Genomic DNA, 72,089 nt, shown 5'->3' with positions numbered 1-72,089 from the left:
TAGAACATTTGGACATGCATCCAAACTGGCAAACCGTGGTGTGGACACTTTCTTAGCAGTTTCTTATAACTTTCCCAAGCTTCATAAAGTGATTCAATCTCTTCCTGTAGAAACGATGTGATATCATTTCTCATCTTTGCAGATTTCTTTTGGAGGGAAGTATTTAGTCAGAAACTTTTGTGCTAATTCATTATAGGTTGTGATTGTTCCTGGTGGTAGTGCCATTAACCATCCCTTTGCTTTATCCCTTAATGAAAAAGAAAATAATTTTAATCCAATGGTGTCATCTGACACTCCATTTAATTTGAAGGTATCGCAGATCTCTAAGAAGTTTGCAATGTGTGAATTTAGATCTTCCTTCATATCTCCCTTAAATTGTACCGATTGTTGGATCATCTAGATGATTGCTAGCTTTATTTCAAATTTGTTGGCTTGCACTAGTGGCCGAGTTATACTTGAACCACTACCATCAACCGAGGGCACTGAAAATTCCCTTAACGTTCTGTTTTCCGCCATCTTAATGACTATTGCCTCTTATTCTCTTCTTTCTCTGTTAAGTATTCTTGCGGTTCTTTCAATCTCTAGATCACTAGGAACCATTGGATGATGTCTAGCTCTTCGCATAAACCACACATAAAGAAAGAGAGCATGAGATCACAAGCTAACAGAAAAGAACAACAAAATTAAACTAGAAAACAATTAAAACTAAAATTAAACTCCAATCTAGCTAAAACTAGAAAAATTCAATATTAACACAAAAATCTATCCCCGGCAACAGCGCCAAAAACTTGATTCATTGAAATTACAACATGCAATGTGTAGCTAGTACACTAGTCGCAAAAAGTAATAAAGTGATAAGTAGAGTATAGTTCCCACGAGGATTGCTTATTAAGCACTGATTTTTCTAGTTGTTAATCAAGTTGGAGAAACCGAAAGATGTTTGGATTTGCAGGAGAAAATCAAGCTAAAGTTGAAACAAAATCCACAACGTAATTTAAAAGCTAATTAATGACAGCAAAATTAATTCAAGAGAAATATCAATTAAAACAAAGCGGTTAGGGTTTTGACTTCACTAGGATTTTATGAATTAATCTGCGAATTCTATTACTACTACATTCACATGCACGGATTATAAATCAGACACCCTACATGTAAAACATACCTTCTCAGGCTATGTTTTCCTACTTATCCCTATTAAGCTTCCGCACCCAACAAATTGAAGGTTAATAGTTCCAAGTTCGTTAAGCTAAATGGAATCCTAAATGGATTTCATTGATTCTCAAACCTGTCTCTAGCGTTCAATAAAACAATGGCAATTACCCTAAGAAGCTAATACATGATCCACTTCTCAGTCTCATCATGCTCAACAAGTAATTTCAATAAAAACAAGAGTAATTGCACAATCCATGCAATAAAATGTAAAAGCAACATCAATTTATTGATTAAACATTAAAATCCCAATTACATCAAAACCCTAACCCAAAAGTGAGTTAGCTCATACTAAAATAAAAGCTATAAGCAAAGAATTCAACATGATGGAATAATGAAAAGAGAGTGAATCGTCCCTATTTGATGAACCCAAAACGTCCAATCTTCAATTTCTCTCTTGTTTTTCCCAAAACAAAGTCGAACTCCCTTTTACAAAAACTAAGTCCCACTTATATAGTCAGTCCCAAAACCCTAAAACTCTTGCATAAAATTAAAATGCACAGTTTTAATAACTGAAAATTGCAGACTTCACCACAACGAAGAATAAACTTTGTCACGGCATCGAGTTGGCCTCTAATTCACTATTTGACATGAGAGTTTATCGTCGCGGCGAAGAAAGAACTTCACCACGGCGAACCTTTATGAACTATTCTAAAATTACGAAACTACCCTCCACTTGCTTTCTTGCTTGAATCTTCAATCTTTAGTGATCTCCAATGGGAACAAATTTCATAGTGCTTCGAATCCGCTTAAGAACTTCCTCGAATCCTGAGATTCGTTTACTTCTGGGTCCAGAAACTCAATTCTGCTTAGTATTTGCTCTAACTGCATGTTTTGACCTGAAACATAAAATATATGAAATTAAGTTTCAATTCAGGCACAAACGAAAGAAGAAGTATCCAAAATCTGGCCAAAAAGCCTAGATATAACAGTATAATCCTAGGATTATCAAATATGTTATAAAACAACAAATCAGAATAGATTATTTCTAAAGGTTTTTAAGCTCTGGGAGTAGAAATAGAAAACTTGCACTGTTGTAGTTTGCCAAATTGACAGGCTTCACAGAAGAAATTTTTATTTCTAGAACTAGATCTTCTTGCATGCAACTTTTCAAGTACATTATTCAGAATCTTAATACCACAGTAGCCTAATCTAGCATGCCATAGAAAAAACATTACTAGATGACACATTAAGCAAAGATTTATCAGTTGAAGTACATTCAAGGTCAAAGCCTAAAACACTATTTGAGGAGTGCTCTTTATTAGCTTTGGGTGAATTAATTGCATGAGAATTAGGAGTTGAGGTAGAGCTAGAAACATGAAATGCAGACTTTATTTGAGAACCAGTAGGAGAGAAACCAATGGTTGGCAAGGTAAGTTGATAGAGACCATCATTTACTGTCGCTTGAAGAAGAACAACCTTGTTGTGTTTATCCATTATCAAACAATGGTCAGCATACTCAACTATCACATGATTATCCTTAGTGATTTGAGATATGCTTAACAGATTTTTAGCAATACGTGGAACGCACAGAATATTTTGAAGCTGTAAAATTCTATTAGAATCAGTATAAGGCAATAACAGCATACCTGTGTGAGTAATATGAATGGACTAACCATTACCGACTTGCACTTGGGATCCTCCTTGATAATTAGACTTCATCACCTATTAGTAGCATTTGTAGTCACATGATTCAAAGTGCTAGAATCCATATACCAGAACTGATATGTGAGAGTTTGTGGTGTAGCAATGTCTTGAGCAGTAGCACTTAATGATATAGGTGTAGAAGAAGTAGACATCAAGAATAAGTTATTGGTGGAGGTCATGTTGACATTATGAGGTGGTGAATAATGATCAGGTCGATATGGTTGGGAATTTGGAGTAATGTAGTTTGGTGAAGGGTTTTCTAACACATCGGCAGCTGAAATATCATGAAATCCCTCATAAGAATTTGAAGGATGCTTGGGTGGTAGAAAATTTGCTGCAAAAAGAGCTTGAGCTTGAGCAGCAGGGTCATGTGAAATCCCTAAATATGATTGACCATTATTAACTGAAGATGGAAGGGGTTTGGCTGAACTGGAGGAGAGTTGTAATTGTTATATTTTGAGTATAAACCCCTGATATTCATGGTCAAAACGATGATAGCATTGTAAGGCTGAGTGACCATTCTTGCCACACACGTGACAGACTAACCTAGGCCTAAAATACCCTTTACCTCAACCTCAACCTCTCATTCCATTATTGTTAAATTGAAAAGCAGCAAGAGCGAAATACTGAGTAATGGCAGGGTGAGGATATGTAGCAGTATACATAACTACATTAGACAGTTGTTGATAATTCATCATGCCTTTTGAATTGTAGGTGAAGAGTTAGGATTCTGAAATGCAATTGTTTGGCCCACGAACAAAGGACTAGAATTGTAAAATGCAATTCCTCTAGGACTGACATTCTGAAATTGTGATACAGCAGGAATTTGAAATTGTGGTGCAATAGTGGTGTCAGTAGAGACTTGTTTCGCAGCTAGTAGTGCAGAGGTCAACTTACAAAAGTTTGATAAGGCATTGTTCTATTTCTCAATTCTCATCTCATGTTTGTGAAGAAGCAATTGAGTTTCTTGAAGAGTGACAGTACTGTTGTTGGCCACAAGATTAGCCACCATAACATCAAACTCTAGACCTAAACCATCTAAAATGTATAATGATAGCTCCTCATCTCCAATTTGAACTCCTCTAGCTACCAACTCACCCCTTAACTCTTTCTTCCCCAGAATATACTCATTAATACTCATAGACTCCCTCTTAGTATTTTGCGATAGATTTCTCAAATGTAATGTTCTCGTCTTTGAGAAAGATTGAAAATACAATTCCAATGTATCCCAAATTTCATACGCATTTGTGCACTTAGCAACATGTCTAAACATAGATTCAGAAATGGATGAAATTAACCAGCTTACTAGAAATTGATCTGTCTTTTTCCAGCCAAAATACTTGGGGTTAGGTTTCTTGATTATTCGTTAAAAACATTTGCTCCCAACTTGACTAAAAGAGTTGGAAAAGAAGAATGAGCAACTGAAGTCATTGTGTTTGCACTGTCAGATTGCTCGTTCACTACCTTTGAGCTAGAATTCAAGATCCATAACTCAAATTAGTCATGGACGTCTGTCGATAGCTTTGATACCATGAAGAGTCTGGAGCAAATTTGGAAGAAAAACTTAACAATAATGAAGAATTTGAGAGAAAAAAAAAAAAAAAAAAACAGTTGAGCTAACTTTGGGAACTTTTCATTAACTAATTTTAGTGCAAGGAATATTATATTTATACAAATCAGTTGAAGCAGATGAATACAAAAACGCACCGTATTGGCCTAAGTTTCTATTTCTTACACTTGAACCCAAACTACTTCTATTCTTTACACTTTAACCCAGACTACTATGCTACTCAGCTTTTGTCTAATATGTATGGATTTGGACTGTCAAATCTCCTATATAAAGCTAACTAGTCTTAGGTTATTTTATGGGCAAAAAATCACACTAGACCCTTGACAGCCCAGTAACATTGTGATCACTATATAATCTAGTGCCTTGGTCCAACTCCGTTTGGCCCACATCACAGTTACAGCCTAGAGCCTTGGTTCAACCTCGGATGCTCCCTCAAAACAACTGTGACTAGAATCTAGTTGGTCTTGCATTAAAGTCCTTTTCTAAGAAGGTTCACGCTACGAGCTAATCCAATCTACGAGTTGGTCCATTTTATGAGCATGTCCACACTCCATGAGTTGGGTCACTCTACAAAGCCATTTCACGATCTGGGTCACTCAACGAGTTGGGACCAAATGCAAGACGAACTGGTCTACAGCCCTGAGCTCATCTAACTTCAAACTTCATAAGGATCCTAACGCCTGTCGCCTTAAAGGTTCTAAACTATAAGCAAATACTAGCTCACTGTAGATTCCTAATTCTACAAAGAGTTTAATGACCTAAGACTTCTAGTCTTGAACAATCTCGGACACTTAACAAGCTCTAAAACCCAATGCAAATTCTAACATCAACGGACTCCTATTAGGATTCTCATAGATCTTGCAGTTTTTGAGTCTTATAACGACTTTCTTTCTCAAGCATTTTGGTTGCAATAAACTGGAGTTCCTGAACAGATGAGCCATAAAACTCCTAGTTCTACTAAGATTGAAACTTCTACGACTTGCTATAAAAGTAGATGCCGGCCCTCTAGGTTCAATACATTGTATTCCATATACACACTTATCAGTCTACAATCCAAGTATTCTAAATGCAAGCCTCACATAATTCCCCTGCCTTTAAGCCGTCTTTTTTCGTAGAATCGAGTTCTGATCACTCTACGGTGAAGATAGTTTGCGTAGCCTCGAAACATGGTAACCATCCTTATTCTTACTTCCACTCAGTTTTCTGTCACAACTTTGCTAACTTAAGCATTGAAGTGCCTATGGCAGACATCACATCGGTGTCTCTAAGTGATTCACGTTTGTTTTTCGTGTCTCCCTACAAGAATTTGAGATTGTTAGTTGATAAGAGTGTAATTTATATATTTTTATTCCTTTCATATGATTTTTTTTGTTATGTTTTATGCCTAGTTGAGTTTATTAGAGTTTATTTTGTAAGTTTGGCATATTTGGATAGAATTTAGGAAATAATTGAGAAAAGATTAGGAAATTCCATATTTTTGTTATTCAGACCAGTGCTGCGTTTTTCAGGTTTTTCATGGAGTCAGATTTCTTGATTGCAAAAGCATTCTTTAGAAAAAGGAAAGTAGACGAATCAAGCTTTCCAGGAAGGTATTATAGGCGGAAATCCAAGTTCGTTTGGGTTCTCAGTAGTTGTTGCAAAACCGGACCTAGAATCCTAGTCGCGGAAGGATTTCCTGGCTGAGTATTGAATCTTCGAACGGGCCTAACTAGAGCGTCAGATATCGAAAGCGGGTGATTCAAAAGCCCAGATTCATCTACACATCCGGGACTACAACTTTTATGAAGTAACTGAGCCCAGAAAAGTTCTTTTGCATTGAGAGAATCCTGGTGCAAGCTAGAGACGAATTCTGTTTTCCATATCTGATAAGATTTTGACAGTTTTGGAAGTCTATCTTTTAGCAAACGTTTAGGAAAGTAATTTCCGTGATGCCTAGGGGTAGAATTAAGAAAAAAACATGTTATTTATTGAGGAGTGTTAGGTTAACCAAGGGGGAGGATGGCAGTTCAGGTTTTTGTTTTAGTTTTTACTTGCTACGTCAAGATGTGAGGCTGATCTTTCTTCTTTAGTTCAAGGGGATTTTGAAGCTTGAATTCATGTCATTGGTGTAACTTAACTTCAGTAATTGTTCTTAATCTCGTTATGATTGGAATTGTTTATGTTATTCAGTTTTAAGTGTTTATGAATTTTGTTTGGGTGATTTAGTAATGGCCTGCTAGATTGTTTAATCAGAATTTCATCTGTTAGAATTAGGAATTGTGATACATAATCGTCTTCTTTCTATTCAATGAGTAACACATGATGATAGATGATTATGGACAAGTTTTCAGTCTGTTGTCTTGAATAACATAGCCTAAGTTAAATAATCCAAACTTGCGTGATTGTTGCTTGGATTGATCTATTTTCCTAATTCTTAAGGCTGCCATTGAATTAAACTTAAAAAGCTTATTCTAGGTTGTTCAAGGGTTAGGATCTAATTGAAGAGCTTATTTCATTAGTGACAATTAAGGGAAAATTCAAGTAACAGAGCTTGTTGTTTCCTAGGGTCAATAATTTCATAATAACAAGATAGAATAGTGTTACGGTTAGTTCATGTCCAATGCATATTTAGGTGGATCTTGAACCGAGAACTAGTTGTTTTTAACCTGATATTTTCTACCATTAGAGATTTCTTTGTTTTACTTTAGTTTGCGTTGTCTACAACCCACTTTCATTACCATTGTCATGTTTACTATTTAGGGTTTTATTGTATTTTTATGTTGTTTTCATTGTTTTAGAATATAGAAATTAATCGAATCATTCCCTGTGGCATCGACCCTTGTTTACCCTAAATACAATTCAGTAGTTAGGTTAGGAAGGTTATTAATTTGGAGCATTCAGCACGCTACCATTAGTGGCTCAACATCCTAGTGGGATTTCCGGGTAGATTTTATCATCTACAGTTATTTTCATTCCAAGCATTATACTCATTTGACAGCAATACAATAGAGTTTTTTTCTCTCCATCCCCGTTCTTTGTGTTCTTATTGTTTTTTTGAGAGTTTGTGGATTATTTAGACTTAGTGCCAGATCTTTCGTTTGCACACTAAGGCTGCACGATTCTTCTGGGGTTGTAACACCAAGTCATAGCTCAATTATAGAAATGGTAAGTTATATTAACAAATTGGATTCGGTAAAATTAATCTATTCAAACCCAAATAGGGAAAGTGAAATAATTATGGAATGTAACAAAATTGGATGCAATCTTTTTTTTCCCCATAGTTTAAATAATATTACTGAAACTCTCCTTTAGTAGGAAAAATATGATAATCTCTTAAATTCACCTGCTCGTGATTCCATGGTAAAATTGAATGAGATTATTTTACTGTTGCGTATTATTTCAGAATTTTTTTCCAAATCTAACATTGATATAAATGGTGCTTCTGCCTGCCCAAAAAAATTGATCCGTAAGAATATGTACCCATATATAATTCGCACATTTTTATTTCGCAGTTAGGAGCTCTACTCATGATAAAGGAGAAAGTTTCATTTAATTGTACTTTCATTTAATTAAAGTTTTTACAACAAATAATATGAATCCATACCTACTTATAGGCAAGAAAAAGGAATGAACATAAAAGAATGTATTTCTTGAAGACACAACGCATTGAAGCACCAAGTGCGTGTTGCTATGCTGCAATATGTATACGCCAAGGAACCAACTCAATCAGATTTTGAGCCGTCTAGTGTTTGTAATGGTCATACATTTGTTGATTAATATCAATAAGTTTTCATGATGAAAGGAAGTCGAATTTGATTGAAATTCTTGGTCACGATCACTAATTTCATAATATTAATCAAATTTTATTTAACCAAAAATGTATAGATATTAATAAATTCAATCCTTCCCTATAAATATTGGAGCCAGAAGTCCCACAACTCCATCGCTCAAAATACAAATTAATACACAATCAACTCATTTTATGAACTCTATTGGAATGTGATCTGTATATCAGCTGTATAATATCTTTGTATAGCAAGTAAATATTAATTATCTATTTTAGATAGGAGCTTGATAGTAATTTTATTTTCTTGTTTAGGCTGATTCCTTCTTATTTAGGCTTGATTTAGTTGCTTGATTGTAGGGCTGTAATAATACATATATCTGTGTGTTTCTGTGAATAAAGGATCGAGAAGCAAGAAGCAAAAGGCTTCATTCTTGAAATATTGTTTTCTCAAACTCTGATCAAGAGAATGGAGATTAAAGCTTCACTCAAGCTAACTTTGTTGGTATCCCTCATTGCTTTTTCATCCAGTAAGTATATATTTCACTCTAACAATAAAATTCTATAAATTTCAGTATTTGACAACGGGAAAACATTTTCTTGGCAGGCTTTATTCAAGGAATCGAATCCGTAGAACTAGAAAAGGAGGTGAGGCCAGTGAAATATTATCACTATGCTTGTAGTAATGACGACCAATGCGCTAAAGTTTGTCCCAATACGTGTGCCAGAAAATACTGTTCTAAAGAGGGTTGGTGCCAGTGTTCCGCAGGGCTTTCTCCTGCCATAACTATACCCTGCTTTTCAAGCTTCCAGGGGCTAAACCTCAATCAACCTATCCAGGACTGATTAAGTGTTGTTTTAATTTTGTCTGTTTACGATTAACTATATTTCATAATTGCATTTCCTTTTAAATTATTATAGTATTTCAGCTCCTTTCAGTTTAATTTTCCCGCATGTTACATGTTGCATTTCGAATTTGCATTTTTTTTTAAAATCTTAATTTAACCATGAAATTTTAAGTATGAGAGCAAATATTACTTCACTTAACTGTCTTTAAAATTATGAAGTATATATAAAAATAGAGAAAATGAATTCTCATTGGTGTTCGAGCAATTGGTTTGGAAAACCACATCATATCTACCAAACACTTCTTGATAGAACACTATGTATCATTATTTCTTTCTGGGTAATAGCAGTCAGGAGAGATCTTTAGCAAGCTTTAGTACTTAGTCGCAGCCACAGGCTCTACCTAGGCATTTGGGTTGACGGCCACCATTTACAATGATAATTTTTGTATTATGAATTCCATATGGAGGCTTGAAAATGTATGAACAATATCGGCTGTGTTTCTTATACTAAACAAATACCAACATTAATTTGTTTAGATATTAATTGTTGAACGTATACCATGTATCTAAAATTGTTGTTTTATTTATTTATTTTGTGATGGTCATGGGTCGGTCAAAACAAATTTATATGATTATTTGAACTGTAATTTTATGAAACTTGGTCCGAATTTATTAAAAAAAAAAAAAAAAAAAAAGCTGATAATAACGCTGCAATACATCCTGTTCAAAATATTTGATTCAACAATCAACATAAAAGAAAATGTAAATTAACTTCAAACATAAGCAAAAAAAATAAGAGAGACAGCGGCAAGAAATACTACTAAGCAAGCCAACTTGAAGGATGTTTTATCCATTTTTCTAAGTTAGTGCTCTATCTCAACGAGATAGATGAAGCATATGTAATACTTCTACGTAGAATGAATATATATACGCACACAAAATTTGCATATAAGTGAAATAATTATCTTGTAATTAATTAGGAATCGAGTTAATTATCTCAAGATTTTGTATTTATTATAAAATTATTATAGAGGTTATGAGAATCTAGAAACTCACCACAAAATCTTGAAGACACCAATGAATGAAAAGAAATAAATTAATTGACGAAGATATTTTCTTAATTAAGTTGCCTAGCTGATGGTGGGTTCGTATTAATCAACCCCTAAGAGATGAGGAAGTTTTAAATACCCGCAGAATTTTGCGAAAGTATTATATGTCTCCCTATCAAGGGGGCTTTTGATACTTTATTAGAGAGTTAATCGATAATCTTTAGGGATTATGATAATTTTAACAGGGTAAATGATAATTTAGGGAAGTACGTAATACTTATCCTGAAGTACTGTTTAAAAACTTACTCATCTCTCAGGGGAGTAGATGATTAAAACCCAATTGATTGTTCTTTTACTTATTTTATTGCACTTGGAATAAATATCATTGCAATATGTAATATTTTTTTGCTAAGCATAATTATACTTGGCCACGACATCAATCAATTTCCATTACATGTTATTCAAATTAATTGCAATAACTATTATTATTTCAACACACTTTTTTATTTATTTATTTATTTATTTTTTCTATCATTTTTTTCAACACAGTTATATATTTATTTCAATCATCTTTAATCCCTTTACTTCTTTCTTCAACGATAATAAGATTCCAAACTAACCACACAAAAACCTTACAAGTAATCACAACAACTTGCCTTGCAACTATTAATCTTCAAATTAAAAAGAGAGACCGGGAAAAAGGGAATTTTATTAATAGCTTGTCTTGGAACAATTAAGTTATGATAAACATACAATAGCTTCCAAATTAATACTTATCATAAAATTTTTGCTTATTTATTTGTTTTTGGTGCACAAATTGCATTACATTCTAAAGATCTCTAATGGCTTCAACCCTTACACACAGACACAAACTCCATCAGAGCACTCTGGTTGATGGCCGCTAGGACAACGAGAATTTGCGCAGTCTGAAATCGATTTGCAAGAATAATTTGTGTTACGCCAAAAAAGTCAGGTTTGACGTAAGCTTACATCAGTAAGCACCAATTAGAGTTCAAGAAGGCTTTGCGCCATCTAGGAGTTTCCACATCACTTTATGACAAAAAAAGTATGGTTGTCTTCAACTTGGCAGATTCAAATCTTGCCTATGAGTGAATGGGACACAAGGAGGGACTTCCACACCTGTCCACTTACAGATTATCATTACTTATTGGCCAAGCTCTAGGTAATTTGAGGACATTTCCTAAGTTATTGGCCATTGGGACACAAGGAGGGATTTGCACAGTACCTACCCACTTACAGATTTGTAATCATTACCTTAAATTCATCTACTATAAATAGAGGACACCCCCCCCCCCCCCCCCCCCTTCTTTTCTTTTATTTTCGGGATTTTGATACTGAACCCTCATTCTGATTGTAATCCTTATTTTCAGAGCAAAGTTAACCTTAAAAAAAAAGGCTGACTTAATATTCAATCTGAATATTTAGTTATTGTACCTCTATTCGATGTTCGCTATATGCGACCTCTTGTAATCTCTTATATATAAAATAATAGTGGATGTAGGATTCGCTATAAGCATCCGAACCACTTTAAAAATCATCTTTCATTTATTATTCAGTCTTTGCATTAGATTATCATATTTATTCACGTGTAATTTCTGAGAGCTACTTCGCACTTTGCACGTGCGAGTCGTTGGTGTCAAAATCAAGCACCAACAGTTTGGCGCAAGAAGGAGAGTCTAATTTAGTATCCGCTATTCATCAGGAATCTCTGATCAACCAGTTCTATTCGCAAACAAATGGCTCGTGGTCTTGAAGCTGAGCGAGCTAGCACTAGCAACGAGGAGATCCCCCCGGTATAGGATGATACTTCTCCTAAAGTACCTTCGATTCCGCAGGGGATCATGATCGATATTCCCTCGAGCTCACAACTTAACCCAACTGTGATGAATTACCTGAAGAGGTTCAACAATACTCTCCAAACAGTTAGCCGAAGGCTAGATCGTTTAGATCAGGTTGTACCGCCCAATTCTGATAAAGTAGTGCCGCTATCAAAGATGCCTGTAGGTCACGCTAAAACGTGGAAACGGGCAAAAGCCCATGCCGCATGCACTATAACGCGTAAAGATAAGGGGAAATTGGTGGCCGATAAGGGGCCAAAGGGCTCCAAGGGACCAACAAATATCGGTAGTGAAGCAAATAGAATACCTTTAGCTTTACGACTTAGTGGTATGTCACATCATGAGCCGTCCCACGCCACATCGCATGGGCACCCCCACAATAGTGAAGGGCAGGGAGATTCCCATTATCGCCAACGTGATGGTTCTGACCATCATTGCGAGGGAAATGCCCACCATCCGTGGGTCGATTCTGACCATCGCAGAGGTCGGGATAGCTCCCCTAGCCATTTCGTGCCTTCACCTAGCTCCAGCCAGCATGTGTCAAGGTATTCCGGAGGATGCAACTGAGGTGAGGAAGAGTCCGACTTATGGTCTTTCCTCAATCGCAATTATGAGGGATGAACCCACGTTGCGGAAAGTGATCCCTAGATAAATTTACTTCCTAAGATTGAGGAATTATAACAAGATTTGGATCAAATTAGAGCTCAACAAAACGAGTGAGGGTAGGTTGCTGAGGCGTCTCCATTTTCTTCAGCAATATTAACTGCTCCTCTCCCGTCAAGATTTAGAATGCCTAACATGCGAGCATTCAATGGGAATTCTGATTCGCAGGATAATCTCTATGAGTTTAACAACCTCATAGAGCTTCACCAAGTTTCCAACTTGGCTAAATGTCACTGCTTAGCAGTGACTTTGACTGCCCACGCCAAGCATTGGTTTAGATTGCTTCCTTTAGGATCTATTAATTTGTGACAGTAGATGAGTTCGTTATTTCTTAGACCAGGCCAACAGGAAGTTCTCAATGTCGTTGAGCTATTTGAGCAACATACGGTAGGAGAGGAATGATTCCCTCCAATCCTATATTGATAGGTTCCACAGGGAGTTGTATAAGGTGGCTAATACGCCTTAAGAGTCAGTTTAGACTCTTATTATTGCGGGAGTTCGCCTGCAAACAGAGTACATGTGGAAAAAGTTGCAGACTAAGGATGATATTTCCCTCACCTGTTTCTACAACCTCACTGAGAAGTATCTCAGGATTGAAAATTCAATAATCGCTTTGAATCGCCATGACCCTGGTCCTTCGACTAGTGCTCTTCGTTGGAGGTAGGAAAACCGAGGGGAGGGCAGTAGAAAGCCTTATCGTAAATGGGCTAATGACGATCAGAAAAAGGGAAAGAAAGAGCGATTTGAGACCAAGAAGTCTAATGCCTAGGTCTCTCATCGCGATCGCGACAAGAATTAGTATACTCCGCTAAATGCATCAGTATCAGCTATTCTGGATAAATCAGAAGAAGCTAATCTACTGGGAGAGCTGGTGCCCATGAATAATTCCCTTTCAGCTAGAAACAACAAGAAGTATTGCCATTATCATCGGGACAATGGGCACCATACCGATGAGTGACGAGCTCTTAAATAGGCAATTGAAGACCTCATTAAAAAGGGGCACTTTAAAGAGTATGTTGTTTGTCTAACTTCCACTCAAGAGAAGGATCAAAGGGACTAAGGGAAGAAGCGTCATGGTCGTGAGGGCCTCTATCTTGTCGGAACTATATTTGGAGGGCCACACCTTGTGAGAAATTCTCAAAATGCTGAGGAGAAGTATGCTCAAGAAGCTCGCCATTACCCCGTGAGAGTGATGAGCACGACGTTATGACCTACAAAGGTGCATAGAAAAGAGGATATTACTTTCTTAGAAAAAGACGCGGTACGATTGCATCATCCCTATAAGGATGCACTTGTTATCGTGCCTAAAATAGGTCGATGTGAAGTCCACAAGATGTTGCTGGATAATGATAGTGCTGTGAATATCCTATTTCAGTGAGCATTTGAGGAAATGCAATTGGATGAGGCAGATCTGAAGCATGCCTCTATCCCCCTCTATGGTTTTACAAAGAATGATCTGATTCCCAAGGGAACAATTGCACTTCCTATCACTTTGGGTGAGACCCACGAAGTGACTAAGATGACAGAGTTTTTGGTAGTAGACTACCCGTCTGCTTTCAATGGCATATTAGGATGATCTTTACTTCGAAACTTCAAAGTTATCAACTCCATCTATCATCTAAAGATGAAATTTCCTACACCGATTGGGTGTAGGGAAGTTAAGGGGTCTTACAGTGAATCTATTGATTGCTATGTAAGAGTAGTGTAGATGGCGTGCAAAGGGAAAGGGAAGCCAATCAACATTCCTGAGCAAGCTATGGCGATTAGTAGGATTGAACCACAGCCAGGTCCAATGGAAGATAGTATAGATCCTTGAGTTCATGAGGAGTATTCCCACAGTGGGCCTGTTGAGACTCTATCTGAGGTACCAGTTGACCAGAGCAAGCCGATTTGTGTACAGAGAATCGGAAGTAATCTCAGCCCTTAGTTCGCTGCAAATCTGAGGAACTTCCTCATACATAATATTGATGTTTTTGCATGGACTCATGCTGACATGGTCGGGATCAACCTGAATATAATATGTCATCTACAGTGAGATCATGCCAGTTCGCTAGAAAAGGAGAACCATGGACCTAGAGCATTATGCTGCTCTTAAGGTTGAGGTGGATAAGCTCCTTTCAATCGGGTTCATTTTGGAGGCTCATTACACGAGTTAGGTCGCCAATCCTATTTTGGTGAGGAAATCCAATGGCAAATGGTGAACTTGCGTTGATTTCACTGATCTCAATAAAGCCTGTCTAAAAGATAGTTTCCCTTTGCCCAGAATCGATTAGCTCGTTGATGCCACTTCCGGGTAGAAGCTGTTAAGCTTTATGAATGCCTACTCGAAGTATAATCAGATCCTGATGTATGCACCTTACGAGAAGCATACTCGTTTGTCATAGATCGAGGGCTTACTGGTATAAAATCATGCCTTTTGGTCTGAAAAACGCTGGGGAAACCTATCAGCGTTTGGTTAACCGTATGTTTTGCAAGCAGATCAGGAAATTAATGGAAGTCTATGTCAATGACATGCTGGTCAAGTCGCATATCACTTAAGATCACATAGCCAATCTCGTAGAGATGTTCAGCATACTCCAGAGATATATAATGAAACTTAATCCTCTTAAATGTTCATTAGGAATATCCTAACGAAAATTCCTAAGGTATATGGTTAACCATTGGGGAATTGAAGTCAACCCTAAAAAGATCCAAGCTCTCGTAGATATGAAGAGTCTCACCAACTGAAAGCAAGTTAAGAGCTTAAATCGGAGGATAGCAACTCTCAGTCACTTCATATCAAGAGTGACAGATCGTTGTTTCCCATTCTTTAATATACTTAGGGCCAACAAGAGGTTTGAATGACTTCTGAATGTGAGCAAGCCTTCCAAAGTATAAAAGAGCATATCAGAGAGCCACCTCTTCTACCCAAACCACTTCCCAAGGAAATCTTATTTCTTTACCTTTCTGTCTCTTAGTATGTAGTCAGCGTAGCTCTCATCCAGGAAAAAGGTAGAATTCAGTGGCTAGTATATTATATGAGCAAGCGACTAGTGGACACCAAGACATGCTATCAAGAGATGGAACGATTAGCTTTTGCCTTGCTGATCACTTCCAGGAAGTTCCGACCTTATTTCCATGCTCACAACATCCATGTATTAACCAACTACCCACTCAGACAAGTTCTTTAGAAGCCGAAGGCTTTGGGTAAGTTACTTAAGTGGGCTATGGAATTAAGTCAATTTGATCTGCATTACAGACCAAAAACTGTAATCAAAGGGTAGGTTATTGCTGATTTTATTTCGGAGTTCTCTTATCAACTAGATTGGGAATCTGAATGGCCAACCAATGAAGTTATCCAAGAAACTGTTCGAAACTTGTTAACTTGGAGCCTCTATGTTGATGGGTCTTCGAACAGGAGAAGAGTCAGAGCTGGCCTTCTGCTCATCAGTCCTGAAAGGACTCGCATTTATAGAGTCCTCAGGTTTGGATTCAAAGCTATGAATAATGAGGTTGAATATAAGGCACTATTTGCTAATCTGCGGCTAGCAAGAGAAATGGGTCAGATATGATCGACATTAATAACGACTCCTAATTGGTTGTTAATCAAATTTTGGAAGAGTACCAAGCCAAAGAAGAGAATATGATCAGTTATTTGAAGAAAGCTAAGGTCGCGCTCAAGCCCTTCAAACATTATACGATCAAGCAAATCACAAGAGACAGTAACTCTATCGCGGATGCTTTGGCAAAGATAGCCTCTCGTTGGATTCTGATGCTCCAAACAGTAATCTGATTTGATACATCAAGGTTCCCAGCATCAGCTTGCCTGAGCAGGTCATAGCTATAATCGAATTTGTTTCTTGGATGACTCCATTTATCTCGGAGATGAGATTTTGCCTAACAGTAAGACTGAGGCAAGACTCCTATGAACTCGAGCTGCTCGTCGCACTCTCATCGGAGATCAGTTGTATAAGTAAGAGTTTAGCACTCCCTTCCTTTGATGTGTGACAGATGATGAAATAGACTACATCATGAGAGAGATCCATAAAAGGATCTATGGTAATCACACTGCTACATGATCTCTCGCCAATAAAATTATCCGCAAGGGATATTATTGGCTCTTGCTTCATGAAGATGCCTTCAACTTTGTGAAGAAGTGTGATAAGTGCCAAAGATTCGCGAACATCTCGCGAGCTCCTTCTTACTAGTTAACGACAATGACCAGTCCTTGGCCATTCTCTATGCGGGGAATTGATCTCATCGGGCCCATCCCAATTAGTAAAGGGGATGTCAAGTATGCAGTAGTCATAGTGGATTATTTCAATAAGTGGGTCGAGGCAGAGCCTTTAGCCACGATCACTACAAAAAAGCTTAAAGACTTCATCTTCAAGAATATAGTGTGCCGCAATGGGATTCCTCATACACTCATCTCTGATAATGAGAAGCAAATCGACAATTAGGAGTTCAAGCAGTTTTGCGAAAAGCTAGGATTCATAAGAAATTTGCCTCAATAGCAAGACCACAGGCTAATGGTCAGGTTGAAGCTGTCAACAAGACTATTAAGCACACCTTGAAGGCCAAGCTTGGCGCAACCAAGGGCAATTAGGCCGATGATCTTTCAGAAGTTCTATGGGCATATAGAACAACTCCGAGAACTTCTACTTCATAAACACCCTTCTTACTAGCATATGGTCGTAAGGCAATGGTTCTAGTGGAAGTAGGGACTGGTTCTCTACGGAGGGAATTTTATAATAAAATAGACAATGAAGCACTCATACGTGCAAGTCTGGACTTAGTGCCCAGTGGTTACGAGCCTCCCTCTCCAACTGTCCTCGCCTTAGAGGTGTCCATCGCTCTTAGAGTCTAAAATGTGTGACATGTAAAGGTGACTCAGTCTCCATTTACATTGCCCCTGGTTTCTCTTCTATAGCTGCCAAAACCTAAAAATTCTTAAGGGTGGTTTTCTAAAGATCTATGCCCTGGGTTTCAACTCTTAAGAGTGTTTCCTTTTAAACACAACCTGAGGATGTTCACTGTCTAAATCTATTAGACGTTTATGCCCACCATTATTGTAAAAACTAAGTTTTTCAATAGCAATGAAAAAGAGAAAATGAAAAGAATTTTCTTTACCTCTTGGTTGCTAGGAATAGACGTTCTATCGTACCGACGAGTGCGCATTAACCAGGGAGAGGATGAACTAATCTCTTGAGTGTAAAAACGTTGTTTTTCTCTCTAAAAGTTTAAGTTATGTGAAAAACTTGAAGTGGGCTTAGGGTTTTATAGGGACGAAGACGACACTTGGTTTTCTTTTATAAGCGACGTTTCGGTGGGACGCGTTAACAATCGTTGATCGTGATCACGTATCAGCAATCTTTGTGAAGAGTAATCATCACGCTTCATGGAAATCAACCGATGTTTCCCTTCATTGAAATCACCAAACATCAGCGTGATTAACTCCTCCACATTAAATGCACCCTCATCCGCATTTAATGCTTCAAAAGAGAATATCATTTCAGCATGGCTTGCATTTAGTGCTCATGGCTGGTATTCATTGCTCAGAGACATGTCTGTTAGATAAAGCTTATTTTATTGATCGAGATAGTTGTCAAGCATAACGGATAACATCTGAAGAGATCGTTCGAATAAAACACTCTTCTCTTTGTGTCAAACTCGAAGCGAAATGATTATCAGTTTTCGATGGCAAAATACGCTAAGTGTTTTCAGGTTGTTAAAGTCAAATAGAGTCAAAACACGTTGTTATAGCATTGAGCAAGATTTGTCATGGGTCGCTGAACCTTTTTAGAATGATCGCCTAAGGTTGCTTGTGTAACTCTCGAAGATTCATGTCATTACCTTTTTCCAGTTCGTTGGTCAAGTAAAGCTATCAGCATCATGTCGTTTGTAACAATGTGACTGTTCTTAACTAATGGCTTGGGCAAATATTCCTCATAATAAGTTAGGTTGCAGCATAATCATGAAATTCTCAAGATTCAATCCTTGGACCTTAAGAACTAGGGAGCTTCTGTTGTGTCTAAAAAGTCAAGGTTACGTAAGCTTACGTCAATAAGCACCAATTAGAGTTTAGGAAGGCTTTGCGCCATCCAGGAACAGCCACATCGCTCTACGATAGAAAGAGTATGGTTGTCATCAACTTGGTAGATTCAAGTCTTGCCGATGAGTGAATAAAGGCTGCACATTTGTCTAAGCCCCAAGTAATTTGAGGATATTTCCTAAGTTATTGGCCAATGGGACGCAAGTAGGGACTTGCACGGCACCTACCCACTTGCAAATTTGTAATTATTACCTTGAATTCCTCTACTATAAATAGAGGACTCCCTCTTTTATTTTTAGGATTCTGATATTGGACCCTCATTATGATTGTAATCTTTATTTCAGAGCAAAGATACCCTAAGAAAAAGAGACTAACTTAATATTCAATCTGAATATTCAATTATTGTACCTATGTTCATTGTTCGCTATATGCGACCTACTGTAATCTCTTATATATAAAATAGCAGTGGATGTAGGATTCGTTTCAAGCATCCGAACCACTTTAAAAATCATCTTTCATTTGTTATTTAGTCTTTACATTAGATTATCATATTTATTCATGTGTAATTTGTAAGAGCTACTTAGCATTTTGCACGTGCGAGTCGTTGGTGTCAAAATCAAGCATCAATAATATGTGAGAAATATTGGCAATTCGCCCGTTGCTAGACCTATATCAACGTTTAAATATGTGTAAAAATCCTTTGTTAAAAACCAATTTTATCTCGTAATAAAAAAAGAAACAAAATATTGAAAACGTTTGGTTGAACATACGGAGAGATATATAACTGAAATACAACTGTTACAAGTGGCAGGGTTTATATATATATATATATATATATATATATATATATATATATATATATATATATATATATAATATATATATATATAATCCAGAGGCATATCTTATATGATGACCATTTTGAAGCTTTAGAATTCCTTTATTTTGATACGGTGAAATATTATTAGACACATGGTATTATGTAATTGGGGCATCCAAAGGTTTTGACATAGTGAAATATTTTAGATACGTGGCATCGTGTAATTGGACATCGAAAGTTCTAATCAAAACCTGATTAATTTTCACACACAAACCATTCACATTCACATACAAATGCTTCAAACGTGTTATACCCGTCACATGCAGCAGAAAACAGGTTTGCCCGCTCTAAATCAGTTTCGCGGTCTCTCTCATTTTTCCACCAAAGCTGCAGAGAAATTTCATCTACTTAGTTGGAGATTCAGGTCTAGCTTTTACGTTTTTATTTTTCAGCTCCCAAGAGTTTTCATCACCTGATCTAGAGACCATGCCCATTGTTGCTAAAACTGATGTAGCAGAAGCAACACCACCTGATAATTTTACTATTGATGTTTCTAAGTATGAAGATCAGAATCTGGAGCCTGCAAAAGGTAACTATTTTGGCTTCTCAGAATTGGGATTTTGCTTTTATTTCTATATAGCTTGCATGATAACAATTAATGAGCTGTCTCTTTTCTTGATGTTTCAATGTTTCGGAGCCGGATGATGAGAATGATACATTTCAAAAAGGTAATGAATTAATAAAATTTGGTTTTTTGAGGTTGGGTTTTTTATACTTTCACATTTTTATGTTCTACTTTTTGTAGTATTGCAATGCTCCAGGTCATTAACTCTGGGAGTGTACTACTATTATGATGTCTCCAAACCAATAATTATTTCGTGATTGTAATTCTGATAATTGTGATGGATTTCACTGCTTATTTGGTTTTTGTTTTAAACGTGATACTAATGAAGGTTGGTAGTTGTGCAAATTTTTGTGATATGGCATTTTGTATTGATCCATTGCCATTTATTCTTCTTTAGTGGCCCTTCTGCTTGGTACTAGAATCTTATATTTTTGTTTAGTCTTCTGAGACTTATAACTTGTAAGCGTGTTGTGAGTTTTCTGATTTGATTGAAGTGATTGGTGGTTGTTACCAGATAGCGGAGAAGAAAAGTGTGATATTTTCACTGGGGATTGGAATTTCACACTCTCATGCATTTAATTTGAATTTAAATTGCTATGTGGAGGTTTTAGTAAAGTACAATATTATATGCTTATGAATTACAAGATTATGCATGCCAGATTTAACTTTAAATTTGTAATTTATAGTGGAAAATACATAATTATTATGCTAGAAGACAGAAGTTTGAAACTCGTATGAAAATATGAGTTATGACATTCAGTAACTGGAATGACAGATAGATGTGTAATTTTGGTAGAAGTCCTGTTATTACTCACTGTTTATGGTACTGTATATATTAAGGTTTTGTTTTTCATTTTATTTAGGATGTTTGTTGTGCTATGAAGGGAGGATTGATAGGATTAGCTGCCGCCACGGTTGGGTTGACTTCTGAAGCAGCTTAGCATCTTGAGGTGAGCTGTATATTTTAATGTTGTGATGTTCATTTAATCAAATTCAAATATTTATTTGTGGATTGTTAAACTTTGGAATAGTTGTTTAATGTCAAACGTTTGAACATAGTTGAAGGTATTATTATAAGTTTGAATTAGGGTAATCTTTTTTTTGTCACTATTTGTTTATCTATTTATAACATATGTCAACTCATCTATCTGAAATTTTGAATAAATTTCTTATTCCATTTTGAATGACTCATTTATTTATCACTTAATGACTTTCCAATGTGACAGTGCAAGCTTTTAGGAGTTCTTTTGAGCAATCTCCAAAGAAGGCCAAGCAAGACCATGACAATGGCAACACTTATGGAAAAGCTGGAGAATCTGATGTTATAGATGTGGAGTTTGAAGAATTCTGTAAAGCTATTGAGGCTAATCTCTCTATTGAACCAATGGTTGAGATTCTTGAAGCCAATGACCAGACTCCTCTGGTCCAGATCCTGTTGTTGTCACTAAATGGTGATTTCAATTAGAACATCCACTAATTTACATATTTTTCATCTATATATAAACCATGTATGTGGGTTGAGATTCTTATCATTTTAAGAATGTTTTTTATTTTATTGAAACAGCCAAGACATGCTATTTTATGGATCGTTAGGGAGATGCCCAATTTGCAATAGTAAATTGGAATTTGATGCTAAAAGATATACTTGCAAAGGAATGTACAGTGAGTGGTCTAAATGCACATTTAGAACAAGACATCCATCGAGGAGGGAGGAGCCAATCAAAATACCAGATTGTATCCTCAAATCTGTTGATTCAGACATATATTTCTGGACCATACATTCTTTCTCTTTACAATTAAGACTAGACTGCCTGTCTAATGTTATATTTCTGTGTATTTATTTTAGTTGTATTTCTCTCTGCAATAGTTGATAAAGAAGTATCAAATGACTCGAAAATGGGATGAAAAGCTTGGTTTTGAAGAAGATGAGGGCAGTGAAGATAACCACAACCAGAACAACACCAACAACATTGAGAACAACAATGCAAATATGGTATTTTTTTTTTATTGTTTAAATTCTCATTTTTAGTCTCTCTGGTGATATATAACAGAATAAAGTGTAAAGATCAAACTCGGTTGTTCATTAGCAATGTGTTCAGGATAGTTGTGGGGAAGATTGTGTTGAAGCTGTGATGGTGGAGACGGCTGGGGAGTGTTTAAGCTGTGAGTTTGGTTAACTGTGCTAATTAATCTACTTTATTGGGGACTAACTGTAGCTCTGTTTGTTGTATTGGTGCTTCAAGTGTTTGTAATTGTTGTTATGAATTGTTGCCTAATGTTTAGACTTGATGTCCATACGATGCTAATGCTGTTTAACTTCTTGGCTTCTTTCGATTTTTTGTTTCTATACACATATTTGTGTTTGCGCATGCACATACTAGCATCTTCTTCCTTTCTAATCTATAAGAATTATGTTTTAAAGTTTACTGCCTGTTTCATTCTGATTAAGGGTTTTATTTATTGAAACTCTGAAAAATATGCCCTGATTTTAAGGTGCATGACCAGTCCCCAGGCATGTTGTGGGAGAAACTAAGTTGGAAGCTTCAAAAGAGGGTCGTACTCTTAAGGATTTCAAGTATGGATGTGTTGGTTACTTAGTATACTTGGACAAATTCATCAACTGATAAGATGGATAAAGAAGCAGAATTTCCCTTCTGTGTTGGGCTTGAGGTGATGCATTATGATCTTTTTTTTTTTTATTGTTTCCTACTCTATAGCATTTTGTTGTGAACTCTAGGGATCCGTGACATATTTTCTCACTCATTTTTAATAATATGTCACTATGTCAGTGTTATTGTGGTTGCTGAGATTGGGTTTTTATGGTGTGCTATAGGCTACATGTTTGAAGAAACATCTGAAGAGAATAATTCATGCATTTTTAAATGGATATTACTTTTATGATTAAACTTTCTTTTATAATTCATGATTTCTAAGATATGAGACTCTAACTTTGTCACAGTTAATAGATTTTCCTTTTACTTATTTACTTTTGGTCAGTAGCTGTTATTTTCATCATTTGAAGAAGCACGTAATGTTTACATCATTGAAATATCTACAGTACTGTTCAAAAAATGCTTTAAGTTATCCTATGCAGAGCAACTTTCTGCAAATCCACTTTCTATAAAAGCCTCACCAAGTTAATATTTGGGTCTATTGTCAAAATGAGGTTCATTTGCGGGTCAGGCACTATAGTCTTTTTTGTCACTTTTCATCTTTAAAGTTGCTTCTTCCCCTCAGTTAGAATCACAATTATATTCTGCTGGTAGATTTACAGTTTTCTCTTTCCTTTTCTTCCACCAACTCATCAATGGTGTGAATTATCCCTTGAGTAAGCTGTGCTCTTGAGCTTTATATAATCATCCTTCAAACCTTGCTTACGCCTTTGAACCATTGTTTGTTTATGAGATTTCATGTTATTAGCTTCTTTGAAAAGAAGTAAGACAGGATTTGTAAGTCTCATTCTTCTATGTTTTTGTTTTTTAATTTGTTTGTCCATGTACGAACTTACTAATTAGAATCTCGACTTTATGCAGCATGTCAGGCTTGATAATGCTTCAACCTCAACTGCCAATCAGCTCATTCCACTTACAACAGCAACCTATACACCACCTCTTGAGCAACCGGAAGTGGTCATTCCAAGGTGTAACCAGCCATTGCCCCACTCACTGATGCTTACTTTAAACCATTGTTTGTTTATAAGATTTTATATTATTATTGATTTATTTCTAAATGTACATTGATTCAGTTTTGATTCCTTTATTATGCAGCCAACCTTTAGCAATGATGGTCACAGTGAGCATTGATGGGGGTGACATTTGGGATAATTTAATGAACACTTCTTTTTTGGTGTAGACACAGTACGAACCATTGAAAAAAAAAAAAAAAACTGAAATATTATCCTTTTTATTTTGTTTTCCTGTGTCTTATAAACAATCTTATATTGCAAAGTGTTCATCAATGAAGCATATTTTATTTTCAAAAAGTTGCAAACTTACATTCTTAGATAGACTATACATGTTTTTGTTGTGGACTTTGTAGCCAGTATGTGTTTTGTGGTGAATAGAGTTGGTGATGGTGATGAAGAATGAAAATTTTTTTTTCTCTTTTAATTTTCTTTTATTTTTGCTCATTTCCTGGGCAACTTTTAAAATGATGGAAGATTAACTGTTGGACCTCAAAGCAATTGTCATACTCCACACAACAACTACTAATTTTAAGAGGGGCATAATTGTTACTTCAATTCTATTATTATGTCCCAAATTGTTTTAAGAAAACTCCTCTTCTTCTGCTTTGAAAATGAATATATTCCTATCATTAAAATGTTTCATTATCATTACATTCTATAATTAATTTTTTTTTTTTTTTTTTGTCAAATCCACTTTTATAAGCAAACCACGCAACACGCGGGCGTTTCAACTTGCGTGTAGTAATAAAAAAAATTACTATTATTAATTATTTTATTCACTGTATCAAAAAAACTTACAATAAAATATTGTTTTTTAAGATAAAATTTATATGCAATTAAAATAAAATATTAATTATTAATTGAACATTGCATTAAATACATACTACAACAGATGTGGTAATATATTATATCAATCAAAACAATTACAAAGACAGTGTATACAATAAAATACAAATAGCAATAAATTGAAGTATCAAAATTTGCAAAAAAATGTAATGTCAAAATCAAATTCATAACCAAATAAACATGATTCAAAAGATAAACAATATGTTGATGTCGAAAACCAATTAAACTAGTTGAAACATAAAAACGCCACAGTTTTCTTAAAACTTTCATTTCTTAAACTTCAGTCCTTATCCTAAAAGGGAGGGATGAAGAAAAACTTTTCTAGAATATTTTGACATGAAAACCATTAATTTGTACAAAATTTGTAGAATTGTCTCGTGTCTGATTTTTCAAATAAAATTATTTAAAACTAGTTTTCAAGAAAAAAGGCAAAAAACAAAAAAAAAAAAAAAAAAAAAAAAAAAAAAAAAAAAAAAGGAAAAAGGAAAAAGAATTGTTATCCTTTCTAAATTTTTAATATAACAAAGTAAGTCGTGTCTTAGGAAATAATTTTTTCTTTTTGTATAATGTTGAGATAAATAATATTGTAAACATTTCATTCAACAATCAACATAAAAGAAAATGTAAAATCTATTTGAGAGAGAGAGAGAGATAGAGCTACCCGAAACGGAAGGTTCAGATGCAATGATGAGAAGAACTATTAAGCAAGCCAATTTGAAGGATGTTTTATCCATTTTTCTAAGTTGGTGTTCTATATCAAAGAGATAGATAGAGTATATATAATACTCCTACGTAGCATGAATATATGTGTATATATATATATATAGTATATGAATCTAGTTAATTATCTTGAGATTTTGTAGTTATTATTAAATTATTATAGATAGAGGTTATGAGAATCTAGAAACTCACCACAGAATCTTGAAGAAACCAATGAATGAAAAGAAATTTTTTGACGAAGCTATTTTCTTAATTAAGTTGCCTAACTGATGGTGGGTTCTTATTATTCAACCCGTGAGAGATGAGGAAGTTTTAAACACCCCTAGGATTTTGTAAAAGTATTATATGTCCCCCTATCAATTAAGCAGCCTACATCTTCGGAATAAAGATTTATCATGATAAATCGCGTAGGTTGTTTGGTCTAAGTTAGAGTACATATATTGACAAGGTATCAAAGAAATTTAGTATGAAAGAATTCAATAAAAGATTTCTTCTGATATCACATGATGTCTATCTCTCTAAGGATATGTGTCCTAAAACACACGAGAGAGATAGAATGAAGAGAATCCCATATGTGCCAACAATTGGATCCATATGTATGCCATGTTATGTACTAGGATTGATGTCTCATGCGCATTAAGCATTTGTAGCAGACATCAATTGGATCCAGGCGAGCGTCACTAGATAGCTATCAAAAACATCCTTAAGTACCTGAAAATGACTAAGGATATGTTCTTTGTTTATGGAGGGGAACATGAGCTCACTGTAAGAGGATACAATGATACTAGTTTCCAAACAAACAAAGATGATCATCGCTCGCAATTTGGGTTTGTGTTTTGTCTCAATGGGGGTGTAGTGAGCTAAAAGAGCTCCAAGCAAAGCACTGTAGTAGATTCAACAATGGAAGTTGAGTATATCGCATTATCTGATGCGGTTAAAGAAGCAGCTTGGATTAAGAAGTTCGTCACTGAACTTAGTGTGGTCTCCACTATTGTTGATCCAATAGAAATCTATTGTGACAACAATGGAGCAATAGCTCAAGCGAAGAAGCCACAGTCTCATTAGCGATCCAAACACATACTTAGACATTACCATCTCATCAGAGAAATGGTTGAGAGGAAAGACGTGCAGATCAGCAAAGTACAAACTGTTGACAATCTTTCCGACCCACTGACAAAGCCTCTGTCGTAGTAGAAGCATGAAAAGCAGTTAAGGACATTCGGTATTAAATACATGAATGATTGGTTATAGTATAAGTGGGAGATTGTTAGAGTAGGTACCCTAGAGCCAATCAATTTTGTAGCATTGACTCTTTGTAATAATGTTTGTTTATCAATAAAAGGAACTTTTTTCTATGTCGTGTAAATAATAATTGCATGTATTTATATATATCCTTAGGATGGAAAAACCTTGACGAGGGTCTCTAGTGGTTCAAATTTTGATAGTGAGAACCCTATGATCACATATGGTGGTCATTTTAGAAATGTATGTAGCCCCAGTATTATTCTGACCAAGGACACAGATAATACGGTATGACTATCATAGTGTTAAATGACCCTATCATAAGGCAATGACTAATCCACTTATAAAGATTATTTGTTGACAACCTGGTGCAGTGCATGAGTACTTGCTGTAGGCAAGTTCATTAGACAGACCCACCAGAGGATTCCGTATGGATGGTAATCCTAGTGTCTGTGGAATAAGTCCTCTAACGGATGGCAGTGCATGTGATCCTTAGACTTGTTATCATCAGAGCGTCTTGTACACCAATTGATGTAGTTTGACATTAGCCCAATGTAGTCTTATTCAGGACTATCAGAATGGTAGTGATTAGCTACATCGAAAAGTATATCAAGACTATGGTGGATCGACAAAGGATTCATTACTATTGGGTACGGGAGAAGTTATCTCACTGCGCAATTCAGTAAATGGTAATTACACTAAATCTATGGCTACAGTGGGATTGAGTTGTTGCTCAATCTAATTTATTATTCTGGTCATTGGTTCAGTAACTGAATACAAAGATATCAAGGTTATCTGAGGTTGACACTATTTTTGTGCCTCAGCCTTGATGAGATAACGAATGATAAAAGGATTTGATTGCATGATAACCATATCGTTGATAGGTAGCTATTTCACTGAATTCGAATCTATCGGGTGACCTTGATGTCTTGCAAGGGGTCAATCTTGGTATGTCTGTAGTGAGACGATTGATAGGTGTCAATCGCAAGACTACTCACTGCCGATATGATAAGGGGTCTACAAGTCTGACACTTAGAAGATAATTTAAGAATTAGTTTGTGAAAGGGGTATTTTCATCTTTTTGGATAAAATAGTATTTTGGTAATCTCATAGTGGAATTAAATTTATTGAGGTTGTTATCTGTATTCAATTTTAATATTGAAATTAAAATTGGTGAGATTATATTTCAATATATGTGTACATATATATTTAAATGAATTATTATTATTTAATATTAATATTAATATTTATTAATATTTATGGATTTTTATAATAATAATTAATTAATATTAAAATACCATTATGGGGTGTTTGGTTGCAATGGTGGATTAGGGTTGAAGCTCATGGCTATTCCTAAGTTGAATAGGGTTTTAATTAGTTGCACTATATAAGTGAAACTTAATAAATTAAAACACAATAACAATTAATTCATTAATTAAAACCCTAGCCACCTACCTCCTCCTCTTTCACGTTTTTTACATTAGTGGAGAGAAAAATTCTTTTTCTCTTCTTTGATTCTTGAAGCCCATTATTGTTCTAGCAAAACAATACATTGGTTCTTTGGATTATCTTCATGTGAATCAACATTCGTGCGATTCCGTTCTTGAATTGATAGTGAAATCAAAGCCTTGAAGGAGCCTCCAGACGTTGGTAACTTATTCTAAATCCTTGTATGGACTTGCTATTACACAAAATTTTATTTTAACATGTATACAATATAATCGATACTCGAATCTTGGCAAAAAGGTCATTGATTTATCCTTTTATTTTTCTTTTTTCCGCTTTGTTGGATAGATCGATTACTTACAGATCAAAGATATTGGTTGTTGATGATGTTTTTATCAATTTGCATGAAAATCAAATATTTTTAAAACTATCCTAGTTGGAACGATTGTGCCTATTCATTGGAACGATCGTGCGTGTTGAATTCATTGAGTCATTTTTGAAAAACCAATGCATGACTGTGCTGAGTATCGCGTATGACTGTGCATGAGTTGGGTTGCCCTAACACTAAACTTCAACGTTAGTGGAACGATCATGCCCGATGGTTGCACAACCGTGCTGCGTGTTTTCTATATAAGTGTTGGTTCATTTTTCAGTCAAAAAACATTTCAAAAACTCTCTAAACTCAAAGTTTTTCACTTCAAATCACTTTAAACTCATCCCAAATCTCTCTAAACTCAAACCAATCACCCAAACACCATGAGGAGAACTAGAGGAGTAGAAAGACGAAGCAATGTGCCATTGATAAAGAATCTGAACGGACCAAACGACATTGTCTTTAGAGATTCAGAGCATAAGAAAAGATTCAAAGCAATGGAGAGTAAAGGTATGTTCTTAGGACATGATTTTGCTTGGCCTATCCTAACTTCTCTAGGATTAATCATTGCTATTATGGGTTGGATTGATAAGTTGAAATGGTTTAAGCTTACTGATGGGTATGAACACCTAGTTTATGAATTTCACAGTAGCCTAGAAGTGGTAAATAGAGATGACGATGAATATCTTAGGCATACTATTGTGACTATTTTATACGCTAGCAAGTGCATTAATCGACAAGTAATAAAGTGATGAATAAAGTGTCAAATCCCACAAGGATTGAATGTTAAACAAACAAATAAATTGACTAATCTTAATTGTTATTTGAGATAATGAAATTGGTGATGTGAATTTAAAACAAAAACAAGAATTGCTAGAAATTAAAACAATTAAATAACAAAGACAAATATCACTATATGATAAAAATGTTAAGGGTTTCGATTCTACCTAAACCAATATTGACAGACATGTTATAAAAATCTGATTTAGGAAATTTATTGATCTAAAGATGGTTAAATCCCTCAATTTAACACAATTGTGAAAGTCATTAACAGTTAGGTTCTGCTCCCACTTAAAACCTAAACTGGCCACATAAACCTCATAAGGCTCTCTCGAATATCCTATTCAATCTATGATCTATGCTATTTTAATGACCTAAAGTGATTTCACCACCCGGTTTATCATCACATCAATAAAGCAATTAAACACAATGAAACCCTAATCAAAAGAATTCTAATCAAACTTCACCGCCCGGTTCATCATTCAATAGGAGCCCTAAATAATTAAAGGGACATCATATCCAAAAGCATTAAGTAAATCACACAGATTCTTGAAAACAATAAATTCTTGAATGCTTTAATAAAATTGAAAATCAAGTCAACATGGTTCGGTAGAATCTACCCCTTAACAATAACAATCTACTTTATAATCAAAGTGATAACAATCAAAATCAATTTTGAACTCGTCATCACAATTCCAAACTGATGCATTAAATTAGAGTAAGAGAAAACAAAAACTGAAATCTTGAAGAATTGATCTCTGGAAATGTATCACGCCAACTTCTCTCGAATGAATGTGCTAGACTCTCTCCTTTGATCTCCTCTTCCTCTTTGATGTGTTTTTCCAAAACCCTAGCCTCCTCTCCTCTTGCTAAGGACCTCTGTTTTTGGTATTAAAGTCGTGAGGGTATTATGGTAAAAAGCCACACTTAAATTAAAAATACATGATTTATTTACTTGTTTTTGGTAATGCACATGGGATACATTGGTGTCTTTTAGACACTTATTTTGCTTTTATAATAATCATTTTTTGTATCTAATCTTACATGGCAATACATTCAATTTCATTTCTTTTCATCTTATTGCTTTAATGTGTCTCTTTTTTATCGTTGACAAAAAGGGGAAGAGAAAAGATGAATTGAGTTTGTTGTGTTGTTGATAATTGTTGTCTATCAAAGTGTTGTTGTGTTATTGATGTTATATATTGAAGTATTGTGTTATTGAAATTGAATTGAAGTGTTGAAGGATCAATATATTGTGAAGTGTTTTGTTTGTTGATATATTGAATTTGAGAATATGCTCGGTGTAAAGGCGAGCCTTAGTGCTCAAAATCTTATTGTGAAAAATGCATAGGTGAAAGAAGAGTCCACAGTTTAAGGGTGAGCTCTTCTCATTTTTTTTTTTTTTTTTGGGTGCATGTTGATTGATATTGTGCTTAAATGAAACTAAATTTTTGTTTAGTTTTGTCATCAATAAAAAAGAGGGAGATTGTTGACCTCTCTTGTGTTTTGATGTGCCAAAACTATCCAAAAAATTGATTGATTTCTAACCAAAACATGCTAAGGTATAACACAAGTCATAAGCAAACCAAAACAGACTTGTTAGGTGGTATGACCGTGCGTAAGCATAATTTTAAAGAGGTACGACTGTGCATGATCAAGGCATGCCCGTTCGATAGAAGAAAAATGCCTGATGAATGTGCTTTATTGCACAACCTTGTTCCTCATGGTCGTGCTTTCAAATTCTCTTCCATAATCACTTTTAATGCATGCAATTGCACAACCTACTTGGTTTTGCAATTTCCTAATTAAGTGCAAGAATGAATGAAAAGCGTCATTTTGTGTGCAAAAAATAACACTTAGTTAAAACGTGAGAAATTATTGACAATTACAACAATAATGCTTGCCTCCTAGACTAGGTGTCCTTGTGGGACCATACAAATTCATATACATTAATTGTAAAGGTCTAGAAGTTGAAACAACGTTTTTAGGTCTAAAACACACTCGAGTTTGTTTGCCTTTTGCACATGCATCACAAATATGATCTCTTTTGAAAACAAGTTTAGGCAAACCATTTACTAAATCCTTTTTAGAAAGTTTTGGAATGACATTCATGTTTGCATGTCCTAACCTTCTATGCCACAACCAACTATCTTCATCTTTTGTAGACAAAATACAAAGATCTGTAGATGCTAAGTCACGTAGGTCTACAATTTACACATTTGAATGTATGTAACCTACAAATGCAATTATATTAGTGCTAGACCCAACGACTTCACAACAAATGGATTGAAAAACAATTTTAAAACTTTTGTCACTCAATTGACTAATACTCAATAAGTTATGCTTCAATCCATCAACAAGCAACACATCATTTGTAGTTAGAGACTTTTTACCAAATGGAGCCATTACCATTGACTCAATCTTTTAAGTTTTCACCAAAGCTAACATCTCCTCCACCCTTTGACTTCAACCTCTTGTCTCTTGTCATATGTCCTAAGCATCCACTATCAAGGTACCACTTGTTTGATCCTTGCTTCTTTGCTTCAAGACATACCTACACAATAATAACATTTATGCACTTTTTGGTACCCAAATGGTCTTGGGTCCAAGGGAGGTAGTTTTAAGCATCCCTTTAGGAATCCAAACCCTTTTTACCACAAAAGGTTTATCATTCCTAATAGCACATGTGTGTGTGCTATGACCAATGTATTTGCAAAGACCACATTTTCTATAAAGTGCTTTTGATTTAATGGAAGGTTTATGCGATTTGTTAAAGGGTTTTTCATTTGAAAACATTTTATAACTCAAACCTTCTTTGTTAAAAGCACACGTTTGTGAAGCAAGCATTTCATCAAGTCTCTTGCTTCCCAAAGTGAATTTGCTCAAAATTCCCTTTGTTTTTTCAAGTTCATTTTTGGAACCAATGTTTTCTTTTTGCAAGTTTTCACAAGACAATTTTAAAACATCAATTTCTTTAATCAAGGAAGTTTTCTCACATGAAATTGATGTAGGGAAAATAGTGTTAAATTAGGATTTAATTAGAATTTAATTTTGTTTCCCTTTCTTTATTTGATTTTCTTATTTATTTAGGGTTTCATATTAGGAATTCAAGTACTTTTCTATTTTAATTAGGAGTTTAGTTGATTTAGGAAGTTTNACGACAAAAAGAGTTTGTTATAGAGAATTTGATTGTATAATCGAATGGTGAAACAAGCTTACTAACTAAAAGTGGATTTCACTATATAGTGAAATAAGGGTATGTTTGGCAAGCAACATAGCATAACATTAGAGACACTGTATATCACTAAATAATGCTATGTTGTGTTTGGTGACAAAACTGCGTAGCATTAAATAATGTCAAGTCTAAAATAATGCAGTATACTCGACATAAATAATGAGAAGTAAAATCGTGACATAAGTTAATGTAATTTACTCAACATTAATTTTAAGCAAATAAGCATTACTAATTAGTTTAATGTTTATAAATTTAATTTGCAAGGCTAGGTCAAACTAATTGACCATTGTTTGACCAACATTGGTTTGTGTTGAACAGTGTTTTGATTTCCGTTAATCAATATTGACTACTAACACGTTCATCTTTTGACTTTTTTTTTAATTATTAGTTACATAATAATTAAAAATATATTAGTTTTTATTAAATGAATTTATGTTAGAAAAAAAAAAAAAAAAAGGCCAATATTATACACTGTAATTCATATACCAAATATGGTATAGTATAAAAATAATGCATCGCAATATTCTACTAAACATCGTACAACATTTAGCATAACCTTATATAATACAATGAAATGTTATGTGATTTGTTTAATACTATATTATATTGCATATCAAACATGCCCTAAATTCGTTATAACGGAGTGACTTATCTTTCAATTGCTTATGAGTCATAAAGTCAACATTTTTAATTAAATTTTTTACATCTCATGATCAACAATTTATTCATTGAACTAAATTTTCATCATAGTAATAGAATTATTGGGTTAAGCATCCATGAGTGAACTTACTATCTATAACCCATTAGTAACGGTTACCAAATAACATTTGTAACATCTTCCCTTGTAGTCGGATGGTAAAACCTTTAGTTACTGGCATTAGTTATACCTAGGGATCTTGTCTTTGAGTCACGGCCATCAATTAATCAATCATAGCAACATCTATAGATTTTCTCTTTTACTCTCTGTTATATGATTCTGACAAAAGTATTTATACTGTGATTAAATTACAGAAACACCAACCCTTGGGTGGTTGGGTGGTCAGGCGGTCAATTGAGACTTGTGAGTGTATTACTCAAGAGGTCTTGAGTTTGATTCATTTTTATTGCTAATAAGGATGATCATTGGAGGATTACCCGATCGTTAACTTCAAGATTGAAACGTGCGTAAGCGAGCTTGAACACCACCGGTTACCAAAAAAAAAAAACTTATTGAAAAAGAAGACATGTCAAGTACTCTGATTGTTGTTCTATAAACTTGGATGTAAGGTATTTATGAATTCTTACGCTTTCGCATATATTGATTTACAAAACAAAACAATTAATGGTGGGGATGAATTATAATTTACAGTATATTAGTGATGCATGCACTGGCCTAGTCATGCACCACTTTCCTTGCACTAGAACAATCTAGAATTCATGAAGTGGAAATTCTATTGGAGAAAGTAAAGTTTTATACATCATTTTAAATCATGAACATTAAATTTTATCGCCATTAACTAAGGTTACAAGGAGAGGTCCAGTTTATGTTCAAACATTGGTGGTGAGAAGGAGAAGTCCAGTTTTCATGACAGCATTTAAACCCTTAGCGACAATAATTTCAGCCATTATGAGAATTCTAATTTTGGGGGATGTCCTGCACTTGGGAGGGTATGTTTAAATTTTAATTAATTTCTTGAATTAATTATTAATTACTATTGTTGATCAGTCTATCATTTTTCATAATTAACTAATTAATTTAATTTCACAAAGATGGTGGGCTTCTTTTTTCTGGTTGTTTTGGTAGTATCACAAACTTCTCTTGATTTTATATAGCTTTCGCTTGGGTTGAGAGAGATGAAGAATAAAGTTAAATCACATAAGTTTTGTGTGTGAATGTGTGAAAGTTTTTATTTAGCGGCTTAACTTCATGAGATCTACCAACATTGAGGCGAGTTCCCCTTACTTCTCATCAAGACGAAAAAGTCTATTATCATAGGATACCACATTAACGATATCACAAATCAATGTATGCATACTACATAGTATTCAGTTTAATCACCAATCACTTAATTATAAAATGGATATAAAAAAAAAAAAAAATTCTCAAGACAACATAAACACATCGACTTTTGGTTCAGGGGGTTTTTGTTTATATTTCAAACTGTAGGGACTACGTGTATTTTCTAAGGTACTTTGGATAAAACTTTAGGATTATTCTTTTTTTTCTTTCCAATATGATAAACCAAAACTTTCCCGCCTGGTGTGTTTTCTTTTTATCAGAGAAAGTACATTCAATTTCAGTAAAAATACCACGAAATACATAGTTTCCTCTGTTGTGTCTTCTACCCAATTTTTTTTCTCAACTCATGAGCTCCTGGTAAAAATTATTTATCCTACAGTTTCATACATGTATCTTGTTTAATCAAATTATTTATCTGTGAGTTTTACAAGTTTCATGGAGTCTATTTAACAGGAAAAATAACTTCATCCTTCATTAGTGTGGGTGAAAGATCTAAAACCAACTTTGACATAACCTGCAACTAATGGAATTCATTTTCCCAATCCACCGAGTTCCTAACTCTCCACTGTTCCTATTTTTTTGATGACATACACTTTATCATCTATGCAATCTCTGCTTTGATGCAATGAAGGTATAGTGGCATCCCCTGAGCTTCTCTTCAAAATTAATGATCATTGCAACCGCCAGGTTTACAGAGTTTCAAATGATCATTAATTTATTGATGTTACAAGAGTTTCCTTCCTTGTACATTTCAAATGATCTGTAAAATGCTGTTAATGTGATTTCCTTCCAATTCACCTTGAAACCAAACACATGGCTGAGATGCACCAACTGCAACAGATAACACCTTGTGGGTTCCAATCCATCATCCTCCGTTAGAAACTTACTTCAACAGGACACGGTTGAACCTCTGGCAACCCGGAACTCCCAATTGAGAATCTTTGGCATTCCCCACATGTACAACTTCCCTTTATCTGAATTAGCAAATATCAAACATATACCATGATTTTTTATTATTTGATTGCATATAAAATATTTTCTATAATGATATCTAATATTTGATTTTATTAAACTTAATATCTTTCAACTTAGTTGAATAATAAAGATACCCCAACCTCATTCGGTGCTATTATGAGATAGATAACTAGGATACTTAGGAAGATTGTAGGATTGAAGGGTGATGGAAATATCAAAGACCTTTAACTCTTCTTACCTGTTATGGCTGCTGAGGATGAGCCCCCAAAAGCATGTAGACTACACGCTCATCAGCTAAAGCCTATCACCCAGGTACTTTCTGATTTCTGTTGAAAATGACCCAACTGACCATGTCCACCATATCCCCAAGAAAGAACTTTGCCTTCATCTGAAATTATACATAAAAATGAAACCAATATGTATACAGCCTAAATAGGAAGGAGGGTGACAAGTGAGGAATGGATTTAATAAGGTTCGCAGCAATCGGAAAGCAATTATTTTACCAGTTAATGCAAGGGAGTGATAGCCACCACTTGCTTCTGTGATACGACATCTTCAAGGCTAGAATTGGCTTGGGCTCACCACCAACCTATCACCTCTTCCAAGCTCATAGTTAGAACTTGCTGACAGAACACTGACAATGTGTAATATGATGTCATTGTATTTCCACAAGCAAAGATATAAATTTCATCAAGTTGAAAACTTTTCCAACAAATAAATGAAAGTAACTGCATTGGGTAGAGATAAGGAGAGAAGATAAGACAAAAGAGTTGATCTTTACCTCCCGAATTCAAAGTTGCCCTTCCTCTGTCAGCCTTTGTAAAAAAGCCACCACAAGAACACAGCCACAGGACAGGATGCTTTGACCTTAGAAGGATCTGGAGTCCACCTCCCTCATTAGGGCCTCGACCAGGACCAAGGCCCAATCTTCCATCTCCTTCATCTCGACCCCAAGTGTAAAGTTCCCCTATATCTAATAGCGATTAAGATATTTGCAGCCCCTTTTCTTTATTCTTTCGTAACAAATATGAAGGCAATATGAATCATCTTCTCATAAAGAACAACTAGAAACCCATAAATAGAAGAATACCTAATTTGTTCTGCAGTACTAGATTGAAATGTTTTTCCACATTGATTTCAAGAGGGCTGTTTCCAAGTCGCAAATCAAAACTCATATAATTTAGTCCAGTTAACAGCCTATATCTAAAATGCAAACCAATAATATCATGTAAAGATTTTCCAAAAAAACAGGGTCATTAAGAAGAACAACCTGATTCAGTTATTGCAGCAGTATGTGTTCCACTGGTTGCGATGTGCGTATTTTCCCATCCAGAACCTTCCACCAATCTAGGAAAACACTCTCTATGATAGACAGAATGTCCAAGTGCACCAAAACCACCATAACCCCTGCAAACTTTAATGATAGAGCCATTGATTATCAGCTAAAAACACGTAGTGAACACAACAATGTGATGAATATGTGCACACAACTCTCTTCTCCTGATATTTATCCAATCAACACAAGACATCATTAATTATCAGGCCAACCAGTTAAACTGACATAGTTATATTCTAAATCTTGAATACTTGTTGCTTGCTCAACATCTCCATTTTACTAAATAAAAGGAAAAATGCTCTGTTGATCATTGATTCCATATATTGATAAAAGCTCTTTTGCTTTCTGTTTTGTTAGTCCTTTGGTTGCAATTCAAGGAGAGTGCTACATCATGTCAACTAACTTCCAATAAGCTCTTTAAAAATATTATTACCATACCAAGAAATTTTGGTAGAGTATACATTACCCCTGCAAGATTCATCACTCCAAATTTAATCACATAATTTGTATGACTCCAAAAACAACATCTTGTTGCAAATCATAAAAAAAAGTATTATTTTTGTATGCCTTTTTGCTAATTTACTTCTAAAAAAACACTTTTTACCTTTGATTACCAACCATACATACACTTCTAATAACTATATAGCTTGCTAATTTACGCCTAACCAACATGTTTAAACCTTCACACAAACAAACACTCAATCAATGAACAAAATAAATGAGAGTTGTTAATTACTCACTGACCAAGTAAATCTTCCCAAGTGAAGTCAAAGCAACAGAGTGAACTCCACCAAGAGCAACCACTGAACAGGATCATCACCCAAATAAGGGTTCAACTAGCACAAAAACAGAATTTTCATGCCCAAAACCAAGTCTCCCACCATCTCCTTTCCCCCAAACCCACAGCTTTCCATCCACAACCACCCACTATGAAACAACCACATGAATTTCAAACTGAAACGAACCCACTTCAGAATCTTCTGAACAAGTCGGCCGATTTGGGAGATGTAAAGGGTAAGAAAGAATGAGGTTTGCAACTGGGCTGGGTAGAGTTCACTTCTTCAATGCCACCCGCCCAACTGGCCTGAGGCCTCTCCCCCACGAGAGGAGTTGGAAGTGACGCGTCGTTTTGGTTTCATTTGTGTGCGTGTAGAAAGTGGGATTTGGTGGATGAAGGGAAGTGGAGAGATGGCGACATTGGGGAGAGTTGTGATGTGAGCTTTGCGAAGAAGCATTGAAGCTGAAAAGGGGTTGTTTTGTAAACAAAACCTGCCTAACAATATCATATTCATTCTAATTTTGATGAAATATTTTTTCATCCAGTTTTTTGGAACGTGGTACTATTACCCTAATGGAGGTTGCGGGGTGTTAGACGGTCTAGGGGCATAAACGTCATTTCAATGCAGTTTAATCAATAGAACATATTAAAAAAAAATAATCATTGTATAGATTTGATATCATGTTAAACTCTCGTTTGAAATTTCATGTTCTTACATTTGAAATTTTTTCTCTCTCTTTTATGTGAGTTTAGTTGACCCATTTGGTATCTATTTGGTCTTTGGTCGGGCTTGATCATTTTCATCTATCTTTCCAATATTATACGCATGAAAACTTTTTAGAGTTACTATTAAAATAATATTACACTTACAAGGTTTCCATACAAATATTTATATATAAGTGATGTGGTAAATATAAGAATAATGTTATACTTACAACTAAGTCATACACAAAATTTATTAAAAATGACTACTCTCTTGTCTTTTGTTTTTTGTTATTTGTGTGACTCCTTTGTATAACTTAATTGTAAACATAACTTGCTCATACACAAAATCAACTAATTAATTGTCTTTTAAAGAGTATGTTCACGTCACTTGTATTCATCTCTTGTATGAATATAAAAGATTAACATTAAACTCTTATTAAATAACCTAGTTCACTTTCTTAACAAATTAACATATTAAGGCTTTCGTTGTTTCGTTTTGGGAATCTACTTTTAGTATTCCCAAAAAAGTTAACAGTAAAATACCCAAAATCTCTCATTTTTGGGAATACTATTTTCAATATTATTCAATTTTTTTTTTAAACCCTCTAAATTGTTAATTTAATAAATACCCTAATATTTTTTAAAATTACAAAAAACACCCCAACAATCCACATTTACCAGATTCCGGCCACCAACTACGGAAAATGGCCGGAATCTAGTAGGATGGTGACATACCGGCCGAATCTGGTCGTATTGCGCTGATCTAGCCTTTCCGGCCAGATCTTGGCAGTAACACTTGTCACATGGACCAACAAACGGTCGTCGTTGACCATCAACGACGACCTTTGTGGCCGTCGTTGAGAGCAAATACGACCAATCTGGCCGTTGACGGCCAAATCTGACCATAGATATGGCCTGTTCCGGCCAGATCCACCGTGGATCTGGCCGGAAAAGGCCATAGCGACGCATGACCGGCAAGATCCAACCGTGTCATGCACCCATAAGGCGACTTCGGCCACCTCCGGTGCGGTGCCAGCTGGGGGTGTTTGAGTGGTTAGGGGTATTTTTGTTAACTTTTAATTTATTATAGGGGGTATTTTGTAAAAAAACAAACATAAAGGGTATTTTATTAATTTATAAATGATACATCGTAATACCCGCCCAATTCAACTTTTTTTTAACTTTTTTCAAAAAAAACTTTTCCCCAAAAACCCCCAAATTTTGAACCAAACGAAGCCTAAGTATCTAAAGCTTCTTTTTTACGTATATATAAAACAGGGTTGCAAGAACTTTGCTTTTTTAGGACTTGAATACACATCACCAGCATTGGTAGCCACCATGTTAAATTTAGTACCATCGAGTCACTTTTATCTTAGGCGTCTATGTAGGTACATGAATATATAATTCTAATAAATTGTACAAAAATGTGTACAATTTCGTTATATATTATATATATTTCAGGATGGAGAAGGTAGACATTTGTAAGCTTAGCACTCAGGCAAAGATTTTGGGCAGCCTTGTTGCCTTTGGTGGTGCAGCAATGCTGGCTCTTTACAAAGGAATTGTGGTGGTTTCATCTCATAAAGATAATTTTCATCATTATGAGAATAAAAGATTTATTCCACATGGAGATAATTGGATTAAGGTTGTATTTTCCTTTTATTGCATGCTTTGCAATGACAGCATCCACATTTACAAGTGATTAATGATATAAATTAATAACAAAATTTTCTTCTCAATATCCATGATTCTATATATAAGGTTTCAATTTCTGTGTTGATTATCTTCAAAATTCTTAAATGCGAAAAAATATATGAACTTGGTTTACAAATATCAATCATCGGTAGACTGAATTTTGTCTTTTAGTATAATACGGTGTTGTTAAACCGTCATCCCTAATGCTAATAAACGTGATCTAGATTTTTGATAATATATAGACGATCGTTGACTAGTATTAATGTATTTAGGAAAAATATACAAGGCTTTAGCTATCCACGAAGTACCAGCAACCAATAACTCTTACATTGCACACAAGCTTATCTGGAAGTTTATTTGCAATATCATAGTATATATTCAAGTTCTTGAACCCCATTCTTGGAGATTGTCCTGGAACATTGCTCTTCTTGGTCTATTTTTAATGTAAGCCTCTCAAACTTTTATGTCAAATTAATTTGATAACATATTTTTATCACTTGTTAGGGTTAGGGTTGTGATTATTCTGTTAATGTGTAAATCTAACCACACGACGAGCTAAAAGGTAGGTAATTGAGGTTATTGCTTTAGCTCTATCTCAAAATCAAGACCTCTATTCAATTACATCAAAATGAACATTATTATTCTTATTAATATAATTTTAATACACAAATTCTCGCATACAAACTGACGTGACTCAAGACAATGGATGAATACATATGAAAAATTGACTTATATATAGTTAACATTGTTTTGTAACATTTTCTTTTTGTTAAGGCTCAAACTATGATTAAATTCTTTGTTTCAATAATTTTCTTGTCGTATACACTCTCAATATCAATTTTGTCTTTTTTGTTTTAAAGAAAGCATAAACGACTAGAAAAGAAAACCACTTCAACCATATATCATGTTATACTAATTACTAATAATTACCAAATCAATGGCTTCATTTGGTTCACAATTGGGTGTTTTGGGAAAGTTTTCTGAAAAAATTACAAAAGCTGAATTGGGCGGGTATTACGATGTAGGATTTATAAATTATTAAAATACCCCCTATATTTGTTTATTACAAAACACCCCTATAATAAAATCTTAAAAGTTAACAAAAACACCCCAACCCAATGTCAAATACGGACAGCGGCCACCACCGCCGGAGGGTGGCCGGGTTCACCATATTGGCGCATGACCGCTGGATCTTGCCGGTGTGCGCCGATATGGCCTTTGCCGGCCAGATCTGGCCGTATTTCTCGTCAACGGCCAACAAAGTCGTCGTTGATGGCAGACGCGTTGTTGGCCTCGTTATAAACTGTACGGCCAAGATCTGGCCTTTTCCGGCCAGATCCACCGTGATCTGACGAAAAGGCTAATCGGTGCACTACCGATCCTTCAGCTTGTAGTGCGCCATCCTAACAGATTCGGCCATTTTTCGGCAGTGGTGGACCAGAATCTGGTAAATATGAATTACTGGGGTGTTTTTGTAATTTTAAAAAAAATTTAGGGGTATTTAATTAATTATCAAATTTAAGGGGTTTAAAAAAGTGAATAATATTGGGAGTAGTATTCCCAAAAATCAAAGTTTTTGGGTATTTTACTGTTTAACTTTTTGGGAATACTAAAAATAGTGTTCCTAATTGGGAACCAACGAAGCCAATAATTTCCTTTTTTAATTAACGAGGAAGAGAATCATCATTAACATGTACCCTAATTTCATAATAATATGATTTTTTTTTTTTTTTTTTTTTTTGTAGGGAATAATGATATTGGAAATAACATCTCACCTCATTATCACTCTCCATCACACATTTGATAGCTCCTGCTATCTCATCTGCGACCACAACTTCCCCATTCATGATCCCGTAATCTAATCTCAACTCCACACCCAATCCCAAATCTCTAACCATTTGGAATGCATTAATCTGTTGCTCAGCATACATAGGCCATGTCACAGTTGGAACACCAAACCACAAGCTTTCCAAGATTGAATTCCACCCACAGTGTGACACAAATCCCCCTACTGATTTATGAGCCAACACCGCCTTTTGTGGTGCCTATCCACAAACCAAACCAATCTTCTTTGTTCTTTCCAAGAACCCATTTGGCAAAACCTCCCGGAGACGATCACTCTTGTAATCATTGGGCCTTTCAAATTTATCTTTTGGTGGTGGCTTCCGTATTGACTACAAGAACCTCACACCACTTTGCTCCAATCCGAATGCAATTTCTTTCACTTGCTCTTCTCCAAAGCTCCCTTGGCTTCCAAAGCACAAGAAAACAACTGATGAATCAGGGTGATCATCAAGCCATTTCATGATCTCATCACCTTTTTGTGACTCATCCGAAACTAACTTATTGCTTTCACCCTTGAGATCAATCATCGGTCCAACTGTGTAAACAGGTGGCACATGATCAAAATCATTCATCAAAGACTTAACCGCATGAGATTCCAGCTCCTCAAATGTGTTGACAATAATCCCTTTGGTCTCCTTGAATCTTCTTCCATGGTTCATAAATGTAGTGTAACCACCATGCTTGTTCAACACAACTTCAGGCAGACCACTGCTTGGAACTGGATTAACATAACTGGGGATCACCAAATCACCATCAAACTCTTCAATTTCTCTTCCAACTCGATCATGTCGCGTTGGAAGGTACAGCAGGAGACCCATAGAAGCTGCACTAGAGGGGGAGAACAAATAAGAAGGAACACCAAGTTCATTTCCCACATCTATCATTGAAGTACAAAAGAAATCAACTACCAATCCAGCAAGTCGAGCTGAGTTAGAACTGGAAAGCACATGCTTGACAATAGCTTCTTTAACACAAGCTCTATGACAATCTATATACTCAGTCATAAACTTTTCGAAGGATTTATGAACCTCTTGTGAAGGAGAGAAGTCAACAGGAGGAGAAAGATTGATGAACCTTATTGAAGTATCAGATTCTGCAAGTGATTTCGTGTGTGCAGCTGAAGGAGAGGTGCCAAAAGGAGAATCCATGAGAAGAAAAGTCACTAAGAAACGATCATCTCGATCCAACAAGCGATTTGCAAACTCAATTTGGGGAACCAGGTGGCCTGCGCCCGGTACAGGGATGAACACAAGGTCAACTTTCTTCATTTTTGGTGGTAGCTATTGTGATGGGAGAAGATGAGAGTATATTTTTCCTTTTTCGAAATCTACTGGTTAAATGTACAATACATGATGTATACACCTCTTCAACTTGTTTAAGAAATAGTCGAGAGGTCATTATCAAACTACAGGGTATACTCATGTTGCTGTATCAAACCAGGGAACCGGCTGCTGAGCCGGGTCGGTCAGGATGGAATACCTGAAATATAAATTAAACTGTTTTGATCCGCGGTTGGACCGGGATTATTGTAGCGAATCGCCGGTCCAATCAGTTTTCAGCCAAAACAGGGTTAACTTTTATTCCCGGTTCTTAAATCTAATTCTACATCCCTTTTTCTTTCTTCCTTATTTTACACAAATCTAACCAAAATTGAGAAATCCCTAACAGACAATTTAAAGCCCATGGAAAATTGTTTAATAAACCCAGATTATCAGCCATGCCTCGCCGAAGAGGTGAAGACGAAGACGATATGACGATGTGGCAGATGAGGACGATGACGAGGAAGAGGAAGATTATGACGATGAGGATTAAGATTACGGCGGCGGCGGCGGTGGGAGAAAGCATAAGGCGAAGAGACGGAACCGGTCGGAGTTTTTCGATCTGGAGGCACAAGTTCTTATATACCCCATTGTCATGGTCAGCCCATGACTAAAAAGCAGCACTAACAGCAAAAAAATGACAAGATTTCTCATTGCTTAGCAGTTTAATTTTGATGAGATTGTGTTTAGCCTACTGGAAATGCAAAAGTGGTAGGTGTTTATAAAGAAAGAAGGAGAAGAGTAGAAAAAGATACGTGTCTTTCATGCAGAGTTTGTAGGATGGGTGGTAGATTTTGGTTTAGACACAGTTGAGTTCTGGTGAGAAATATATCCCTGTATGACAAAGTCTTGTTGGAAGACCATCGTTTTCTCTTCTTTGGAATTTTCTATCTTACTTTAATTATTTTTGGTTTGTTTTGGTAGTGACGAAGACGAGGAGGAAGAAGAAGGAGAGGACGGCATTTGTTCTTGAATTTGAGTGAACTGAAGACGAAGAGGAAGAAGAAGTCTGAATTGAGTGAATTTGAATTTTAGTGGAAAGAAAATTTAGTGATTGAAATTAGGTTAGAGATAGTGAAAGATTGCGCGGAAGTAATTTGTTTTTTTTTTTTTGCTGCCATCATGCTGATGTCACCGGTCCGACCCGCCGGTCGAACCAAATGACTGATTCTTGGTGAAGGGATAAACTAGCTCAGCTTTCTTCATTTTTGCTTTTGGTTTTTCTTGTGATAACTCTTTCTTGATTAAATTTTCTCTTGCTTTAAGTTTCTTAATTGTATCAGAGAGTTTTGTAAGAATAGTTGGTTGAAGAAACCAATGTTTTGAAAACCAGATCAGATCTTAACCCGATCAAGGGCCCGATTTATGGTTTGATCGATCCGGGCTGCCGATCGTACTGACAACGTCAGTTCTTCTAAAAATTTTAAAATTTTAAATTGGTCCTTTATATTCTAGTATATTAAAAATACTCCAAAAAAAATTGCAAATTAGTCCCCAAAAATTTAATATATTTTCCCACAAAATTTATTAGTCCCTAAAATTTTGAAATATTTCAAAAACACACCTAAAAATTATAATTAACACTTGTCTGTTGAAAATATAGCAAATACTCCCTGGAACCTCAACCGAATCGTAGAGGTTGTCGGTTCCCTATCTGATCGGTTTTGGAAAAAACTTAGAATACGAGTCATCTTACATCATTTGTATAAAAAATTATGGAATTTACGATATGCATATATATGACATGAAATATTTACTTCTTGGGTGATCATGTGGTATATATGAGTTGTATCATAAATTCTCTCTATATTTATATAACTTTAGTTGAGAGAGATGAATAAAAATAAAGTTTAAATCACATAAGTTTTGTGTGGATTGATGTTCTCCAATGATGTGATAGTTTTTATTTAGTTGGCTTAACTTCTATGAGATCTACCAACATTGAGGCGAGTTCTACCCTTGAACTTCATCAAGAACGAAAAAGTCTATGTTACCATGGGATACCACATTAACGTATCACAAATCAATGTATGCATACTACACAGATATTCAGTTTAATCACCAATCACGTTAATTATAAAAATGGATGATAAAGAAAAAAAATTCTCAAGACAACATATACACATCGATTTTCAAGCTCAGGGGGTTTTTGTATATTTCAAATTTATAGGGACTAATTGAATTTTCTAAGGGTGTTTTGGAGATATGTCAAAACTTTAGCGATTATTTTGTATAGAACTTATATACTCCATCCTGAAATGGAGAGTTATAATTCTTCATTTTCTTTCACAATTGAAACAAAACTTTCACCGCATAGAAAAGTACAACAAATTTCAGTTAAAAATACCAGTGAAAGTACATAGATTTGCCTTTGTTGTGTCTTATACCCAATTTTCCCCTAACTTAACTCAGAGCTCCCGGTAAAATCACTATGTTTTGCCCCAAAGGTGATAAAGGGACCTCCTAAATACCAAAATCACACTGCCTGTTCCTACTCAAGTTAATGAATTTTAACTGAATTAGCATATCTAGAGCCAAGTCACACTCTCTCTGTCACCTTTTAAGAGAAGAGGACCATGTATAACAGAACTCATTCAGATGTAGTTAAACCCATTTTAATCCACTAAATATTGGAAGCAACCAAAAATTGATTTTCACTGCATACGTTGCCTTGCACTAGTGGTTTTTTGTTATAGCTAATTTTGAAATCCCTACCAGTTTTTATCCTACAGTTTCCATAATTATTTATCTGTGAGTTTTACAAAGTTTCATGGAGTCTATTTAACAGGAAAAATAACTTCATCCTTCATTAGTGTGGGTGAAAGATCTAAAACCAACTTTGACGTAATCCTGCAACTAATGGAATATCATTTTCCCAATCCACCGAGTATCCTAACTCTCCACTCGTTCCTATTTTTATTTGATGACATACTACTTTATCATCTATGCAATCTCTGCTTTGATGGCCTATGAAGTTATATGTGGGCTATCCCCCTGAGCTTCTCTTCAAAATTAATGATCATTGCAACCGCCAGGTTTTACAAAGTTTCAAATGTCATAATTTGTATGGATGTTACAAGAGTTTCCTTCCAGTTGTGACATTTTCAAATATCGTAAAATGTTGTTAATGTGATTTCCTTCCAATTCCCTTGAAACCAACACAGGCATGAGATGCACCAACTGCAACAGATAACACCTTGTGGGGTTCCAATCCATCATCCTCCGTTAAAAACTTGACTTCAACAGGACACGTTTACCCTGGCAACCAGGAACTCCAATTGAGAATCTTTGGCTTTCCCACATGTACAACTTCCCTTATCTGAATATATAGCAAATTATCAACATATAATCATGAGTTTTTTATTTATTTGATTTATATAATTATTGTTCTATAATGATATCTAAATTTGATTTATTAAACTTAAATACTTTCAACTTAGTGATATAAAAGATACCCTCAAACCTCATTTTTGTGCATTATGAGATCGGATAACTTAGATACTTGGAAGATTTAGGATTGAAGGGTGATGGAAATATCAAAGACCATTTAATCTTCTTACCTGTTATGGCTGCTGAGGATGAGCCCCACAAGCGTGTAGACTACACGCTCATCAGCTAAAGCCTGATCACCACAGTACTTTCGATTTTCGTTAAGAATGACCCACTGACCATGTCCACCATACCCAAGAAAGAACTTTGCCTTCATTCGAAATTATACATAAAAATGAAACAATTATAGTATCAGCCTAGAATAGGAAGGAGGGGGTGACAAGTGAGGAATGGTATTATAAGGTTGCCGCAGCAATCGATTAGCAATTATTTTACCAGTTAATGCAAGGGAGTGATAGCCACCACTTGCTATCTGAATGATACGAACCACTCAAGGCTAGGATTGGCTTGGGTCTCCAACCACCTTATCTCTTCCAAGCTCATAGTTAGACTTGCTAGCAAAACATGACAATGTGTAATATGATGTCATTGTAATGTTCCACAAGCAAGTAAATGAATTTCATCAAAGTTGAAAACTTTTCCAAGACAAATAATTAAAGTAACTAAACTAATTGGGTAGAGATAGGAGGAGAAATAAGACAAAAGAGTTATATCTTTACCTCCCAATTCCAAAGTTGCCCTTCCTCGTCAGCACTGTTGTAAAAGCACCACAAGAAACAGCAGCCACAGGTACAGTAATGCTTTGACCTTAGAAGGATACTGAGTCCACCTCCCTCATAGGGCCTCGACCAACCAGGCCCAATCTTCCATCTCCTCCTCGACCCCAAGTGTAAAGTTCCCTATATTCAATAATAGACGATAAGATATTTGACACCCTCTTTCTTTATTCTTTCTATCAAAATAAGCAATATGAATCATCTCTTATAAAGACACTAGAAACCCATAAGGAAGAACATAAACCTACAGACATTTGAAATATTTCCATTCAATTTGTTCTGAGTACTAGATTGATATGTTTCCACATTATGAGTTCAAGATCAGAGGGTTGTTTCAAAGGTCGCAAATCAAAACTCATATAAATTTAGTCCAGGTTAAGCAGCTATATCTAAAATGCAAACCCATAAAACACATGTAAAGAATTTCCATAAAAAAACAGGTCAGTTAAGAAGACAAACCTGATTCAGTTATTGCAGCCAGTATGTGTTCCACTGGTTGCGATGTGCCGTATTTTCCCATTCCAAGAATTCACAATCTAGGAAACAACTCTCTATGATACAGAATGTCCAAGTGCACAAAACCACCTAACCCCTGCAAACTTTTAATATAAGCCTTTATTATCAGGCTAAAAACACGTAGTGAACACAACAATGTGTGAAATTGCACACAACTCTCTTCTCCTGATATTTATCCAATCAAGCACAAGAACTCATTAATTATCAGGCCAACCAGTTAAACTGACATAGTTATATTCAAATCTTGAATAACACTTAGTTGCTCTCAACATCTCCATTTTACAATAAGAAAGAAAAATGCTCTGTTGATCAAATGTATTCCATTTTGATAAAAGCTCTTTTGCTTTCTGTTTTTTAGTCCTTTGGTTCAATTCAAGGAGAGTCTACATCATGTCAACTAACTTCCCCAAATCTCTCTAAAAATATTAAATTACCATAACCAAAATTTGGTTAGAGTATACAATTACCCCTGCAAGATTCATCACTCCAAATTAAGATCAATAATTTGTATGGACTCCAACAAAACACTCTTGTTGCAAATCATAAAAAAGTGATTTTTTGTATGCCTTTTGCTAATTTACTTCTAAAAAAAACACTTTTTAACCTTTGATTACTCAACCATACATACACTTCAATAACTTAAGCTTGCTAATATCGCCAAGCAAACGATGAAACCTCACCAACACTCAATCAATGAACAAATAAGAAGTGAGAGTTGTTAATGTCTCACTGACCAGTGAAAACTTCCCAAGTGAAGTCAAGCAACAGAGTGAACTCCACCAAGAGCAACACTGAACAATCACACCACAAATAAGGGTTCAAACTAGGCACAAAACAGAATTTCATGCCCAAAACCAAGTCTCCCACCATCTCCTTTCCCCCCACCAAGCTTTCCATCCACAACCAACCCACTATGAAACAACCACAGAATATCAAACTGAACCGAACCCCACGAATCTTTCTGAACAAGTCGACCGGAGTTTGGGAGATGGAAGGGTAGAGAAAGAATGAGTTGCAACTGGGGCTGGGTAGAGTCTCACCTCTCAATGCCACCGCCCAACTGGCCTGAGGCGCCTCTCCCCACGAGAGGATTGGAGAGTGACAGCGTCTTTTTTTGTCATTGTGTGCGTGTAGAGAAGTGGGATTTTGTGGGGATGAAGAGGAAGTGGAGAGATGGCGACATTGGCGAGTGAGATTGTGAGCTTTGGCGAAGAAGCATTGAAGCTGAAGAAGGGGTTGTATTGTAAACACAAAACCTGCCTGGCAATATCATTCATTCATAATTGAGATCATTCACACAGTATGGAACGGTGGTACTATTACCCCTAATGGAGTTAGCGAGGGTGTGAAGCGGTCTAGGGGCATAAACGTCATTCAATGCAGTTTAATCAAATAGGAACTAAAAAAAAAAAAAAAAAAAAAAGGGTAACATTGTTATAGATTTGATATCAGTGTTAAACTCTCAAGTTTGAAATTTCATGTTCTTACATTTGAAATTTATATCTCTCTAGTGAGTTTGAGTTGACCCATTTGGTACTATTTGGTCTTTGGTCGGGCTTGATCAATTTGTCATCTATCTTCCAATATTATACGCATGAAAACTTTTTAGAGTTTACTATTAAAATAATACTATACTTACAGTTTCCATACAAATATTTATATATAAAGTGTGTATGTGGTAAAAATAAAGAATAATGCTATACTTACAACTAAGTCAACAACTAACAAAAATTTTACAAAATTCATATAAATGACTATCTATTCTTTTTTTTTTTGTCTGGTTGTATGATCGGTTGTAACCATAGATTGTTCAAATATAATGGTAGAGTGATTATACAAACAAGAATTTTTTGCTTCCAATTAAGTCATACACAAAATTTATTAAAAGATTACTCTGTCTTTTGTTTTTTTGTTATTGTTGTGTGATCATTTGTATAACTCAATTGTAAATATAACATTGCTCATATACAAAATCAACTATTAATTGTCATTTAAAGAGTAATGTCACGTCATTTGTATTCATCTCTTTGTATGAATATAAAATGATTAACATTATCTTATTAAATAACCTAGTTAAACTTTCTTAACAATATTAACATATTAAGTATCTAAAGCTTCTTTTTTTACGCTATATATATAAAACAGGGATTGCAAGAACTTTGCTTTTTTTAGGACTTGAATACACATCACCAGCATTGGTAGCCACCATGTTAAATTTAGTACCTACGATCACTTTTATCTTAGGGCTTTCTGTTAGGTACATATAATATATTCTAATTCTAATAATTGTACAAAAATGTGTACAAATTTTCGTTTATATTTATATATATATTTCAGGATGGAGAAGGTAGACATTTGTAAGCTTAGCACTCAGGCAAAGATTTTGGGCAGCCTTGTTGCCTTTGGTGGTGCAGCAATGCTGGCTCTTTACAAAGGAATTGTGGTGGTTCATCTCATAAGATAATTTTCATCATTATGAGAATAAAGATTTATTCCACATGGAGATAATTGGATTAAGGGTTGTATTTTCCTTTTATTTCATGCTTTGCAATACAGCATCCCACATTTACAAGTGATTAATGATAAATTAATAACAAATTTTCTTCTCAATATCCATGATTCTATATAAAGGTTTTCAATTTCTGTGTTGATTATACTTCAAAATTTCTTAAATGCGAAAAAAATATATGAACTTGGTTTACAAATATCAATCATCGGTAGACTGAATTTTGTCTTTAGTATTAATAGACGGTGTTAAACCGTCATCCCTAATGCTAATACGTATCTAGATTTTTGATAATATATAGACGATCGTTTGACTAGTATTATGTTATTTATGGAAAAATATACAAGCTTTGGCTATCACGAAGTACCCACGCAACAATACTCTTACATTGCACACAAGCTTATCTGGAAGTTTATTTGCAATATCATAGCTATAATTCAAGTTCTTGAACCCCATTCTTGAATTGTCCTGGAACATTGCTCTTCTTGGTCTTATTTTTAATGTAAGCCTCTCAAACTTTATGTCAAATTAATTTTGATAACTATTTTTATCACTTGTTAGGGTTAGGTTGTGATTATTCTGTTAATGTAAATCTAACCACACGACGAGCTAAAAGGGTAGGTAATTGAGTTATGTCTTTAGCTCTTATCTCAAAATCAAGACCTCTATTCAATTACATCAAAATGAACATTATATTCTTATTAATAAATTTTAATACACAAATTCTCGCTACAAACTGACGTGACTCAAGACAATGATGAATACATATGAAAATTGACTTATATATAGTTAACATTTGTTTTGTAACATTTTCTTTTTTGTAAGGCTCAAACTATGATTAAATTCTTTGTTTCAATAATTTTCTTATTCGTTAACACTCTCAATATCAATTTTGTCTTTTTTTTTTAAAGAAAGCATAAACGACTAGAAAAGAAACCACTTCAACCACATTATCATGTTATACTAATTACTAATAATCCAAATTCAATGGCTTCTTTGGTTCACAATTGGGTGTTTTTGGAAAAGTTTTCTGAAAAAAGTTAAAAAAAGCTGAATTGGGGGTATTACGATGTAGGATTTATAAATTATTAAAATACCCCCTATATTTGTTTATTTACAAAACACCCCCTATAATAAAATCTTAAAAGTTAACAAAAACACCCCCACCCAATGTCATACGGACAGCCCACCACCCGCCGAGGTGTGCCGGGTTCACCAATTGGCGCATGACCAGCTGGATTGCGTGTAGGTCTGCGTATGCGCCGATATGGCCTTGCCGCATCTGGCTTTTTCTCGTTAACAACGGCCAACAAATGATCGTTTGTGCCATCGTATAAACTGTTCGCCAAGATCTGACCTTTCCAGCCAGATCCACCGTGAATCTGACTGGAAAAGGCTAAATCGGTGCATCACCGACCAGATTCAGCTGGTAGTGCGCCATCCTAACAGATTCCGCCATTTTTCGGCAGTGGTGACCAGATCTTAAATATGAATTACTGGGGTGTTTTTGTAATTTTTAAAATATTTAGGTATTTAATTAAATTATCAATTTAAGGGTTTAAAAATTTGAATAATATTGGGAGTAGTATTCCCAAAAATCAAAGTTTTTGGGTATTTTACTGTTTAACTTTTTGGGAATACTAAAAATGTGTTCCTAATTGGGAACCAAACGAAGCCAATATTTTTTCTCTTTTTTAATTAACGAGAGAAGAGAATCATCATTAACATGTACCCTAATTCATAATAATATGATTTTTTTTTTTTTTTTTTTTTTTTTTGTAGGGAATAAATAATTGGAATAACATTTTATGCTCAAACATTGGTGGTGAGAAGGAGAGGTCCTTTTCATGACAGCATTTAGACCTTTAGCGACAATAATTTCAGCCATTGGGACTTCTAATTTTAGAGATGCCCTGCACTTGGGAGGGTATGTTTAATTTAATTAATTTCTTGATTAATTATTATTACTATTGTGATCAGTCTATCTTTTCATAATTACTATTAATTTAATTTCAATTATTTCAGAATTCTGGGAGCAATATTGATAGTTATTGGTTTGTATGCAACTCTTTGGGAAAAGAAAAAAGAAAGAGAAAGATAGAATTAATAAAATTAAATAATAGTATTCAAGTTGTAATTTTTACTTTAATATTGCTATTTTAATTTAATTATCTCATGGTCATCATGATAAATTATTTAACCCCTTGTTTTCAGTCCCCTATATTCATACTCTATCGTCAAAATACTAGGATTAACTCCTCAACTCTAACAGACATTAATGAAATACGGCTCTTGATATGAAGACTATTAGCTTCCAGAGGGTTTTGAACTAATTCTTGTTTTTTGTTTTTATAATAATACAATATTAACACAAAAAATGCATGACATAGTTTAACTTTTTTATTTAATATTAGAGAATCAGTCAAAAATTGATGTTTACAGAATACCAGTGCCTTTTAAAAAGCAATAATGTTAGGTCCATAACTCTCTTTTACAACATTCTCTCATAACCCTCGATGTGACAACTTGTCATTGGTTCAATGTTTTAAAACCCAGCCCGGCTCGGCCAGTTGAACCGTTTCAATCGAGACCCGGAAGCTTCAACAGGCCGGGTTTATATTTTATCTATTCACCCAAAACCCTAGGATTTGGGAGAATGATCGGCAAACAATTGACAGTCGGAATGTTGGGGTTTTTGAAGATAAAGTTCCGATGAATGCAATGGTGGTGACAAAGTTGATTTTCGATGAGTAAATCGACCAGAAATTGAACAAAACTGGCCGCAGCAACAATGGGATTTTTTCGACAATTGGCGAGGCTAACGAGGGTGGGGTGAGATGGGTTTTAAGGGACGATGACGGTTGCATCTGGTGTGTCGCCGCCGCCAATCAATTGCCGGTCGATTTGCATTTATGGTATGTTTGATAAATTTCAAACCTATAGGGACTTATTGTTATTTTCAGGGGTATATTTGCTTAATTTTAAAAGTTTTTGTCAACCAGTGAACCTGGGACCCGAAAACTTTGTCGGGTTTCACCCCGGGTTGGGTTTTAAAATATTGCATTGGTTAGCTCACAAATGGACAGGCGGGACCTATTTTGCAAGCTGACCAATGACATGCTTTCACGTCGAGGGTTGTGAGATTGAGTTATATATTTAACATCACTCTTTAAAAAGACAAAAAAAAATACAATTTTTTTTTAATCATTACATCACTCCTTAAATAGACCCAAAAAAATAAAAATAATAATAATATTATAACAACTTTTTTTCACAAACTTTCTCTCATAATCTTAATATGACGATTCACAATTAGTCAACTTGCAATTAATTAAAGAGACCCATGTGAGATCCGTTGTGAACTAACCAATTGCGAGTTGCCATATCAAGGTTGTGAGAAAAAGTTTGTGAGAAGGGGTTGTTGGTGTAGTATTATTCAAAAAATATATATATAGGTTTTTTTTAATTTTTTATATCATTACATCACTTTTTAACAAGACCCAAAAAAATTATAGGTTTTTTTTTTTTTTTTTTATCATTATTATTAGTTGATCTGTATGGTTAATATATTAGTCCACATTAGTCAAACAAGCCTTCATGAAATTTAGGGAGCTATCCAAATGTGTTGCACAGTATCCTAATGGTCTTCCATTAGCTCTTCAAGTTTGGGCCCTTGTTTTTTTCCCGGAGGAAGAAAAGTTCATATACGGTGCATTGAAAAGACTAGAAAGAGATTGTGATAAAGATTTTATTGGATAGACTTTAAATAAGCTTGGATGGGCAAGAAGAATTAGAGAAAAAATATTTCTTGATAAAACATGTTTCTTTTAAAGAGAAAATAGAAATTATGTAGCAAGGGGTCCTTTTGTTTTATTATTTTGGATAGGATTTTAAAAATAATATTGGATAGTTGAATAGGAGAGTATTACAAGGTAAAATTTAAAAATTTTATAAAAAAAACCCCATAGGTTTGCTAATTTAACTAAATACCCTAATATATGAATTTTTTATAAAATGACAAAAATACCCCCACCACTCGTAGTGCCAGATTCCAACCACCACCGCCAAAATCTGGGCGAAAAAATTGCGTTACGATACAGACTGGTCAGATCTGGCGGGTAGGGCGTCGATATAGACTTTTCTGACCAGATCCACCATGGATCTGGCTGGAAAAAGCCAGATCTACGACCAGATCTAGCCGTCGACAGTCGCAAAAGATATGGCCGTCAACTACGGCAAAACATATGGCCATCGCTGACGGCCAGATCAATGAATTACCGGCCAGTTTTGGTTCTGGTGTAAGCCGTTGTGACAGATTCCAGCTACCACTAACGGTGGTTGTCGAAATCTGTCAAGTATGGGTTTAGGGGGTGTTTTTGTTAATTTTTAAACTTTTTTGGAGGGTATTTATGAAATTAATAAACTTAAGGGGACTAAAAGAATTAAAAGATATACTAATATTTCTCAAGTAATGTGCCAAACAATATTCGGGGAATAAGATTGGGAATATGGGTAGAAATAATGTGCCAAACGCACCCAAGAATTCTTGAAAATAGTTTTTTTTTTTCCAAATATTGGAATAAATATTCTAATTGACAAATCAATTGTAATTATTTTAGATGACGATAAATTGTGGGTACATGATTTATTACAACACCAATTTTGTAAGAGAAATAAGATACATTTAAGTTGAAGTAATATATAGTTCAATTTAACCATCACTAGGTGGTCCAACTGTCAACTAGGACTCTTGAGTGTAATACTGAAGAGGTCCTAAATTCGATCCACCTGAATTGTTAATAGAGATAACCACTGAAGAGATTTATCTGACTATTAAGTTTAAGACTTAGGGGGATTAGTTGAGATGATACAAATTTTGAAGCTCTCAAATTCCTTTATTTTGACATGGTGGAATATTATTAGACAAGGAGCATCATGTTATTAGGGCATCAAAAGTCTTGGCATAATAAAATGTTATTAGACAAGAAGCATCATGTAATTGGGGCATCCAAAGGTCCATCCAAAACTTGATTAATTTTCAAGTAAACTGAGACCACTTACATTGACATGCAAACGCTTGAAACGTGTTAATCCTTTCACATTCACCAGAAAACAGGTTTGCCCAAACTCAGTTTTGCACTCTCTCTCATTTTCCCACCAAAGCTGCAGAGAAATTTCATCTTCCCAGTTGGAGATTCGGGTCTAGCTTTTAGGTTTTTATTCTTTAGCTCCCAAGAGTTTTCATCGCCTGATCTAGAGACCACGCCCGTTGTTGCTAAAACAGATGTGGCACAAGCAACACCCCCTGATAATTTTACTATTGATGTTTCAGAGTATGAAGATCAGAATCTGGAGTCTGAAAAAGGTAACTATTTTGGCTTCTAAGAATTGGGATTTTGTTTTAATTTCAATATAGCGTGCATGATAACAATTAATGAGCTGCCTCTTTTGTTGATGTTTCAATGTTTCAGAGCCGGATGATGAGAATGATACGCCTCAAAAAGGTAATGAATTAATCAAATTTGGTTTGTTGGGATTGGGTTTTTTATACTTTTACATTTTTATGTTCTACTTTTTGTAGTATTGCAATGCTCCATGTCATTAACTCAGCTGGGAGTGTACTACTATTATGATATCTCCAAACCAATAATTATTTCGTGATTGTAATTCTGATAATTGTGATGGGTTTCACTGATTATTTGTTTTCTGTTTTAAACGTGATACTAATGAAGGTTGGTAATTGTGCAAATTTTTGTGATATGGCATTTTGTATTGATCCATTGCCATTTATTCTTCTTTAGTGGCTCTTCTGCTTGGTACTAGAATCTTATATTTTTGTTTAGTCTTCTGAGACTTATAAGCGTGTTGTGAGTTTTGTGATTTGATTGAAGTGATTGGTGGTTGTTACCAGATAGCGGAGAAGAAAAGTGTGATATTTTCACTGGGGCTTGGAAGGTCGCACTCTCTTGCATTTAATTTTAATTTTAATTGCTATGTGGAGGTTTTAGTAAAGTACAATATTATATGCTTATGAATTACAGGATTATGCATGCCAGATTTAACTTTAAATTTGTAATTTATAGTGGAAAATACATAATTATTATGCTAGAAGTAATAAGTTTGAAATTCATATGAAAATATGGGTTATGACATTCAGTAACTGGAATGACAGATAGATGCGTAATTTTGGTACAAGTCCTGTTATTACTCACTGTTTACGGTACTGTATATATTAAGGTCTTATTTTTCATTTTATTTAGGATGTTTGCTGTGCTATGTAGGGAGGATTGATAGGATTAGCTGTCGCCACGGTTTGGTTGACTTCTGAAGCAGCTTATCATCTTGAGGTGAGCTGTATATTTTATTTATATTTTAATGTTGTGATGTTCATTTAATCAAATTCAGATTTTTATTTGTGGATTGTTAAACTTTGGAATTTATAGGTATTATTATAAGTTTGAATTAGGGTAATCAAATTCAGATTTTTATTTGTCACATGTGTCAACTCATCTCTCTGAAATTTTGAATCTCTAAGGTAGCTGAATAAATTTCTTATACCATTTTGAATGACTCATTTATTTATCACTTAATGACGTTCCAATGTGACAGTGCCAGCTTTTAGGATTTCTTTTGAGCAATCTCCAAAGAAGGCCAAGCAAGACCATGACAATGGCAAGACTAATGGAAAAGCTGGAGAATCTGATGTTATAGATGGGGAGTTTGAAGAATTCTTTAAAGCTATTGAGGCTAATCTCTCTATTGAACAAATGGTTGAGATTCTTGAAGCCAATGCCAAACTCCTGTGGCCCAGATTCTGTTGTTGTCACTAAATGGTGAGTTCAATTAGAACATCCACTAATTTACATATTTTTCATCTATATAAACATGTATGTGGTGAGATTCTTATCATTTTAGAATGTTTTTTATTTTATTGAAACAGCCAAGACATGCTGTTTTATGGATCGTTAGGGAGATGCCCAATCTGCAATGTAAATTGGAATTGATGTAAAAGATATACTTGCAAAGGAATGTACAGTGAGTGGTCTACATGCACATTCAGAACAAAAGATCCACCGAGGAGGCAAGCCAGTCAAAATACCAGATTCTGTCCTCAAATCTGTTGATTTAGATGTATATTTCTGGACCATACATTCTTGCTCTTTCAATTAACTTGACTGTTTGTCTAGTCTTATATTTCTGTGTATTTATTTGAGTTCTATTTCTCTCTGCAATAGTTGATAGAAGTACAAATGACTCGAAATGGATGAAAGCTTGGTTTTGAAGAAGATAGGCAGTGATAACCACAACCAACAACACCAACAACGTTGAGAACAACAATGCAACTATGGTATTTTTTTTATTGTTTAAATCTTATTGTTAGTCTCGCTGGTGATATATAACGAATAAAGTGTAAAGATTAAACTGGGTTTCATTATTATGTGTTCAGGATAGTTGTGGGAGATTGTGTGAAGCTGTGATGGTGGAGAAGGCTGGGAGTGTTTAAGCTGTGATTTGGTTAACTGTGCTAATTAATCTACTTTATTGGGGACTAACTGTACCTCTGTTTGCTGTATTGGTGCTTCAAGTGTTTGTAATTGTTGCTATGAATTGCTGCCTAATGTTTAGACTCCATGTCCATACGACGCTAGTGCTGTTTAACTTCTGGCTTCTTTCGATTTTTTGTTTCTATACACATATTTGTGTTTGCGCATGCACATACTAGTGTCTTCTTCCTTCTAATCTTTAAGAATTATGTTTTGAAATTTAGTGCCTGTTTCATTCTGATTAAGGGTTTTATTTATTGAAACTCTGAAAAATTTGCCCTGATTTTAAGGTGTATGACCAATCCCAGGTATGTTGTGGAGAAACTAAGTTGAGCTTCAAAAGAGGGTCGTACTCTTGAGGATTCAAGTATGGATGTGTTGGTTCCGTATACCTGGACAATAAAGATTCATCAACTGATAAGATGGATAAAGAAGCAGAATTGCCCTTCTGTGTTGGCTTGAGGTGATGTATTATGATCTTTTTTTTTTATTGTTTCCTACTTTATAGCATTTTGTTGTGAATTCTAAGGATCCCTTGACATATTTTCTCACTCATTTTTATAATAGTCAATGTATTGTGGTTGCAGAGATTTGGTTTTTATGGTGTGCTACAGGCTACATGTTTGAAGAAACATCTGAAGAGGCTTAATAATTGATGCATTTTTAATGAAAATCGCTTTCATGTTTAATCTTTTCTATAATTCATGATTACTAAGATATGAGACTCCAATTTTGTCACAGTTAATATATTTTCTTTTATTTATTTACTTTGGTTAGTAGCTGTTATTTTCATGAAAAGCATAATATTTGTTACAAAGTATATTTTAGTAATTCATGATTACTAAGATATGAGACTCCAATTTTGTCACAGTTATATATATTCCTGAGTTCATTGTTGTGTGTAACGTTCTTCTAGAATTGGAAATATCATTGCAAAAGGCATAATATTTGTACAAAGGTATGAGTTAAATTAGAAAAGAATAATGGTTTGCTATCAGCTGCCATTGTTTAGACTTCAATGGAGATTTGGCGAATTTGGTTAGTTTAGCAGTAAATGTCAATTATAAGTTTGGTTGAATAAGAACCAGAATCAAATGATAATGTTGTTAACTCACAGGTGCCACTGATGCGGACTATAGTCCTAGTTTTGGTCATAAAGGTGTTAGTGTTGCTGGCTATAATCCTGTTCCATAGTACTTATTGCCTCAGCAAACTCCCAATTTCAATACTTTAATCCTACCTCTCTCTCACCTCTTGTAGCTCAGCATGTGAATTTGTTCCTTAATATTCTCAGCACTTTCAGTCTAATCAGTTTTCAGGAGGAGGAAGAGATTATGGTAGAGGCTAATAGAAACAAGCCTATTTACATGTGGAAGTCAAGCCATACGGCAGTTCTTCTCAACCTAATATGGTTTTTCAAGCATGCAATGTCCACCAGCTATATTTCACATCAAGTTTCTCCAGCTCAAGGTTATAATTCCTCAATTCAAGCCTCTTGTCTACTCACAATGTTTCTAATAATTATGCAACAACTACTCCAGCTACATCAGAGAATCAGTTTGGTACATCAAGATAATAATTTTGTTGTTGAATTCCTTGCTGATCATTATATGACAAGGACAAAGTCGCCAAGATAGTGTTGTTACAATGGGAGCTTAAAGTTGTTTTCAATACAGCTCCATGTATGTCATCTGCACTTAATTGTTCTATCAGTAAAACTTATGTTTTTCCATCAAGCTTTGTGTACTGACAAGTTAAAGCAATGCTATGACATAAGAGACTTGACTCCTAATGAACAAGTTTTGAGCACTGGTTTGCACAATTAAATGCATAATAAACCTTGTTAAGTCTTTGCGATTTTGCTTAGCATGTCAATTTGGTAGATTGCACAATCTATTTCTCCATATTCTTCTAGTGGAGCTTCCAAGCCTCTTGAACTAATTCATTCTAAGCTTTGAGGCCCTTCTCCACATTGAAGTTGTGCATGAATAGTCTGTTAATTGGAGTTGTGACCAGTAACTTCAATTGAAGTTGTTGCTGTTAGGATCTGAGGTGAAGTTCTTGAGTTGTTGCTGTTAGTATACGGTGAAGTTATTTTTTTTTTTTAGTTTGTGTATAGTTGAAATTGAGTTGTGGTTAGCAGCTGAGATTAAATTGAAGTGAAAGTTGTTGATAATTTGCTATTGTTGATGTTGGCATATTGAAGCTGACTTGAGCTGTTGATAAACTGAAGCTGGTACTGTTTGGTTTACTGAAGTGAAGTTCCTTTCATTGAGTTTGTGTAGTAGATAAGGTGGAGCTGTTGATAACTGAAGCTGGTACTGCTGGTTTCTGAAGTGAATTCCTATCTTGAGTTTGTGTAGTAGTTAGGATTAACAGTTCAGATTGACACACTGAGGTTATAAGATGTACTGAAATGCAGTGAAGTTGAGATCTACTGCAAATATGATCTGAAGTGTAGTGAAGTTGGTGTTTCAATTCATTTTACTGCAGAGTGATGGGATTTTTTATTGCCGAGTCAAAAGTCAAAAGTTTAGCTTGAGGAGGGATGTTACTGTGAAAGACAAATGCTGGAAGCTGAAAGAAGTAAAATGTCACAACTATTCTTCACTATTAAATTGATACTTTATACGCTGTCGTTTTTTACTAGTGTGTTTTAAGTCGTTAGCCCACGTCAACTGCGTCTCTTTACTTTAGTCTTCAACTTACTCTACTGTACACATATAAACATTGGTGAAGTGCCCAGCTGTAATCAATCAAGGAATCAAAGAAATAGCTTTGCAATATTCTTGAATTCTCTTTCATTTTTTCGATTGTTCCAAAACCTCACAGATTGCACAATCATTCTTCAAGTGGAGCTTCCAAGCCTCTTGAACTAATTCATTCTAAACTTGAGGCCCCTCCACAAGTGTCCATTGAATGTTATAAATACTACATACATGACTTTAGCAGACCCACTGGCTTTTCCCTCCTAAAATGAAGCTAAAACAAGTTCGTGTTTCTTCAATTTCATAAGTTAGTAGAAAGACAATTTGAAACCAAATTGAAATGCCTTTAAACTGATTGCGGTGGGGAGTTTAAAACACTTTTACCTTACATAAACGAGCATGACATTATATTTAGACACCCTTGCCCACATACTCAACAAAAAATGGCGAAGTTGAGAGAAATCATAGGCATATTGTAAAATAAGGTCTAACAAGCTTCCACGTCATTAGCTTACTGGAATTTAGATTTTCAAACTGTTGTATTCTTAGTAAGTAGGTTTCCTTTTTTTGTGTAAACCAATATCTCGCATTTTCAAACACTTTTTAACATTGTGCCCAACTATAAACTTTTAAAAACATTTGGTTGCACTTGTTACCCTTTCCCCAGGCCTTATAGTGCACACAAATTTAATTTTCATATTTCTAAATATGTATTTGTAGGTTATAATCTTGTTTATAAGGGTTACAAGTGCTTAAATGCAAATGGAAAAGTGTATATAGCTCAAAATGTTAAGTCTAATGAGTCTGATTTTCCTTTTATTCATAATATTCTATCTCACAATTCTCCTCAAGTATATAGTTTTAAGTTTGAATATCTCAATACCTCTTCTATTTGGTTTTCCTCATTGTTTAATAGATTTTGATTTAAAGTTTACTAAGTCTAATCAGTCTTCTAAACATTGTACTGATTTTTCTTCAAGTCCTAGGATAACAATTATTGTTCCTATTGACCACACTAAATCACACCGTCAGTCTTCTCCTTCTCTCATACAATCCTCTTCTAAAAATATTTTCTCGTCCTTAAAGTCCAAGTTTGATTCCTTATCTCCTCAATATGTCTCCTCACAAGATTCATTTTCCACTATCAACTTAGAAGTTTACTTAACTTCTAATCCTATTCACACATGATCAAATTCCCTTTAAAATTCCTTCTAGTCTCAACATTGTAGCTTTACAAATTAGTCTTTACATCTTAAAAATCTGAGAAGTCTCAATCACATATGATAGTTGCTATGGTTGTATCTTCTAGTTCTCTTTTTTCAATACAAGAACCTAGTTCTGTTTTACGAGCCTCTCTCATCCCTAGCTTGGAAATATGCTATCCAAGCTGAGTTTAATGCATTAATCTACAATAAAACTTAGTGCAATGGAGTTGTAGAAAACAGAAAAGTAATGGCTCTATCATCCACTGAGGCAAAATATAGAGCTTTGGCTCAGTCAGCAACAAATTAACTTGGTTCAAGAGTTTGTTTCAAGAATTAAAAGTTGAATTATAGATTTATGAGCATCTTTTGAAGGAGAAAAGTCTACAGGAGGAGGAAAATTGATGAACCTTATTGGGATATTAGATTCTGCAAGTGATTTATGAGCACTTTTTGTTGATTGTAAAGCCTTTTGAGGAATTTAAAAGGATAATAGAAAACCAAAGCCTTAAACTGCCAACAAAATAAACTCATCCATCCATGGCCTCCTCTGTTCCTCTTCTGCTATCGCCACCACCACCGCCCACCACTTTTCTTCCAGCCCTTTCCCTTTCACTGCCCCTGCCTCTTCAAAGTGAAGCGCAAAATGTTGACATTTTCACAAAACCATTGGTGGCAACTGGCAGGACAGTTTTGAGTTTTTAAGAAGTAAACTTATTGTTATACCATCCTCTCAGTATTTGAAAGGGCAAGTAAGTTAGAAGTAAAGGAAGGTTACAGACAGTAGTAGAAGAGGGTATAGAGAAATTCTGACAAGCAGGAGAAAATGAAGAGTAGATATTGAAAAAGATTGTAGCAGAAGAACAGAAGTATGAAGAGGTGACGTACAAATTTATAATTACATGTTTTGCTTCCCTTCAAAACAGAGTAATCTTCATTGGATTCAGTGGAGCAACGAAAAAACCTATCAAAAGAAATATTATTAATCCCAGGTACATTTATGTTGGAGCCGTCTTCAAACAAATTCAATGTGTAGAATAATAAATCAATGACTGATATAAGGATGAGGATGTTTCTAAGTCATGTCGTTCTTTCTTCATCTGTTGGATCACTCTGGAATAAAGCTCTTCATTTTTTGAGGTAAAGGAGGTAATTCGAACATGGACAACAACTAGAGTATATGTAGAAGTCTCATCATCAATTACTATATCTATTTGAAATACATAAACCTACAGACATTTGAAAGAGTGCCATCAATTTGTTTGCCAAGTACTGAGATTGAAGGTTTTCCACATTTTGAGTTCAATGAGGCGTTTACAAAGGGCCACAAATCAAAACTTATACATTGAATCCAGGCAAGCACTTATAGGTACAATGCAAACCCAATACTATGACGTAAAGAATGTCAATACAAAAAACAGGGCAAGTATGAAGAACAACCTGATTAAGTTATTGCAGATTTGCAGCCGTACTGTGTCCCACTGGTGGCAATGTGACGTATTTTGCCCGTCCACGAACCTTACACCAATTAGGAAACAACTCTCTATGCTAGACAGAATGTCCAAGTGCCACCAAAACCAACCATAACCCCTGCAAACTTCATTTTAAGGATAGAGCCATGTATTCCAGCTCAAAACCCGTAGTGAAAACACAACCAAAAAAGGGGTGAAATATGTGCAACAATCTCAACTCTCTCTCCTGATAGTTATCCAATCAAGCACAAGCAACATTAATTGTTTTCATGATTCAAGAACTGTGATGAGAGTCGACCGTCTCGATCAACAGTGGCTTATGCAACTCAATAGTTGGAACCAGGATGATTCTTGGTGAAGGTAATTTTGCTTTGGTTTTATGGTGAAACTCAGTATGGTAGTTTCTCTGCTTTTCAAAGCTTCTTGATATATCATAGAGTTTTGTAAGAATAGTTGGTTGAAACCTTGAATAGAGTCATATAACTCCTCTGTATAAAAAATTATGGCAATAAAATATTTTACTCTGGGTGATAATGCGGTATGTGAGTTGTTGTATAAAAAATTCTTGAATTTATAATAATTAGGTGCGAAAGATAAGGAGAAATAAGGTTAAATCACATAATTTTGCGGATTGAGTTGCTCCAGTAAGGTGAGAGTATTTAGCTGGTTAAATTTCTACGGAGATCCGCCAACATTGAGCGAGTTATACCATTCAACTCATCCAAGAACAAAAAAGTCTTATGTTATAAAGGAACGAAAAAATCATATGTTACCAGGATTCAACCATTAATGATATCACAAACAATATAGCAATACGACATAGATATTCAGTTTAATCAACATAACTGTATGATATTCTTATTTCCCGAAAACTACCCACTTTAAATTTATCACTGTATAATGTGGTCAGAGTACTCGAGCATCAAGATCATACAACAAACCAATTGATCTTCATACCAGGATATCAAAGGCACTGAGCGCGCAATTATTGAAAGCTTCTAATATAAATTCATCGCAGATCTTCTCATGCCGACTCCGATCGAATAAAACTAAGCAATATGATCAACAGTAAAAGGAAAAGTGGTCATGGTTTGCAATAAAAATTTCAACCCAAAAAAACAGAAAGTAGAGTAAACCAATATTAATTGAGATGATGATACAATGAGATGGAACAAGAGGCATTACATGAGATGTGGAAGGTATAACTTGCATTCTGACAAGAGTATAATGTCAAAATTCTCTAGCTTTCTGATCATTTAATTCATTAAAGGGAATAAACAAAGCAGTATGAGCAGCCATGGTCAAGCCAGCTCATATTGCACTAACCGTCAGCAATCTGATTCACGCCAAAGCTTTGGCAAGATTTAGTAAAAGTAACGAACGAGTCTATCCTCCGTTCTACAATCGTTCTAGTCGGTTTGAGTGTTAAAGAGATAAACTTGTTGTGTGTCAATGAGTTGGAGAAAACTTTTCGATAGTTAGAACCTATTGTAACCACATGACCTGAAAAGCAAACATATGGCATGAGAGCACCAACTGCAACAGATACCACTTTGGGGTCCAATGACGTCAATAGGACACAACTGACCTCTGGCACCCAGGACCCCAATTGAGAATCTTTGGCATTTCCACACATGTCAAGTTCCCTTTATCTAAATACATGCACATTTCAAGAACATTATGGTAAAAACTAAATAATATCAGAGCTTTATTTATTTTGATTTGCATATAAAATTATTGTTCTATTAATGTATCAAATATTTGATTTCTAAATGTAGTATTCTTAACTAGTGAATACTAAAAGATATCCTCACCTCATTTCTGGGGTATTATGAGGATGGATACTATAGTACTTTGGAAGATTGTAGGATTCAAGGGTGCATGGAAATATCAAAGACCATTTAAACTCTTCTTAGTGTTAGGGCTGCTGACGAGAGCCCCCACAAGCGAGTAGACTACCGCTAATCAGCTAAAGCCTCGATCACCCTCAGGTACTTTCGGATCTTTCAGTGAGAATGACCAACTGACCATGTCACCATAGCACCAAGAAAGAAGAACTGTGCCTATATGTAAAATGATTACATGAAAAAATGAAAACCCCCCCAATATAGTAACAGCGAGAATGGGCAAGGGAGGGGGTGAAAGTGAGGAAGGATTTAATAACGTGTGGGCAAAAATTGTGAATTTAGGCATTATTTACCCAGTATGCAAGGGAGTGACACCACCACTGCTATCTGAATGATAGAACATCTCAAGGTAGGAATTGGCTTGGCAACCTTTACCTTATTCCAAGCATAATTAGATACTTGTGAGCAGAACACATGGGACAATGTGTAATATGAGTCATTGAGGTTGAGAAGAAGAGAAAATGAAATTTAATCAAAGTTGAAAACTTACGAGAGTGGATATCCAGAACGTGCACTTTTCCGAACAAATAAATGAAGAACCAAACTGCATTTGGGTAGAGATAAGGGACAAAATAAGACAAAAGAGTGGATATCGTTTACCTCACAATCCAAGAGTTGCTCCATCATCGTGTAGCAGTAGTAAACAAGCCACAACAAGGAAATAGCAAGATAGGTACAGGTAATGCTTTGACCTTATGAAGGGATACTAAGTACACCCCTCAGTAGGGCCTCAACCAGGAACAAGGACAATCTTCCATCTCCTGGCTAGCTCGACTCCAAGTGCAAAGTTCCCCCATCTGCAATAATAGATGAGAAAATTGACATCCCTCTGTTCTTTATTTTTCCGTAATAATGAAGGACAATATGCATCAGCTTATCATAACTGAAAACTAGAAAACCCATAAATGCTAGAATAACATAAACCCTAAGAATGAAATTGTTCATTCAATTTGTTCTACAGTACTCAGTGAATGTTTTCTACATTATGAGGTCAAGAGGGCAGTTGCCAAAGGTCCAAATCAACACTCATATAAATTTAGTCCAGGTTAAGCAAAAAAAGCCTATATCCAAAATGCCAAACCCACTATATATACCTGTGAAAGGACGTTCCCTACAAAAAAAACAGGGAGTTCAGAAGAACAACTGAAATTCAGTTATGGCAGAAGTATGTGTCCCATGGTTGCCACTGTGCCGTAATTTCCCATTCCAAGAACTTCACCAATCTAGGAAACCACCTTATGATAGACAGAATGTCCACGGCACAAAACCACCCCCAAAACCCTGCAAACCATCTGATAGGAGCCATTTAGTTAGAGGCTAAAAACACGAAGTGAAACAACATGGGAGGAATATGTGCACACTAAACTCTCTTTATGATAGTGATCATCAGCACAAGACACACATTAGTATCAGGCAACCAGTTAAAGACATAGTTATATTTCTAAAGATTAACAATTTATTAGTGTTCAACATCTCCATTTATAAATAGAAAGGAAAAGTGCTATGTGATCAATTGTGATTCCATATATCGATAAAAGATCTTTTGCTTTTCGTTAAGTAGTCCTTTGGTGCATTCAAGGCAGTGCTTACATCATGTCAACTAAATTCCCCAAGAAGCTCTTTAAAAATATGAAATTACATACAGAAAATTTGGTTAGGGTATTACATTTACCGCCTGCACGATCATGACTCAAAGTTAAGCTCAATAATTTGTATAGAATCCAATTAAAAACAAATCTCCTGCAAATCATAACTAAAAAAAGGTGATTATTTGTGTATAGCCTTTTTGAAATTACTCTTAAAAAAAAAAAAAAAAATACACACTCTTACCATTGAGTTACTAAACATTACATACACATCTATAAATACATATAGGTTGCTAAATGACGCTAAGCAAAAGATGTTTAAACCTCCACCAAACGAACACTCAATCAAGGAACAAATACTGAATGTAGAGGGTAATTTTATTTCAGGGCACGACCAGTGAAAATTTTACCACGTTGAAGTCAAAGCACAGAGTGAATTCCACCAAGAGCAAACACTAAATAAGGGTTCAAACTAGGCACAAACACAGCATTTTCATGCCCAAAACCAAGCACTTTCCATTGGAGAGTGACGGGGTCGTTTTGGTTTTTCATTTGTGTGCGTGTAGAGAAGTGGGATTTTGGTGGATGAAGAGGAAGTGGAGAGATGGCGATTGAGAGTTGTGAGGCGTTGGCGAAGAAGCATTGAAGTTGAAGAAGGGGTTGTATTTGAGGAAATACCATTTTCATCCAGTATTTTCGGAACGTGGTACTGTTACCCCTGTCAGAATTCAGACAAGGGAGGTTAGAGAGGGTGTAAGACGGTGTAGGGGCATAAAAGTCATTTCAACACAGTTTAGTAAAACATGAAGAATAAAAAAAGGGTAATCTTTGTGTGTTGTTTAATTCCAAAAATATAAAAGATGGAATGTTCTTATTATCAAAAAGCTTTTTGATATTGAAAAGATCAACTCAAATATTATAAAATAACCTACACATAATTTTGTTATTTTAATGGTATTAATAAATAACAAAATCTCAATATTCATGATTCTATATATTATATAAGGTTTTCAATTTCTTTGTTTATTTTACCTCAAAAATTCTTAAACGTGAAAAAAATATAGACTTCATTTACAAATATCAATTATCGGTAGACTAAATTTATCTTGTAGTATTAACGGACGGAATTAACCGTTGTCCCTAATGCCAACAAATGTGATCTAAATTTGACATTTTTAAGAAATTCTCATGAGAAAACTTATATGCTTTTACTATTAAAGGACCTAGGGAGTTAGAGAGTTTGGGGATCAAATTCTTTTTGTGAGTAGAAATTGTTCAAGATGTTCTAATTGCGTATATTTCACTATAGACTGTAATGAGTGGAATAATTATAGAAATATTCTTAAAGAAGGTTAATGTTCTGAGATTAATGATCGGATCATTTTTAGATTGGATGATAAAGAATTAAAGATTAGCAGAGTGTTTTGTTTCGTCCCAAAAAAACCCATTTGGTCACGTGTTTGGATGACTACACCTTCGACATACCCAATAAGCACGATGGAGTTATATGTGAGTGATGAAGTGTGAAAAGATTTTATTTTTAGTTGATTTTTTTCAACTATTATCAACATTTGGATTGTTAGTTTACTTTAATTCTCCATTGTAGATGTTTCTACCGTGTAAAGAATTCTTTTTCTGAATTTGGTTTGTAGTTTGTCATGGTAATTTTCTAATAATTATCTATTGTAGTTTTTCAAATCACTAATGCTAAAAGTATGAAGAATTTTAAAAAGATGTTTATCCAAAGTAATGTGACCGAGAATGAATAGAAAGATGTCTGTATAAAGTGATATGAATAAAATAGTGAATATGATAAGTTTGACTTTTTATATTTACTCGTCCATTTATTTTCTGTCGTATCACTTTGTACGTCTAACCTCACTTAGATTTGGCAAAAGAGGTTTAGATCCACCAGTTTGACCCATACCCAGGTAAATAATAGGGTACAAGTCCATGACATTAGACCCATACCCGGTCCGACCGTTTTGAAAGCGGGTGAGACAGGTACACCCGCGGGTCTCGGTTTGTCTTTTGAATTGAAATCCCTCACTCGTCTCCTCTCTCACACTCACTCACTCTCGTCTCTCAAACTCACTCGTGCAAATCCACCGTAACCGTCGTCGCTACCCACGCAACTCCACCGTCGCCGCTTCTCCAGTCTGCACTCTCCAGAGCCACGTCTACAGTCTCCACCGTCACCGCATCTCCAATCTCAGAGCCACAAACGCAACTCCACGTCTTGNAGTTGGGGCATATAAATTATATGCACCAAGCTTATTACAAATAAAGTCAATACGAGGACCCCTAAGTGATTTAGTGAGAATATCTGCTAGCTGATCATTTGAGCTGACATGACTAGTGGTGATACAACCATATAAGATTTTCTCTTTGATACAATGACAATCAATTTCTATATGTTTAGTCCTCTCGTGAAACACCGGGTTAGAGGCAATATGGACAGCAGCTTGATTATCACAAAGTAACTTCATCTTTACTACTTTTGTAAACTTCATTTCTTGGATTAGTTTCTTTATCCAAATGAGCTCAGAAGTTGCTAGAGCCATTGCACAGTATTCTGCTTCTACACTTGATTTGGCAATGACATCTTGCTTCTTACTTTTCCAAGATACAAGATTTCCTCCTATAAGAATACAAAAACCTGAAGTGGAACGTCTATTAGATGGAGAACCTTCCCAGTCAGCATCAGAATATCTGACAATCTGTGTATGGCCCCTGTTTTCATATAATAGTCCTTTGCTTGGTGTGCCCTTGATATATCTTAAAATCTGAATAACTGCATCCCAATGACTATCACAAGGAGACTGTAGAAACTGACTAACAACACTGACAAAGAAGGAAATATCAGGTCGTGTAATGGTGAGATAGTTAAGTTTACCAACCAGTCTTCGGTATTTCCTAGTATCTACAAGAGGCTTCCCCTGTCCAGGTGAGAGCTTTGAATTAGGATCCGTAGGAGAGTCTATCGATCTACAGTCTGACATCCCTATTTCTTCTAGAATATCCAGTGCATATTTCCTTTGAGAAATAACAATACCTGAGCTATATTGAGCCACTTCGATACCAAGGAAGTATCTAAGTAATCCCAAATCTTTGGTCTGAAAGTGGTGGAACAAGTGTCTTCAACTGTTTAATGCCATCCTGATCACTTCCCATAATAACAATATCATTGACATAGACAACCAGATATATGCATTGCCCTGATGAGTTATGTTTATAGAAAACAGAGTGATCAGACTCACATTGAATCATCCCAAACTCTTGAATGACAAGCTGAATCGTCCAAACCAGGTAGGAAGGGACTATTTTAAACCATACAGAGAGCAACGAAGTTTACATTCCCAGGCAAACTCCCCCTGAGCAACAAAGCTAGGTGGTTGCTCCATATAGATTTCTTCCTGAAGCTCACCATAAAGAAAGGCATTCTTAATGTCTAATTGGTACAGGGGCCAGTGACGGAGAGTAGCCATTGATAAAAACAAGCGGACATAAGACATCTTAGCCACAGGAGAAAAGGTCTCGTAATAATCTAACCCATAAGTCTGAGTATACCCTTTTGCAACCAACCATGCCTTCAGTTGATCAACCTGTCCATCTGGGCCAACCTTGATAGTATAAATCCAACGATAACTAACAGGCGATTGGCCAGGAGGCAAAGGAACTAATTCCCAAGTATTATTATGATGTAAAGCCGTCATCTCTTTAACCATAGCTTGACGCCAGCCAGGATCAGTAAGTGCCTCACGAACATTAGAAGGAACAGAGATAGAAGAAATGGTTGACACAAAAGCATAATATGATGGAGATAAATGGTGATAACTAAGAAATTATAGATTAGATGAGGGTTATGGGTGGACCGCATACCTTTACGAATTGCAATGGGAAATTGGTCTTCAGGAGGTAGGGCCGTAGCAGGAGAGAAATCTGACATAGGAGGATCCGGAACAGGGGCCTCAGGAACATCATCAAGAACAGGGTCAGTAGTCAGTACTTGGAACAATAACATCACCTAGAGGAGGAGACTCGCCCATAAGGGTAGGACTTGGAGAAATAGTAATAGACTCTGCAGGATGATTATAAGTAGACTCAATGCAGGGTATATGAAGGACTTTGGTAATAGAATCACTGTCTGATGTAGAAAAGAAAGGAGTAGACTCCAAAAAGGTAACATCAGCGGATAGAAAGTATTGACGAGTGGATGGAGAATAACACTTATAACCCTTTTGAACTCGTGAATATCCTAGGAAAATACATTTGATAGATTTGGGAGACAGTTTGTTGGTACCTGGGGAAAGGATATGGACAAAACACGTGCAACCAAAGATACGTGGAGGAAGAGAGTGTAACAATTAATCATGGAACAAAACAGAATGAGGGACCTGGTTTTGTAGGACAGAAGAAGGCATCCTATTAATCAAGAAACAGGCAGTTAACACAGCGTTTGCCCATAACCAGAAAGGAACCTGATTGTGTAAAAGCTGTGTTCGGGTAGTTTCAATCAAATGTCTATTCTTACGCTTAGCAACTCAATTTTGCTGTGGAGTATAAACACAAGAGGATTGATGGAGAATTCCCTAAGATAACATGAATTTGGTAAAAGGAGCAGAAAAAATTCATGAGCATTATCACTCCGAAACACATGAATAACAGTATTAAATTGGTTTTTAATTTCAACACAAAATGATTCAAAGATAGAAAATAATTTGGAACGACTTTTCATTAAAAATAACCAAGTGCAAAGAGAATAATCGTCAATAAACATAACAAAATATTGAAACCCTAAAATAGACGAGACTCGACAAGGACCCTAAACATCGGAATGAACTAACTCAAAAGGGGACGTAGCCCGTTTGTTGACACGTTTTGGAAATGTACTACGAGTATGTTTTCCAAGCTAACATGACTCATAATTTAAAGACGATAAAGTAGATAGACCTGGAACCATCCTTTGAAGCTTTGCTAAACTAGGATGACCCAAACGATTATGAAGGAGAAGAGGAGACTCGGAGACAGAGCATGCAATGAGAGTAGAAGGTAACTTGAGATGATAGAGGCCTTGCTACTCATGTCCTACGCCAATCATTGGTCCTGTGCTATGGTCCTGTATAACAACAGAGTCATTAGTAAAAGTGAGAGAACAATTTAAAGAGTGGGGGAGTTTACTGACAGATAGAAGGTTAAAAAGGCAATGGGGAACATACAAGACAGAATCTGAAGGCACGAAGGAGAGTGGTTGTGCATGACCTACAGCTTTAACAATGACTTTAGTCCCATTGGCTAAGGTAACATGAGGCAAAGAGGTAGTATTAGTAAGATGAGAAAGCAAACAGGGGTTACCAAAGATATGATCCGATAAACCATAATCAAGAACCCAAGACCCTAGAGGAGGCGACTGAGTGAG

General features: G+C 35.3%; 1 long non-coding RNA gene, 1 other non-coding gene and 3 pseudogenes across 7 annotated transcripts; 2 read left to right on the top strand and 3 right to left on the bottom strand.

Moving 5' to 3' along the window:
• The first annotated feature begins 30 nt into the window (after window positions 1–30).
• Window positions 31–137, top strand: LOC116127174. The gene has a single exon (XR_004127587.1). It is a non-coding gene; the product is annotated as a small nucleolar RNA R71 (small nucleolar RNA).
• Window positions 138–19,786: 19,649 nt separating this feature from the next.
• LOC116127156 lies at window positions 19,787–23,953 on the top strand. 6 transcript variants are annotated; one of them, XR_004127576.1, is made up of 8 exons: window positions 19,787–20,048; window positions 20,948–21,034; window positions 21,311–21,535; window positions 21,649–22,077; window positions 22,172–22,247; window positions 22,590–22,754; window positions 23,618–23,724; window positions 23,852–23,953. It is a non-coding gene; the product is annotated as an uncharacterized LOC116127156 (long non-coding RNA). The 6 variants fall into 6 exon arrangements; XR_004127580.1 differs by lacking the exon at window positions 23,852–23,953 and having other exon boundaries at window positions 20,969–21,034; window positions 23,618–23,845; XR_004127579.1 differs by lacking the exon at window positions 23,852–23,953 and having other exon boundaries at window positions 22,184–22,247; window positions 23,618–23,845.
• An 11,332-nt stretch (window positions 23,954–35,285) lies between these two features.
• Window positions 35,286–40,296, bottom strand: LOC116127128 (annotated as a pseudogene).
• A 204-nt stretch (window positions 40,297–40,500) lies between these two features.
• On the bottom strand, window positions 40,501–44,009 carry LOC116127127 (annotated as a pseudogene).
• Window positions 44,010–46,187: 2,178 nt separating this feature from the next.
• LOC116127126 lies at window positions 46,188–47,749 on the bottom strand (annotated as a pseudogene).
• Between the last annotated feature and the right edge of the window lie 24,340 nt (window positions 47,750–72,089).

This window comes from Pistacia vera, unplaced genomic scaffold (genome assembly GCF_008641045.1).
Source record: "Pistacia vera cultivar Batoury unplaced genomic scaffold, PisVer_v2 Contig189, whole genome shotgun sequence".
Taxonomy (NCBI): domain Eukaryota; kingdom Viridiplantae; phylum Streptophyta; class Magnoliopsida; order Sapindales; family Anacardiaceae; genus Pistacia; species Pistacia vera.
Note: the sequence above shows the minus strand (reverse complement) of the source record. Positions and strands in the feature narration are given on the sequence as shown.